The sequence below is a fragment of the Fringilla coelebs genome, assembly GCF_963513975.1.
Source record: "Fringilla coelebs genome assembly, chromosome: 9".
Lineage (NCBI taxonomy): Eukaryota > Metazoa > Chordata > Aves > Passeriformes > Fringillidae > Fringilla > Fringilla coelebs.
The window spans coordinates 29,432,977-29,499,208 of NC_140067.1; the positions used below are offsets into that span (position 1 = coordinate 29,432,977).

General features: G+C 49.8%; 2 protein-coding genes across 3 annotated transcripts; both read left to right on the forward strand.

Annotated features, from left to right (window-relative positions):
• Positions 1-8,482: 8,482 nt before the first annotated feature.
• RGS8 (regulator of G protein signaling 8) lies at positions 8,483-36,363 on the forward strand (the record flags this gene model as incomplete). Of its 2 annotated transcripts, XM_084211438.1 has the most annotated exons (6): positions 8,483-8,566; positions 15,199-15,257; positions 19,607-19,708; positions 20,572-20,636; positions 33,513-33,679; positions 36,181-36,363. In XM_084211438.1, 6 exons carry the CDS (start codon positions 8,483-8,485, stop codon positions 36,361-36,363), a joined length of 660 nt encoding a protein of 219 aa, XP_084067564.1. The 2 variants fall into 2 exon arrangements, with proteins under 2 accessions (XP_084067564.1, XP_084067565.1); XM_084211439.1 differs by lacking the exons at positions 8,483-8,566; positions 15,199-15,257 and adding an exon at positions 17,835-17,860.
• Positions 36,364-51,146: 14,783 nt separating this feature from the next.
• RGS16 (regulator of G protein signaling 16) lies at positions 51,147-59,034 on the forward strand. Its single transcript, XM_084211358.1, has 5 exons — positions 51,147-51,429; positions 52,573-52,674; positions 53,372-53,433; positions 55,204-55,370; positions 56,535-59,034. The coding sequence occupies exons 1-5, from the start codon at positions 51,350-51,352 to the stop codon at positions 56,733-56,735; spliced, it is 612 nt and encodes a 203-aa protein (XP_084067484.1). The 5' UTR covers positions 51,147-51,349; the 3' UTR covers positions 56,736-59,034.
• The last annotated feature ends 7,198 nt before the right edge of the window (positions 59,035-66,232 follow it).

Below are 66,232 nucleotides of genomic sequence, written 5' to 3' on the forward strand. Positions count from 1 at the left end.
TGTCCATTCCTGTTCCACTTCTGTCTGTCTGTTTTCCCAAACAGAGAGATGCTCATACTTAGGTCCAGTATTATTTTTTTCCTTTGTCTCATTGCCTGTTTCTCTTGGTTTTAACCCTACAGAAAGCTGCTCCCTCCTGCCAGCAGGGCAGGTAGAGGCTGATGTGGGTGAATGAACGGGGTTCTCTTTGGGTGCTGGGTGTGGGGATGCCCTGGGCCATGCAGAGGTGACCTGCTATGCCAGCATGCTGTGACACTGGGACCCTCCAGCTTCTTTAGCAGGTGTCCATTCCTGTTCCACTTCTGTCCATCTGTTTTCCCAGACAGAGAGATGCTCATCCTTAGGCAGCTGTGGAAGTCCAGTATGAGTTTTTCCCTCGATCTCATTTCCTGTTTCTCTTGGTTTTAACTGTGCAGTCCCAGAGCATGTGCCCAATACTGCATTTTTAGGGAGCTGTTATTCACACAGAACCTTGTTGTGTTCTGTGGGTGCTGCCTGAAGTCCACAGGACTCCTGGGAATTGCATCCACGCTGCCTTTGCAATCAGTCTGAGCTCAGAATGGATCTGGATCAACTCCTCTTGTTTCAGGAGCACCTCATTTTCCTGCTGCTAAAGGATGGAACATCCTGAAGTACACCCCCCTCTGTGGGGGTCCCCTTGTTTGCACACATTTGCTCAGTATAAGGGGACTGCAGGATATGCAGAATTAGGGCAAGAAATACAGATTTATAGCTTTAAACCACAGTGAAGACAGGTTTTAACAAGCTGCTAGACCAGGCTTTAGAATGCTTCTGCCTTCCTCTCCTAAAGGCATCCAAAGAATCTTTCCTGGCTCTGCAGCATTGCCAGGAGCACAAAGGTTGGTCTCCAATGCCCCCTGCAGCAGATCCTCAGTGCTCAGGGGCTGTCTTTTGCCTCCATGAGTATTTCCTGCAGAATTTTCAGGCTTTCCCAACTCATGGCTGTTTGTGAGGGACTTGCTGGGCTGTGCTGATGGAAATGTGAAAGCGAAATTAACCTGCAGGTGCTCAGTCGGAGCTGGCACGTGGTTTTCCAGGCACGGGAGCCAATTGTCAGGGTCAGAGTGTCTGGGCTGTGTTTGGCCAAGTGCCTGGATGGTGGCCAGCACCACGAGAGTGCTAATTCCAGCAGGCTGGGCAGGGGACAGGCACCACTTGGTTCTTGGCCTCTCCTTCTTTGCCAAACGTTGCTGGGGTCACCCAGCCCAGGGAGGAGACACCCACATGTCCCTGCCCTTGGAGCAGGGGCTCAGCAGCATTCCCAGATGTTCCTGTGGCAATGCAAGGGCTGAACAAACAGCAGCAGATGGGATGGCCCCGTTGTGGTGCTGCACAAAGCTGCCAGACACCTCCAGGACACGTTTTGTGGAGCTGCTGCTCACAGGGAGCAGGTTTGAGTGATGGGGAGGAAATGAGGGAGCAGCAGGATCACTGCTGGAGCCTTCTCAGCTCTGATTAGGAAGGAGCACGGAAGATGATGGCTCACCTCTGAGCTCTGTGTGCTGCTGCTGCAGAGAGGGTAAATACAGAATCAATAGCAGCTTTTAGAACACTTTTTTTTTCTTTTTTCTTTTTTCTTTTTTTTTTTGCCGAGACAGTTGCTCCCAGGGGCATTTATTTTTGGAGAGAGGTTATCTCAGGAGTCTTTTCCCAAGAGACTTCTCTGTTATGTGATGTTTTAGCAAGAAAGACCTTCTCCAGAGACTGTGCATTCTCTCAGGGGATTCATGTTTTGCAGAGCATGTTTCAAAAAAAACCAATTTCTGTCCCCATGTATTTAAAAACAACGCCTCATATCAGTCATAGCCTTCAGTCTGTGATGTTGTGGCCTCCCTCACCTCCCAGGCTGGACTTCAAGTGGGTCACCATCCTTTCTGGAAGTCTCATCCCTTGCTGCTTTCGGATAAGTGTCCAGGAATATGGCCCCAGACTCAGGGAAAGTGGAAGCTCCTGGAGCCAGAGGCCACAGGAGCCTCCACAATTCCTTTTCCTCTTGGTTTCCCCACTGGAATGACTTTGCTGCCGTTTGTGAGCCCAGTTCAGCCCTTGAAGGGCTTTCCTGGAGTCCCAGGGTGACAAATTCAAAGCCAAACAGGGAGCAGTGTCATGCTGCTTCCCACCAGTGCCAGCACTGCCACATGATGATTTCTGGAGCTGAAAGACCTCTGAAGTGCAGGGCTGGCTGAAAAACCCTGCAGGGACTGCCCCTGGAGCTCCCATTTCAAGGCTGGGCATTGCTGGATTCCCAACCTGGTTTAAGTAGGGCAGAGAGTGTGAAATACAAAGCTGTGTTTTGTGTCAGGTACACACAGGCAAGGTGTGCATTTGTGATTGTGATATGTGTGGAAACCGACCATGGGACAGTTATAAAGATGAATTCTAATAATAACTGAGGAAAGTAAAGCATGGAAGAAGCCTTTGAACCTATCCTTTGTTTGCAATTAACCTTTATAAGTCTTGATTTTGGAGCATTTGAATTAAAGCTTTAAGGATGTTGCTTTTTGACAGTTAAGCCTTAAAGAGTGCTGCAATAATAACCTTCTGAAGTATCATTTTAGAATATTGCTTGTAGTAAAGATCTTTTGAAACTCTACCTTTAGAATATATAAAAAGGGAGCATGCAGCTTGAGAAAGGAAGATGGACATCAACTCAAGGACTAATAGTCTCGACCAAGGGAAGCTGGACATCCCTGTTATGAGATTTATAATTCTTGTCATCAAAAGGTGGAGCCACATCTGGAAGCTGGACCTCACCAGGTGGAATACTCCTTCCTGGGATACTCCTTTCGGGATGTACATCCTGAGAAAAACTAAATCACAACACAAGTGGTTATGCCACGAATTGTGACATAAAAATTGGGAACAGAAACTGCTGAGGAAGCTCGTGAGTACCCCTATAAAGCCCCAAATATCGGTGTGCAGTCGGAGAGAAAACTTCCCCCACTAAACCCTGCGCTGTGTTGCTCATATATTACCACGTTAATTAATTGATTGCTGCTTGAATATTGGCCTAGTCAAGCTTCTCATTTACAACAAGAATGCGAGTGGAAGGGGACAGAAGTGTGGCAGGAAGGGCTGGCAGGGAGCTGTCTGCCCCTGCAGGATTCGGGGTGGATCCGAGCCATCCGCCTTCACAGCCAGGACGAGCCGCTAATTTCTGCCCCAGCTGCCCCGCTCGGGTTTTGTTCGTGCACAAGGGAGTCGTGTTCTGTGGGTGCCCCATCCACCACGGGGGACGTCTCTGGGAGCAGAGGGCCAGCACTAATGCCATCCTGTGTGGCTGGGAATGAATTCACCCTTTATTCTGTGCTCTCCAGCCCTGCAGGAGGAGATGCTGCCGTTCACAGCTCCACACCCTGGTGCCTCTAATCCCGGACAAAAACCCGGCCCGTGGAGCAGCAAACACAACAAGACCTCTATTCTTAGCCTGGAAAGCCTCAAAGCTGGTTCTTTGGGGTGTGGGGAGATGAATATGCAGTTGCTGGAGCTCTCACAAAAGCCCTGAGCTGGGAGCAGCCGCTCCTCTCCCTTTGGATCTGTAGCCTTTGCTGCAGCTTTTCACAGTTACATAAATTTGGCCTATTTTCCCCTCCCAAATTAACATCTTGCTCGCTAAGTTTAGGATCTTGCATGCATACAAAACAAACCTGCTTTTTCACATGCAGCTGGAAATCCTGGGTCGCCCAGGGAGAAGCTGTTCCTGCCCCTGTAGAGCCGGGGAGCACCTTCATGGTGGTGACAGAGAGTGGCACTGACAGTGTCCCCTCGCAAGTCCTGGACACCACACTGCAAAGCATCCAATTGCCCTTTTTTTTTCTCCTCTGGGAGAGTCAGATCCCAGCCTACAAGGCTGTCTGTCCTCCTAGAGACTAGGAGCTTGCCTTGGGGCACGGAGCAGACAGCTCCTCACTCCCCACAGGACACAGGTGGGGGGATTGTTTTCCCCAAAGATGGTTCTGCCCACCCTCCCCAATGGCTCTGCAGTGTATCTGCATTAAAAACAGCCCTACAGAGAAGGGATGTCACTGGGAAATCTCCCAGCCCTGGGCTGTAGGAAAGCTGTGCATCCTCAGAGACTCCTGGCAGCTTTGGGAGTGGTGACAGCGATACAGATGCAGAGAGCTGCAAGAGAGAGGCACACACCCCCCTTTGCAGTGACAGTGCTCCCAATTTCAGCATCCTAAAGGGATCCAGCTCCCCAGCACCACTGGGATCTCTCTGGGGTGGAGGAACAATCATGATCTTGTCATGGCACCAAACCTCAGCACCTCACTGCTCTTGTGCTGGGAATGAGGATGGGATACTGATGCCTTGGCAGAGCTGACCTAGAACAGAGTTAAAGAATAAAGCAGGGATTTATTAAAGGCTTCCATGGACCCACCTTGGGCAGCACAAGAGCCCAGCCAGGGCTGCACCCAGGATGGACCAAAATGGTCACAAAATGCACAACAGGTCACAGGGTCTGACACTTTGATCAGTTCTGCTCCATTTGCACCTTGGAGTTCATTGTCCCATTCCAGCTTTAGCCCCTGCAGTCCCATCCTTGTTTTTCTCTCTCCAGCCCACGGTGTTTGTGCTCTTGGGCTGAGATTTGGATCATTTGTCCCTGGTGCCCAGCTGGAGCAGGAATTGTTTTGTCTCCCTGCTCTGTGCACAGAGCTCACCATCCCCTGATGTGAAGCCCAGACCCATATACTAAAGCAGCACAGAACCTGAAAAACACAAAATTTCAAACCTGAGGCACCAATACCTGGTTAAAGGCCCTGAAGTGATCATCCCTTGGGCCTTGGATGTGCTGCTCCAGGCAGAGAATCCGTCCATAGCCCTGGACCCACAGTGAGACCTTTTCTCTTGCAGGGCTGATGGAATGCTGAGACTTGAAATCTGTTCTGACAGCTCCTGGCAGGGTGATCTGTGAGGAGGGGCTTTCCTGGAGCTGGGTGCCAACATCCTGAGGCCAGTGGAGCAGGCAGGATACTGGATTTTGCTTGGTAGGACTGATCCTGTCCTCTGCTGTGGGAATGTTCATCGTTTTAGGTGAGTCCTGAAGGTGTGTGACTGAACACAGCCCCCCAGAGATGGGGATGGGCCCAGGGTGCTCCCAGCTTCACTGCTGGGCAGGGCATTGACTTGGAAATTCTGCACTTGTAATTCCATGCATCACCCATCGATTTCTGTTAACAGCAGCCCTGTGGCCAGAGATCCATGTGTCTGCAAACACCAGTGGGAAGCCTTGGAGTCAAACGGGTGAGTGGGGCTTTTGGGGAGGGTAGAATACCTCAAGCATCTGACTTGACTGGATTTTAACCCTTCTGACCAAACTGAGCTCCCCCAGGTGAGAGCTGAGTGGCAGAACATTGGAGCAGAGGAGGGGAAGAGATCTGGGAGCTTTCAAAAAGCTGAAAAAGGCGGGAGGTACAAAGCCCTCCCTGCCTTCCAGAGGATCCCACGCTTCTAAACACTCCATGTTTTAGAGAAATAAAACCTGTGGGGTGAGGAATTGGTGCCCCTTGGGCAAGGATTCTGGCTGGATCTCTGGTTCCCCCCGTTCTGGGTGTGTCAGGGACTGCAGGGGGCTCTCCAAAGGGGAGGTGGCAGGGCTGGAGTGTCTTTCACCCCTCCAAAAAGCCCTGCCAGCCCCTTGGATCTGCATCAGGATGAGCCAGATAATGGGGCTGGGAGGGAGAGGCTGAGCTGGTGCACCCATGGCATCCCTGGGTGTCCCTTGGGGGGTTTGTTATGTTCAAAGGAAAAATGGAGCCACCCACAAAAAGCTGAACTGACCCTGCAACCCCTTCCTGCCCAGGAATAGATTTGTAGAGAAAATGCAAAGTTTGAATTATTATTATTATTATTATTATTATTATTATTATTATTATTATTATTATTATTATTATTATTATTATTATTATTATTATTATTATTATTTAATAATAATAATATTAATATTATTATCAACGTCATCATCATTATTATAATTTTTATCATTATTGTTATTATTATTACTGTTATTATTTTAAAGGTTTATATATTATGTATAAAATTAATATATATAACAAATACAATATAACATTTAACATAACATATACCATAACCTATATAACATATGTAACATATGTAACATATATAACCTATATAACCTATATAACATACATAACACATATAACCTATATAACATATATAACATATATAATGAAAGCTTTCATGTCTTCACACGATTTTACAACACAGAACTAACCAGTATTTTATTCCTTGCACAAAACACTGATTTTGTCAGACGAAGCTCTTTTCTAACCCAAAAAATAGAACAGCTAAGAAACATTTTTAAAACTTTTATTTTATTTTCAGTCTCATGTGAAGAGTGAGACAATACAAGTGTTATAACTCACACCATCACAATCAAAAGTCAACTATTTCCTAATTACAATGCATTATGAGTGTTTCTTAACCTACCAGTTTTTACTACACTATACTATAAATACCTTAAAACCAATTATCTAAAATTACCCCTTGTGAGTTCTAGTACAATGCATCTTTCATAGTTCTATTTCTCTAAAGTATCCAGTCTTATTTACAAAACCCTCTTTTAAAACTTATTTCTAATTCCATTTCTCTCTCAACAATACCTATCCTATTCCATAACATTTCTAAGCCAACATTTCTTATCTCAAAATTTACATACAAATATAATCCTTCCATCAAACTTTATGATTTCTCTACAAATCTATTTCACCACACCCAAGTGACAGCAAATAAAGACCATGGAGCCCAAAAGTGGAAATTTTTTTTCTTTAATAGGTATTTATTAATATAAAAATTGAGTAATATCAAATATTTTTTTTTTGTTTTAAAAGAGATGATAAATTTAGAAAGGTTTATTTGTGGGTTGTAGTTTGGTTTAGTTTTTTTGGTGTTGGAAATGTTGTGGTTTGGGTTTTGCTGGGTTATAGGTGTGAGTTTTTGGGGTTTTTTGGGTGTTTAGTTTAGAGTAGGTTTAAAGAAAAGGGAAAACCCCTATAGTTTAGTGAATTCTTTTGTTTTAGTGAGTTAAAATCAATTAAAAGTAAAGGAGAGTTTTGTTTTGTTGTTTGTTTGTAGATAACATAGGAGTAGGAATGTGAAGGAGTGAGAGTTTTTGAAAATAAAGGAGTCCTTTCCTCGCTCTGATGGCGGGTGAGGCCCTGATCCCTCTCCTGTCTCTTCCCTCTCCCTTTCCTGACTCTTTCCTATTCCTTTCCCATCCCTTTCCTCTCCCTTTTCTGTCTCTTTCCCATCCCTTTCCTGACTCTTTCCTCTCCCTTTCCTATTCCTTTCTGTCCCTCTCCCGTCCCTCTCCCATCCCTTTCCCATCCCTTTCCCTACTCTTTCCTGTCCCTTTCCTATTCCTTTCTGGCCTCTCCCGTCCCTTCCCCATCCCTTTCCCGTCCTTTTCCCGTCCCTTTCCCATCCCTTCCCCATCCCTTCCCATCCCTTCCCCGTCCCTTCCCATCCATTTCCCATCCATTTCCCATCCCTTCCCATCCCTTCCCCACCCTTCCCCGTCCCTTCCCCATCCCTTCCCATCCCTTCCCCATCCCTTCCCCGTCCCTTCCTCATCCATTTCCCATCCCTTTCCCATCCATTTCCTGTCCCTTTCCCATCCATTTCCCATCCCTTCCCCATCCCTTCCCCATGCATTTCCCATCCATTTCCCATCCCTTCCCCGTCCCTTTCCCATCCCTTTCCCATCCCTTTCCCATCCCTTCCCCATCCCTTCCCCATGCATTTCCCATCCATTTCCCGTCCCTTTCCCGTCCCTTCCCCGTCCCTTTCCCGTCCCTTTCCCGTCCCTTCCCCGTCCCTTCCCGTCCCTTCCCGTCCCTTTCCTGTCCCTTCCCTGTCCATTCCCCATCCCTTCCCCCATCCCTTCCCCATCCCTTCCCCATCCATTCCCCATCCATTCCCCATCCCTTCCCCATCCCTTTCCCGTCCCTTCCCCATTGCTTTCCCATCCCTTCCCCATCCCTTTCCCATCTCTTCCCCATCCCTTTCCCGTCCCTTTCCCATTCCCCCCGGGGCAGCATCCAGCCCGCGGCACTGACGAGCCGGGCAGGCAGTGCCAGCCTGCCCCGGCCCTGCTCTGTCTGTGTGTCTGTCTGTGTGTGCATCTGCCAGAGCTCCCGCTCTCCCTTCTCCCCCTTCCCTCTCCTCCCGAAACCCCCTCCTTCCACCAGCTCTTGTTCTTCCCACCAGATGCAGGGCTGGGCAGTGGGGAAGGGGCACGGAGCTGCTCCGGGGGGGATAACGGGGCTGGGCAGTGGGGAAGGGGCACGGAGCTGCTCTGGAAGGGATAACGGGGCTGGGCAGTGGGGAAGGGACACGGAGCTGCTCTGGAAGGGATAACGGGGCTGGGCAGTGGGGAAGGGGCACGGAGCTGCTCCAGGGGGATAACGGGGCTAGGACAGGTCCCATGCCCGCCCCGATGCCCCGGGACCCCGCAGCTCCTCAGGGCCCCAGCCAGCCAGGGCCATCGAGCACCAAAAGCAGCCAGGTAGCTGCAGCACAGGTAAGAGGCAGGGGGGTGATGAGAGGCCTCCCCTTGGCTGCATCCCTGCGGGAGGAGGGATTTTTGACTTGTTCCTGCCCCGGTTTCCTGCGACTCTGCAGAGTGGGAGGGGAAGGAAGGGTGATGCTGGGATGTCACCCCGTTAATGGCACTGCGGTGCCGCTCCCTCCGCGTTAATCTTCCCGTGGCATCTTGTGAACGGTCAAAGGGGCACGGGTAATTAATTAGCAGGCGGGGAAAGAGCAGCTTTTCTTAGGCTGAGCCCAGCCCTGCCTGGGAGGAGCGGCACCGGTGCGGGGTGATCTCCGTTGCAATGGGATTAGCGCTGGGCCTTTGATGCTGGGAGAAAACACCAGCCTGTGCCTGTGCTTGTGCCTGCCCCTCGGAGATCTTCAGCATCCCGGCATCTCCCCCCGCCCTGCTTTGCTGCTGTTGTGGTTTTAAAATGGTGGATTGCGTTTGCTTTGAGTATTTGGGTCTCTGTGACATTGTGACTGGTTAAAAACGAGACCAACTGGAGCGAAAAGATTCCGTGTTGGAGAGGGGAGAGCAGTGCTGCTGGAGAGAAAAACTTGCAGACAGCAGAGGCATGTGCACTCTTTGGGGAAGAACCAGCTGGACTGGGGGGGTTTATTTTCCTCCTGCCGTGACTGTGAGGCTCTAACACCCCACAGCAGTGAGGGTTAGCTCCTTGCTCTCCCCTGGCTGGGGGAAACAAACTGGTTGTTTGGCACAGCTGGGAGACAAACTGGTTATTTGGCACAGCTGGGAGACAAACCGGTTGTTTGGCACAGCTGACAAATCCAAGGGGCCCGCGGTGCTGGCATCCTCCCGGGCTGCTGTGCCCCATCCCAGCGGGATGCGGTGGAATTCCTCCCGCTGGGGAGCCCGCAGGTTGCATAATGAGCGGGCTGAGCTTCCTCTGCCCTGCTGTGCTGCCCTCCTCTCGTCCCTGCAGCCCCCAGAGCAGCGCTGGGACAATCCTGCCCCGTCCCCTGCCATCCTGTCCCCCTGCCATGCGGCCCTGGGGACATTGCCCATCTGGGCTTTGGCATCTCTCTGCAGCCTGGCAGGGCACGGGCGCTGCTGGCAGCCACTCTCCCGAGGAGAAGCTGCTGCTGGATGCATCAGACAGTTTTATGAAAGAAAAATCTGCTGGAGAAAGAGGACGAGCTCATCTCGCCCGCCTCATTTATATTTTAGCCGAGGCTACGGCAGCAGCCTCCAGAGATGGATGAAAGAGAAATCCCAGCTCTCCCTGGTGGCTAGCTGTGTTTGGATTTCATCCTGGGTGAGGTGTTGAAAGCTAAGCACGTGCTCAGGTGTTCTGCTGTGCTGGGAGTGTATCCACGGAGCGGGAATGGCCCCAGGAAATCCTTGCTGTGGGACCTGGATGCCCTGGAGGCCCCGGTGCGTGGGATACCAGCGATAAGAGCAGAGCAGAGCAGACCTTGTCCATCATAAATGGCTTTGGGGCCGCAACCCCGAGCTCTGGGGCTGATTTTTAACACTCAATAAACAGCTCCTTTGCGCTAGTCAGCTCACAGAACGCAGGCTGCTTGCAAGCACCTCGGATGATCTCCCAGCAGAAAATTAGCCTTGTCTGTCAGCGAGGCTGGCCCCCTGACCCGTGCTGAGCATCAGATCTCAATCAAACCCTGCGAGACGCGGCAGGGCATCGCTGCGGAGCTCTGTCTGTCTGCCGGGGTGGGTCTGTCCCAGCTCGCCAGCCGCGCACAGCCGCTGCCATATTGACAGCAGCAGCGATGCTGAGAGCTGGGAGGGCTCCAAGGCAGCGCAGAGCGGAGCTGGGAGGGCTCCAAGGCTGCACAGAGCAGCTCTGTGTCAGCTCCAATCCCTTCTGCCTCCCTGCCCCGCGCTCGCAGCATCCTCCCCAGCGCCGCTTGCCGCCGAGCTGCCTCTGGCCACGGCCGCGCGTTTCCTCGGAGAACAATTATGAAATTGTAATAAAGTGCTTTAAAGGGGAAATTCTTCCCTTCGGTCCCCGCCTGCCCTGCTCAGCCGGGAGCTGCCTGCCCTGCTTTGCTGTTGGTTTTGTGTCCTGCCTGCCCGGAGGGACTGGGCAGGGGAAGCATCTGCTCCGCTGCGGCAGCCACCGAGCCCAGGAGCCACAAGCGCGGCCAGGAGTCACTTTTGTCATTGACACAGGGGACAATTTAAATAGCTGAACCGCAGACGCATCTGCGGATCTCACTTTATGTAACTCGTTTTTATTTCTATTTTTTGAACGCGTGCTTTCTTTTTCAAGGGGAGTTTGGCTCGGTGGGTGTCTCCCATCTCCTGCCCCGCATCGCCGAGCACATGTGAGACGCTCGCTCTCCTCACCTGTCCCTGAAACTCTGGCTCTCCTTCTTTCACCTTTTAGGATTTCTTCTCTGCCAGGCCTCATGATTTGAGGTTTATGATGAACAGATAAATCAACTCCTTAAGTTGACATCCTGAGCTTCAACTGTGGCCATTTCCTGCTGTCCACACATTACCTGAGATTATTTTTTTTTAGGAAGGGATTCTGTTTACAATTAAGATAAGTGTGTGGTTTCTTTTGTGATCTGCACCAATCCTAATTCCTTCCTTCCAAGGCAGTCACCTTGTGCTGGACCAAGTGTGCTTTCACACAGTGAGCAGAGCTGGATGCAAGCTCCAAGTCATTTCCTTCCAGGTTTAATTGCAAACGGTGGTGGAGAAGAGCAACCTCTGGAGAGTGATTAATTAATTACTAATCTGAATTCCCTTGGGGCTGGGCCCTTATCAGTGCCACTCTGGATAAATTTGGGATGGCAAGGCCCTTGGAGCATGGCACAGCCAGGAGAGATGCTGGCAGAGAAAAACCACGAGGTAAAAGCAGCTGAAGCTGCTGGAGCTGTTTGGTCTGGATAAGTTTTTTGGATAAAACCCATTTGAGCCACGATCAAAACACCTGGAATAGGCAGGGAGGCAGCAAAAATAAAAGAAGCCCCTGGAGAGGGAGATTAATGTGTGGGGAAGAGGCTGGGAAATTCCCCTCTGCCCTTCCACAGTGACAGCCAACACTGCCAACGCTGCACGTGGGCACTGCTGGTGTGTTTGCTGCTGCCAGGTTAGGAGGAAATTGCTTTGGAGTAATTTTTGGAGAGATTTAAATTTCTGGATGGGTTTCAAGCCTAATATCAAAATGAGTTATTTTATTAAAAGCATTTAAATAGAAACTAAAGAGTGGTCGGAAGCAGGGGGGCTGTTTTAGAAGGAATTTGCTATAAACCTGCTGCACAGAAGCTTTCTAAAATATTACCCTGTAAAAACCCCATAATTCTCTTTATCTGCAATTTAATTACATTTCCTGTAGTGCCTGTGTCAGAACAGTTCACTTATTCTTGCTCTCTATTAACTCACACCTGCCCCAAGGAAAAATTGTTGGCATTCCAAGTGATTTGTGTGTTATTCAGGATCTCACTGAGCTCACAAAAAGGGTCTAAGGAGGTGCTGGAGAAGTTGGGGTTCTCATTGTGGTGATGGCTGTGAGATGGCAATATCTAAAAAGATATATTTATAGAAATGTATAAAAATATATTTATATAAACATATAAAACAGATATCTATATAATGATAGAAAATGTGTATTTATATATTTATATATTTATATATTTATATATTTATATACTCATGTATTCATATATTTATGTATTTATGCATTCCTATATTTATATATCAATATATTTATGTATTTATATATTTATGTTTTTATATTTTATATTTTATATTTTATATATATTCTAGTTATAGTTATAGTTAGTTATGTATATTGATATACACATATAAATACATTAAATATATAAAGATGCATAATATATATTTTTATGTTCTATAAATTAGAAAATACATAAAATATAAGTATATGGGTATAAATACAGAAATATATAATTATAGATATAATTATATATAAATAGAAAATATAAATATAGAACATATTAATTTATATTAAATAGAAATATATTAAAATAGGTCTAGATCAAATATAAAGATAGAAAATAAAAAATAAAAATAAAAAATATATAAAAATATATAAAAGCAGAGGGAGAAGTGGGAGCACTCTCATGATCCAGGGATTTGTCCCACCCAGTGTTGGTGCACCAGAGTCTGATCTCTTTGTGGGTGCAGCCAAGTCTCAGAAAATCTGATCCTGGAGCAGAATCCCCCCGAGCTGTGTGCATTGAACACTTGAGTGACCTCCTGGAGCCCACACTGTGTTTGTGAGTGAGAGCCCAGGGATGTCCTGGACCTGCTGTGACAACCTTGTCACTTGTGCCCCCCTGGGGGCATGGAAATCTGTATTAAACCAAAAATGACACGTTAGGAGTTAAATTTGGCTTGGGTTTTGGGGCAAGGGCTGCAGCTGACTGTGATTTAACTCGGCCAAACCAGCCTGTGGCAAGAGAGGCAGAGGATGGACCTCAACCTTTGACTGTGCTTAGAGGAGATTTTGCTGGCCAGGGCATTTTTGCAGTGCTTGTCTTCTGATAAGTGGAGATGTGATTAAGCCCAGGCAGGGCGAGCTGGGCTTTGCCAGGGCAGGATGAGAGCAAACACCTCCACACAGCAGAAAGGGTATTTACAGAATGCTAAAAAGATAATAATGGAACCTCGTGACTCTCCCCAGAGCCTCGGTGTAGCTTGGCACTGACTGGTTAATGAGTGAAAATACTTACAGCAGAAACTGATGGAACAGTTACTTGTTGGAGAAATAATTTTTAAAAACATTTTACATGAGCAAAACAGAGGAGAAGCAAATGAGAAAATGATTGTTTTCATTTTTCTCTGAGGCTTCTCAGCTTTCCAGGAGAAAAATCCTGGGCCAAGGGATTTTCCAGAAAATGTGAATGCGACAGGCAATGACTTGTTAAACTGCAGGGGACTTTTTTATCATGGTAATTCTTGTTCTTTCTGTGGTTTTTGTTTGTTTTAGTCAATCAGCAGATCCCCTTGGCGGAGCTCTCGGTGAGGCTGTGTCCCCCATCAGTGCCTGTGTGACACGGGGCTGTGCTGAGCCACAGCTGGGGGGATGTTGGTGCCATGGGGGAGGCTGCCATGGGTTTGTCACAGTCCCTGCCGTGCCCTGGACACCCCACACGTGTTCTCAGGAGGAAAAAGGGGGATTGCAGCCTGTCCTCTGGGCTGAGGGCACCGAGGGATGCCCAGCCCCAGGTGTATGCCACACCACTGGCTGCATTTTCCCTTCTGTCTCCCGCGCCCAGCAATGTCTCCCTTCTTTGCTGTGTGCCCAAATCTCCTCCCTTGGCCCTGCTGACCCCTGGGCGCTTCAGTGAAGCCCTCCCACCCCTCCTGGCTGTGGCTGCTCCGGGGGATGCGGGATCTGGGGGCACAGCTGGCAGCCGGGCGGGCGGGGGTGCATCCCTGGCAGCATCCCGCCCTCCCCGGCCCCGCGCTCCCCGGAGCCCCGGCACCGCCGGGGAAACACCGCGGGGACAGGCGGAGCTCCTGGCGCCGGGGGTGGGACTGGGAGGGACTGGGGTGGGATTGGGATGGACTGGGATGGAATGGGGTGGGACTGGGATGGAATGGGATGGGACTGGGATGGAATGGGATGGACTGGGATCGAATGGGATAGACTGGGATAGACTGGGATGGACTGGGATGGAATGGGATGGAATGGGATAGACTGGGATGGACTGGGATGGACTGGGATGGACTGGGATGGACTGGGATAGACTGGGATGGACTGGGATGGACTGGGATGTGCTGGGATGGACTGGGATGGGACTGGGATGGAATGGGATGGGCTGGGATGGAATGGGATGGACTGGGATAGACTGGGATGGGACTGGGATGGAATGGGATGGGCTGGGATGGGCTGGGATGGAATGGGATGGGACTGGGATGGAATGGGATGGACTGGGATGGACTGGGATAGACTGGGATGGGACTGGGATGGAATGGGATGGACTGGGATGGGACTGGGATGGGCTGGGATGGAATGGGATGGGACTGGGATGGACTGGGATGGACTGGGATGGACTGGGATGGGCTGGGATGGGCTGGGATGGGCTGGGATGGACTGGGATGGGCTGGGATGGGCTGGGATGGGACTGGGATGGAATGGGATGGGCTGGGACGGAATGGGATGCACTGGGATGTGCTGGGATGTCTGGGATGGGCTGGGATGTGCTGGGATGGGCTGGGAGGGGCTGGGATGGACTGGGATGTGCTGGGATGTGCTGGGATGGACTGGGATGTGCTGGGATGTGCTGGGATGAGCTGGGATGTGCTGGGATGCGCTGGGAGGGGCTGGGATGGGATTGGATGTACTGGGATGTGCTGGGATGCGCTGGGATGTACTGGGATGTGCTGGGATGTGCTGGGATGTACTGGGATGCGCTGGGATGTGCTGGGATGTGCTGGGATGCGCGGGGATGTGCTGGGATGCGTTCGGCTCCCGAGCAGAGCCGGCTGCGCAGCCGGGCTGGGGCTGATGCGAGAGCGGCTCTGAGCTGCGCTGCTGCCGCTGCTGCTGCCAGGGGAGGGGAGGGGAGGGCTGGGGAGGGGAGGAGAGCCGAGGTGTGCCTGTCACCCCGAGCAGGGGGCTGGCCCTGAAGAAGCCCGCTCTGCTGCCTCCCCAGAGCCTCTCTGAGCACGCTGTCGGCACAGACCCACCGGCAGAGAGGACGGCTCAAAGGCAGTGAGTATCTTTTTCTCGGTGTCTGTCTGTCTGTCTGCAGTGCCTCCGTGCTCGTTTTTTTTTTTTTCTCCTGGCTTTCTCTGCATGTGAATGGATGGTCTTAATCTCCTGCAGCCCCTGAGAGATCTCAGGGTTTGCTGTTCTGTTTATTTGTTTGGTTGGTTTTTTAACCTTTGTGCTGCTGGGGCTTTTTTTTTGCATTGGGATGGCTTCTTTATCTTTGCCCAGGTGGATTGATAACCTGAACGTCCTCATCACACCCCTCCCTCGCTGTCTGCCAAGGAGAAACCCCCAAAACACATCCATGATGAGGCTGGTGGTTCTCCTTGACCGGGTTCCTTCCAAAGGAGGGGGAGGCAGGATGAAGGATGGAGCAGGGGAGGCAAAACCTCTCACCAAGACCTTTATTGCAATTTACCAGACACCACAGATGACAATTGAAAGCCAAAACTGACTGGATTTATTTGCAAACAGAGGGAGCATCCACGGGTATGCCAGCTGAGCAGTGGGATTGCCTCCACAGGGAATGGAGGTCCCAGCACCCCTGAAGTCAGGCAGACTTTGGGATCTCAGGGAAGTTGGGTGCCTGCTGTGGGGGCTGAGTGGGTGGCAGTGGGGGCGAGCAGGAGGCTCTTTCATAACAGCACCCCAAAATTCAGGCTGCTGGAGGAGGCTGCAAGGGAGAGAGGGCAGATGGCTCCGCTGCCAGCTCGGAGCAGCAGTGGGAAAGAGAAGCAGGAGCTGCTGGACTCTAGGAAGTCATGTGCTGTGGCCCCTACATGGGGGTGAGGCTGTTAATGAGGAAATTTAGAGGGGCTTAAGGAATTACAAGGATTGATTTCAGTCAGAGAAGCAGCCGGCCGGGGCGAGGATTAAGGGAATGCACTCACTGGCAGTGCAGCACAATCCCAGCTCCATTAATTTAGTGGGGAAGAGGCTTTGTGCCTTTTTAATGTAATCAGGTTTTAAGAGGGATGGTGCACCGGGCAGCCCAAGCTCCAGGGTCTCCCCAGGCCCCAGCAGAGCAGGGTCCTGGCTCCTTGCACACCCTCTCAGCTCTATCAGCTCCTTGGGCTCCTCCTCAGCTGTTCCCAGTGACACCATGACATGGAGAGCCTGGCAAACCAGAAACCTTTGCCTGTGCTCATTGTAGAGTCCTGTTCTCTGTGCCACGGCTCTCCTGCCTGCTGGATCTCACCTTCACTCTCTGCTGATGTGAGAGTTGTCAACCAGTGGATCCCCAGTGTGCCAAGGCTCACGAGGAACCCACCATCTCCTTCCTTCCTTCCTTCCTTCCTTCCTTCCTTCCTTCCTTCCTTCCTTCCTTCCTTCCTTCCTTCCTTCCTTCCTTCCTTCCTTCCTTCCTTCCTTCCTTCCTTCCTTCCTTCCTTCCTTCCTTCCTTCCTTCCTTCCTTCCTTCCTTCCTTCCTTCCTTCCTTCCTTCCTTCCTTCCTTCCTTCCTTCCTTCCTTCCTTCCTTCCTTCCTTCCTTCCTTCCTTCCTTCCTTCCTTCCTTCCTTCCTTCCTTCCTTCCTTCCTTCCTTCCTTCCTTCCTTCCTTCCTTCCTTCCTTCCTTCCTTCCTTCCTTCCTTCCTTCCTTCCTTCCTTCCTTCCTTCCTTCCTTCCTTCCTTCCTTCCTTCCTTCCTTCCTTCCTTCCTTCCTTCCTTCCTTCCTTCCTTCCTTCCTTCCTTCCTTCCTTCCTTCCTTCCTTCCTTCCTTCCTTCCTTCCTTCCTTCCTTCCTTCCTTCCTTCCTTCCTTCCTTCCTTCCTTCCTTCCTTCCTTCCTTCCTTCCTTCCTTCCTTCCTTCCTTCCTTCCTTCCTTCCTTCCTTCCTTCCTTCCTTCCTTCCTTCCTTCCTTCCTTCCTTCCTCCTTCCTTCCTTCCTTCCCTTTCCTTCCCTTTCCTTCCTTCCTTTTTCTTCCTTCCCTCCTTTTCCCTCCCTCCTTCCTTCCTTTTCCTTCCTTCCCTCCTTCCGTCCCACCGCCCCAAGGAGGCCCTGCTTGCTCTGAGATGTTTTTGTGTGAGTGCCTGAGCCCTGGTGGTGAAGGAGCAGCACCTGCAGATGTGTCAAGTCCTCCTGTTGTTCTGTTTGCAGTGCCACTGACACCAGCCATGACCTGCAGGGACAGGCACAAGAGGTAGTTTGGTCCTCTTAGCAAGGCCAGCCTGGAGCTCTGCCCCTTGAGGAGAGACCTTCAGAGGTGCTGGAGGATGAGTGGGATAATGCCAACTCCTGCTGCTCCCTGGTGAGCTGGGACACCAAACTCACACTGCTTCAGACCTGAAGCTGGACTTGACCTGGTCTTAGAAGGAAATGCTGTCTCTCCTCTGTGGCCACCCCTCAACTCTCAACGTCTTCCACTGAACAATTGACTTTCCACTCTAGGAGGCAAGGATCAAATGGGTTGAGGACAACTGGCCCTTCTTGGCTTTGGCAAAGAGGATTCTTTGGTGCATTTTTAAGTGCCAGGAGATGAAACAGTAAATCCCTTCTTCCTGCACTCCTGCCTCCTGCCAGCAGCCCTGACTGCGGTCCAAGCCAGCCAGTTAAAGGGTTAACCATAGCTGGATGCCTGAATGGCTGCCTTACTGATCCCACGGAGGTAACTGGAAAAAACACAGTGCATCCCCCAACCCTGCCATCCTGTCACTGTCCAGCAAGCCCCTCTGCCCACTGCAGTGTCCCCTCTGCCCTTCCCTTGCCTCTCCACCTCCTGCACACCCAATTTCTCTCCCCCACTCCCTCTCTCCCCTGTGTCCTGTCTTGGAAGTCCTGCCTGAGAGAAGTGTTTTCCACGAGGAACCAGCTCCCTGCTCTGATTCCCTGCTGCAGCCCCTTGATCTCAGGCATCCCAGGGGAACGGGAGCAGCGCTGACGCCTGTCACACCTCTTGCTGGGAAATTCGTGAGCAAACAGAGCAGGGCACAGAACAGTGCAGGGTAGGAGGCATCTGGAGAGGGACCAGAAGGATCCTGCAGTGGGTTTGGTGTCCACTGGAGCACAGCTGGGAACGTGGCACTGCTCCCTGTGCTCTCCTCTGGAGTTTGTGCAGAGCCCACGGCCGTGGGGCCGCAGTTGGAGGCTGTGCAACAATTCCTGTGGCTGAGGAGTTCCTGGTTTTTGTGCTTGTTAAATGCTGTGAGCTGCCTGTGCTGCACCAGGGAGACACTCGGTGCATTTAATTAACATTTAATTTGCTTGAAGATTACATTAAAATGTGCAATAATAGAAGCTCTCCGAAGGGGAGGAGAAGGGGGAAACAGGCGCGTTACAGATTGGCTCAGGCGCTGGTGCTGAAGTGTTCTGCAAGAATTACAGATGGAAGGGGAAAAAATGCTCTGCTTCTGCAGCCACAGAGAGTATCGGGCATCTGCTTGGGAGCAGGGCTTGAGGAAGGGCTTTCAGCAGCTCCAAAGGAGGTCCAGCAGCTGGGAAGTGGAGACCGGGTGGCTGAATGTTCCTCCCATGGTCCCGAGGAGAGAATGGCCCAGTTTGGCATCCAGGGAATCTCCAAGAGGAGACGCCCTTGGGCTGGATCACAGAGCCCATGCAAACCCGTGAAGAAGCCCCCACGTGTTTTTGGGCAGAGGGTGGTGCCAGTCTCCAGCAATGCCTGTGTTCCCTTTCCCTGTCCCTCTGTCCTGCCCATCCCGGGTTATGTAATGAAGGATGCTGCAGCTGCTGTCCCGGGAAGGGGCTGGGCAAGGACACCAGGGGCTGGCACGGGATTGAAGGCTCTGGGGCTGGGCTGAAATTTAGAGGAAAAAAGCTATAAAGCCATTTTCTGCCCGGGTAAGCGTGTCAGGAAACAGGCAGTTTGATCCTGCTTATGTAATCCTGAGTCTAAAGAAGCCGCTCGGGATCGATCCTGGCGGGGAACTCAGGGGGCTGCAGCACAGGCTCACCTTGCAGGTGCCTTCCTCCCCCTCTCCTTCCTCCAGCCCCCTCCACCTCAGGTATTTGTGCTGGAACGTGGTGACCAATTTCTTGTACTGGTGCCCATTGCTCTCCTCCCACACCCGACCAGAGCAGGACTTTCCAAGAACCCATCCCAAAGCGCAGCCTTTCAAAGCCTTTCTGCCAGCCAAGGCAGCTGACAGCCTGGTGTGAGGGAGCCTTCAGCTGCTCTGGTGCTGTGTTCACCCTTAACATCAGCCCAGAGATGTCTCAGGGTCCCTCTCACACATGAGGGAGCCAAGGACACAGATCTGGCACAGACAGTTTGGTTTTTTTTTTTTATTTTATTTTGGGTTTGTTCTTTTTCTTTTGCCAAGCTGGCTAGACTTATAATCATCCTGTTCTTTGGTTTTCCCCTGCTAACACCCCTGCTTCCCCACCTCGACCACAGGAACAGAGGGATGAGGACTCGCCTGGGCTGCCTGTCTCACAAATCAGACTCATATAATGATTTCACAGCTATTCTTCCGGACAAGCCCAACCGGGCTTTGAAGTGAGTATAGCTGCAGCATCCCACCCCAACCCCCGTCCTGTCCTTCCCCTCCCCAGCCTCCACCTCCCCCCTCCAGGATTGTCTTCCTTTTGTTGTACTTTGTATGAGCTGTGAGCGCTTCCAGCAGGAAAACAAACCGGCGCCGATCCAGCAGGAACAGCCTCGGGAAATTCCCGGATCTTTGGCACTGTGCTCCCGGTCCCCACTGCTGTGTGTGGGACACGTCTGCACCTCTTTGGGGATGTAATTTACACCCCTGTCATCACAAATCAAAGCCTGAGCAGTTGGCTTGGTGTAAGAGGTGACCAGGAATTTCAGGTCACCTTCGGCTCAGCCCTGCATTTGACAGCGCCAAAATTCGGGTGATGGTTTGCAAAATGCTGGAGGGAGATGCTTCAACCCCTCCAGAGTCCTGATTTGAGATGTGTGGGATGGGACTCATCTGATCACAAGTCCCTGCTTCCACCTGAGATAAGATCTGTCCTTCCCCTGAAAGGCAATCGAGAGAAATAAACATTTCTGCAGGGCCGAGTTCCATTTCGCCTGACTTTTGGCTTTTGCAATGTAAATGTCTGCATCTGAGCTTGTTTCCTGGGCCTCTGCTCAGAGTCAGAGAGGAAAAATTGGTGCCTTTTTGGCTATGATTCATCTGGGATGTGAGCTGAGCAGAGTCCCTGCAGGTCCCTTGGGATCTCCTCACTGATTCTAAAGGAAGCCCAGGGTCACTCGGCTCAGTTCTACACCCTAGACCTCCAAAATCAGGTGAGAGGAATTCCAGCCTTCCTCGGTGTCCTCACCAAACAGCTCCAGAGGGGATGAGCAGCTGTGGGTTGTCTGTAACTTGCTCCTTCCTTTCCTTACAGAAGACTGTCAACAGAAGAAGCTACAAGATGGGCAGACTCTTTTGATGTCCTTTTGTCCCATAAATGTGAGTAGAGATGAAATTCTACCTTTTTTCCCCTTTCTCTGCCCTTAACCCCTGCCCAGGGGTGTGGTCCCTCAGAGCTGCTCACTCCCCAGGAGCCCCCATCCTTTACAGGCAGGGAAAAAAAGAGAGTTTTGTGTGTTCCCATCACATCTTTGCTCCTGACCACGAGGAAAACCACAACAGCTAAAGCCATCAGCCCAAGGTGCTGCCTCTTCCAGCTCAGCACCCTTGAGCAGCTTGCCCTGGCACAGAGGAATCCCCCTTGGTCCCCCTGAGCTGCAGTTATCACAGCAAACCTGAAAATTTCACATCCAGCGCCCTCGTGCCAACCTATAATCAGCAACCCCTGCTCTGTTCAATCCTGTGAGTTCTGTTCTGCAAACACTGCTCTGCTTCAGCAGCATTTTCACACTGAGAAATCATAAACCAAGCAAAGTGCCCAGTATGGGTTCATTCATGGGCTTTTATTGAAGAAAAAAACCTCAAATGAGTTGAGGTTGGGGAAAAGTCACCGTGGGTGCTGAACTCTTTCATGGCAATAAGGAGCTGTTCTGCCTTGCTTAGAGACTCAGGTTTTCCTTGCATTTTAAAATGTAAGTGTAAATTATGTTATTAAGCTAATTCTAAGGTAATTTTGCCAGGTTTCTACTGAGATGACAACAGTTTTGGCAGGGAATTAAGTGACAACTTTAAACAGGCAGGCTGACCAAGGCAGGAAAAGCAGGATGTAATTTTAGCAGCAGTATCTAGTTGAGATCATTGCTCTTGCAGCCAATAGGGGAAAAAATATATGGTGTAGCTGGGTATGGCTGAAAAGGAACATTTCTTTTGTGGAAATTCAGAACAAGAAGGGGAAAATACAGCAAGGAGATTACAGGGTACCTGGGGGATGGAGAAAGGGGAGGGCAGGATTTTCACACCCCTGTTATCATCCTGAACTCAAAGCCATTTCTTCTTCACTGGTGTAAAAGTAGAAATTTTCTTTATTAGACTGCAGTAGAAGTGCTTGGCTTACAAACCCCAGTGAATTTACCCACCTATGTCCTGATGTTAGACAGATTCTTCCCTCTTCAGCTGACTATTGTAAAAATCAAACCTCAGCTCAGTGATTTTGTCCAGCAGCCTCCACAAGGGTGTCTGGTTTTATTAATAAATTAGCCTTGTAGAATGATAAATGAATTATCAAGACCTTTCCCATCTCTTAGAATGGAAAGTAATTCTGATAACTCTCTGGGACTAATGAAAAATATTCTGTTTCTAATGAAAAATATTCAGTTCCTAATGGCAACAGAAGGTGATCTTTAAAATTTAAATTAATCTATTTTTATCAGCAGTCGCAGTGACATTGCCTGGTGATTGGTGACAAAAAAAATTTGTTGTTTAATAAACTACTTTCTAAAGGAATATTTTATAACTGCTCTGCACCTGAAGTTTCTGGAATTGCCAGCCTGGCAATCAAGGGTTATAATGATGCAAATACAAAAAGTTCTGTTGAAACAGAAGTGTTATTTTAGTTACGCTGGTTTAAAGGAGAGAACAGCACATACTCATAGAATTAATTAGATTGTACAAGTTGCATTTTTGCTGTTAGGATGTGCTGATGTTACACAGGTAAGGGAGCCTTATGCCTTAAGTGGCCAAAATCTGGGATTAAATAAAGCTGTGCTTGGCCTGCTGGCATCTGTCTGTGAGGGAAGCTGCCAGCAAAAATTCTGCTTTTAGTGCCAAGAGGAGGACAGAACTGCTCCAGTCTAATTTCCCTGTGACTGCTCAGGTGAACAGCATTAGCCAGGGAAAATTGGAATTCATGCTCTGGGGCATGGGCTAAGCACCAGCTGGGCTTGAGGAGAATTCCCCCTGGGGCTCACAGCAGCACAGGTAGAGCACTTGTGCTTGACACATCTGTCAGAAAGTGTCTTCACTAGATGGACAGCTCATTTATTTTGGGAAGGGGATTGTGATTTCGTGGTGCTTTCTGCAGCAGTCAGATGGATTTGGTGCCTTCCAGCCAAACTGGAAAGGGAAAATAACCCCCAAAGTGCTGGAGCAGGGCTCAGGAGCTGATGGAGCAGCTGAAAACGGGGCAGACCTTGTGGGAAATATTGCCAGGGGTTGGACTGAAATCTGGGTCTCCTCCAGCCAGGTCTCACAAGCTCTTGGAGATCTATTTCACACCCAAGATGGCTCAGCTACCTTAGAAGGCATAAAATCAGCAGGATGGCTTCTGTGGCAGTGCTGGGAACAAAAAGGTTTTTATAAAAGCCAAAATAACAAAACTCTTTAAAGAGAAAAACTGAGCCAGGTGCAAGAGGTTCTTGCTCCTGGTAAAACACCTCACAAAAGTGATTAGTTTGTTTGTTCTCTTCATTTTCTAGTAAATTGCTCAGGTGGGACTTTTGGCTCCTGTTCAATTGGCCATCCTTAAGTTTGAGGTGAAGTCCCCCACGTCCTATGAGATGCCTTTTCACCAAATTGAGGAGAGAAACTTCTGGGCTGATTTCCTTTCTAAAGGGACAAAGGAGTTTTGTCACTTGGTCAGCAAGGGGCACACTCCTATATTGGACAAGAGGCAAAATTGCTCCAAGGAGCAAGAATGTGGATCAGAGCTCCCCAAGGGGGCTCCAAAGTGCCCAGCTGGGCAGGCTGCCCTTGTACAGGGAGCAGCTTCAGAGACCTGCAGTACTTTGGGAGATGGGAAAAACACTTTCTATTCCCTTCCTGTTTTTATGAGTCTCCAAAAGTTTTCTTTTTGGATTATATTGACTTAGAGATTGGGTAACTGAGAGGTGTTTTAAAAACTTTTATTCCATTTTCAGTCTCATGAGAAGGGTGAGACAATACAGGTGTTATAATTCACACCATCACAATCAGAAGCCAATTAATTCTTAATTACAATACACTAGAAGTGTTTCTTGGCCTATGAGCTTTTGCTGTAGATGCCTTAAAGCCAATCATCTAAAATTACCCCTTGTGAGTCCTACTACAGTGGATCTTTCATAGTTCTATTTCTCCAAAGTATCCAGCCTTATTTACAAAACCATCCTTTGAAACTTGTTTCCAGTTCCATTTCTCTCTCAGCCATGCCTGTCCCATCCCATGGCATCTCTAAATCAGCATTTCTTATCTCAAGGTTTGCACACAGATGCACACTGTGTGAGCCTTCTGTCAGACTGAGAAGTTTCTATAAATTCATTTCTCAAAGTTTCTAAACAGAAGTGACCTGAGGAGTGTCATGCATGACACAGATTCCATGGAGAGTCCGTGGGGATTTGAGCCACCTGGTCTAGTGGGACGTGTCCCTGCCCATGGCAGAGGGTTGGAATGAGATGATTTTTAAGGTCCCTTCCAGCCCAAACCATTCTGTGATTCCATGATCACCTTTGCCAGACATCCCTTGAAGTGGGACAGCCCTGGGGAGCTCCCCCTGATCTCCTCTCACTGTTCTGAAGAATGAATGACTGTGCAGGTAATGTTTGATCCTGTTGGGAGAGGAGGATTGAAATCCCCTGGGATTTGAAGCAGTTGTTTTCTCCTGGGTGATTCCAGGCTGGGTAATGCCCTTCTCTCTGCACAGACCGGTCTGATTTGGATTTATTCCCCGAGCCATTCAAAGGATAATTTGAGCTGACAAGTTATTTGAGTTAACAAGAGACTGTGAGTAGGAAATGGGGAGGGCTCTCCCCACCTCCCTTTTGTGCTGGCCCTGGGACTGAATTCCCTCATCCCTCCTGGAGTGAGCAGTGCTGAGCAGCAGGATGCAGCAGCTCCACATCCATCAGTCGGTGTAATGATATCCTAATTGTTTTTGTTAATGGGCAGAGCAAATCAACTCAGACACCCTGGGGTCAGGCAGACAATCCCTGTTTTACACCAGGAGCCCTGTCTGAGCTCGCTGCCACCTTCCCTGGGGTCAGGGCTTCTGAGCAAGCAACAGGACAGGGATCCTGATGCTGTTCTTGACAGGGAATTGGCAGAGTGAGAGGCAGATCATGTGCAGCGTTCCCTTGGGTGCTCAGGGAGGAAAAGCAGTGGTTTTAACACGCTGGATTTTGGCAACTTTCCCCATTTTGTGCCAGGGAAGTGAGCTCAGCGTGGTCCCCAGAGTGTGAGTGCATGCTTGTGAGTAACTGAGGAGTAATCCCCTCCCTGTGCCCCTGCCCAGGAGGCTGGCCAGATGAGGATTTCTTTTGACAGCCTGCTGGAGGGAAATACAAGCCACAGCATGTCTCATTCTGCTTCCCCCACAGGGCTGGACACACAGATTTTTGTTCCTCCAGCATCCAGCAGGACAGTCCGTCCTCAACCCTTGGTCAACTTCTCACCCAACACCAAAAACATTCATCCTGAATTCCCACTTTTATCTCAAGGGTGATTTTCCTCCGGATTCTTTGAAATCTGGAGGAAAAGGTGATTTTCCTCTGGATTTTTTTTGCGATCTCCGTGCTCTTCCTCCCAAACTTTATTGTTGTTCTCCTCCTCCTGTTGTCTACACATTCCTTCACTTCCTACACAGCACAGGAATATCCCAACCTACTCCCAGCTCTTTCTGAGCCAGAAGAGCATTAGCATTGTGCTGCTGACAGGCAGCTGAGATGAAGGGAAGCTCTGCTCATCAGCAGTGGGAGCACATTCGTGCTCTGTGCAGAGCAATTGTGACCTTGTCCCTCCAGCCCTGCACCCAACACCTTCCAGGAAACAAATCCAGGGTGCAGGAAGCAAATCCATCCATCCAGCAGCCACAGGGACCCTACCTTTACTCTCTTCTTGCTGAGGGGGTGAAACACATGCATTAAATAAATGACTGGGCACTGATTGCTTTCTTGCTCTGACAGTGGCAGTGCTTGGTTATTAAACTGCCTGAATGATTTAGGCACTAATCTGGGCTTTTCCTCATGCTGCTGCTGAAGCTTAGCTAAGCCCTGTCTTGTGTTTTCTGCTCCCCACCTCAGTCCCTTCTCCTGGGTAGGATCCCCTTTCCATCTCCTGAATGGGATTTCAGGAGTCCCTGTCCTCACATGGGCATCAAACTGCCTGGCACTGCCCCTTCATAAAGCAGAGATTCCTGTCACTGCCTAACTCACAGATGATCTGCAGTATGGCATTGTTGAAGGAGTTTTGAGTTAGAGATGGGACCTCTGAATTTTTTAGATGATATGATATATTTTTCTTATCTTCTACACAGACAGGAAGGGTGAGTTCAGCTCCCATCTTTACTGCATGGTTCAGAAGGTCACAAGACCCCTACTAACAAGATATTTTAAGGATTTATTAGCCAATAAAACACTACCAACAAGGATATTCATGTTTTTGACCTAATCTTTGTCTTATGGACTCATGCTACAGTGTAAGCTTCCTTAGCCAATCATGTTATGGCACACAAACCTACAGCACTGCATTCTAAACTCCTTGTTTACCTTTGTAACTAATTTTATTTTTTTCTAGATCTTCAGCTCTAAAACTCTAAACTTTCCTCTTCTTAACTCGACATGTCTCTTCTTTAAACTATAAATCCACATTCTCGCTTCTGGCACCTAAGCTTGGAAGCCTTTCCCAAGGCCTCAGATCAAATCCTGTGTTTAATTCTAAGCTTTGGCTTACAAAGCTCTGAGAATTCCCTGCATTTCAGATTCCAGCTCTGCAGGATCCTGAGTAACGCCTGAGCACTTGCACAATCCCCTCTGCACCTTCCTCAGTCAGTCTGAAAGGAGAGCAGGGCATTTTGAAGCTTACTTAGATTTATACTGCCAAAGTAAAATATCAAATGTCTGCTGCTTCTCCCTCAGACTCTCAAACATCCAGTAAAGAGCTCTACTTCTTTGCCTTCAATTTATCTGCTCCACCAGGATCAATTTCCTCCTTTGGCTTCAAGCAGAGGACTCTTGAGGCAAATTCCTGAATAATTGTCCAACAGTTGTCCTGAAGGGCTGTGCAGCCACAGCAGCACATCCTGTCCTCCTGAGTGGCCATGCCTTTGGGCCTCAGGTTGGGGATTATTTTGTGCTGCTGCCTCTGCAGAATTCTGATCCTGCTTTTAATTTCTGTGCTTTCTAAAGCATCCCTCTGGAACCGCACATTGGGATTTTTCAGGAGGTGAAATCTTTCTCCTGCTCATAGCACACAGCACTCCAGTGGTGGTTGGGAAAAAAAGACGTCCAGTTGTCCAGTTAATTAAAAAGTTAAAATTTCTGTGCTTTCTCTGTAAGGCATCCCCCTGGAATTGCACACTGGGATTTTTCAGGAGGTGAAATCTTTCTCCTGCTGGTATCACACTGCATTCCAGTGGTGGTTGTCCTGGGAAAAAAGATGTCAAGTTAATGAAAAAGTTAAAAGTTGTCCAGTTAGGTTCTGTCCTTTCTATGTAAGGCTTCTCCCTGGAATTGGACACTGGGATTTTTCAGGAGGTAAAATCTCTCTCCTGCTCATAGCACACTGCACTCCAGTGGTGGTTGTCCTGGGAAAAAAGATGTCCAGTTGTCCAGTTAATGAAAAAGTTAAAAGTTGTCCAGTTAATTTCTGTGCTTTGTCTGTAAGGCATCCCCCTGGAATTGCACACTGGGATTTTTCAGGAGGTGAAATCCTTCTCCTGTTGGTATCACACTGCATTCCAGTGGTGGTTGTCCTGGGAAAAATAGATGTTTATTAATGAAAAAGTTAAAAGCTGTCCAGTTAATTTCTGTGCTTCATAAAGCATCCCCCTGGAATTGCACACTGGGATTTTTCAGGAGGTGAAATCTCTCTCCTGCTTATATCACACTGCATTCCAGTGGTGGTTGTCCTGGGAAGAAAAGGTGTCCAGTTGGGTGGGATGAGCTTTGAAATGCTGATCATTCATGAGTATCATTCCTTGGAAGCTTCATGAGCTGTGAAGGAGAGGAGGAGATTTGAGTCAATATTTGTAACAAACATCCAGGTCAAATCCCAGCTCAGGTGGTGGCAGCTCCCAGCCGAACTGTCCTCCTGCCACACTTGTCATTGTTCCATGCCAAACTCCTGGCAGTGAGGCAGAGCTGGAAAGGCTGGCAGGCACTCGAGGGTTAAAGATGAAAACTGTGCCAAAGCAGGGATGAGTTCTGCACCCAGAGTGTCCCAGCAAGGCCCTCGCAGGTTCAGCCTCACCATCTGCAGCTCCTCCAAGGCTCTGGGGACTGCATGACAGGAGTGGATAAAAAAAGCAGAGAACAGGCAGACACTATTATTTATCCATTCACTGTCTAAACTCATTTCAGGATCAAAAGGAGCTGATTGACACGGGAGCAGGAGGCAGAGCTCATGGAAACCTCCTGGTCCCAGGGGAACCTGCTGCAGCTGCTTCAGGGGCAGGGCTGTGGCAAGTGCCTTTCTCTCCTTGTCACTCATGACACTTCCTTCTTTTAGCAGATATTACATTTGGCAGGTATCTTATTTGTCAGGTATTATATTTTCCAGGTAGTTTATTTCTCAGATGTTATATTTTTCAGATATGATATTTTCTAGGTATTTTATTTTTCAGGTATTACAGTTTTCAGATATTATATTTTTCAGGTATTTTATTTTTCAGGTGTGATATTTTCCAGGTATTATATTTCTCAGGTATTTTATTTCTCAGGTATTATATTTTTCAGTTATGATATTTTCAGGTATTATATTTCTCAGATATGATATTTTTCAGATATGTTATTTCTCAGGTATATTTTTCAGATATTTTCCAGGCATTATATTTTTCAGATATGATATTTTTCAGATATAATGTTTTTCAGATATTTTATATCTCAGGTATATTTTTCAGATATGATATTTTCCAGGTATTATATTTATCAGATATTATATTTTTTCAAATATGATATTTTCCAGGTATTTTATTTCTCAGGCATTATATTTTTCAGATATGATATTTTCCAGGTATTATATTTTCCAGATATTATATTTCTCAGATATTATATTTTTCAGATATTATATTTTTTCAGATATGATATTTTCCAGGTATTATATTTTTCAGATATTATATTTTTTTCAGATATGATATTTTCCAGGTATTATATTTCTCAGGTATTTTATTTTTCAGGTATTATATTTGTCAGGTATTTTATTTTTCAGATATGTTATTTTCCCAGTATTTTATTTTTCAGGTGTTTTATTTCTCAGGTATTATCATTCTCAGATATTGTATTTTTCAGATATGATATTTTCCAGGTATTTTATTTCTCAGGTATTATATTTGTCAGATATTATATTTTCCAGGTATTTTATTTCTCAGGTATTATATTTGTCAGATATTGTATTTTTCAGGTATTATATTTTTCAAGCATTATATTTTTCAGGTATTTTATTTCTCAGGCATCATATTTGTCAGATATTATATTTTTCAGATATTATATTTTCCAGGTATTTGATTTCTCAGGCATGATATTTTTCAGATATTTTATTTCTCAGGTATTTTGTTTCTCAGGTACCCTATTTTTCAGATATTCTATTCTGCATCAGTGACCTTTTGCAGATGTGGTACTTTCATGCAACACTGCTATTCCTGCAAGTGATCCTCTGTCAGTGCTACAGCTCTGGGGAGGAAAAGGGAAAAAAAAAAAGAGACAGGGGAGCAAGAGCTCAGCAGGGACTCAGCAGAGACTGCAGAGACACAGCAGCGAGCTTGTGCGCTGGAATATTTAATGTCAAGCATCCTAGGAGCTGATGATTGATAAAATGACACAGATCTCAAGGAACTGGAACTTTCTCCCTATTTTATTTCCTTCTTTCTGAAAGCTGCCAGCATGCAAAGACTCCTTGCTCTGCTCTCCACAGTCCCTGAGAATTTTAGAGGCACTAAGGGGGACACAGGTTTTGGGAAATGTTTTTGTGGCCCAGGTTTCAGGAAGAGGAGCAGCTCTACAATACCCCTCACCTTCACCATATTTATCTAGCACCATATTTACCTATCCAGGGTGGGTAACAGCAGGCAGATAATAGCAGGACAGGTGCCCTGCTCCTTTGGCATTCACACTGCACACACACTGGGAAAAAAATGATGTCCAGTTGTCCAGTTAATGCAAAAGTTAAAAGCTGTCCAGTTGATTTCTGTGCTTTCTCTGTAAAGCATCCCCCTGGAACTGCACACTGGGATTTTTCAGGAGGTGAAATCTCTCCCCTGCTGGTATCACACTGCATTCCAGTGGTGGTTGTCCTGGGAAAAAAAATGTCCAATTGTCCAGTTAATTAAAGAGTTAAAATTTCACACAGGTTTTGGGAAATGTTTGTGTGTCCCAGATTTTAGGAAGGGGAGCAGCTCTACCTTCACCATATTGATCTGTCACCATATTTACCTATCCAGGGTGGATAAGAGCAGGTAGATAATAGCAGCACAGGTGCCCTGCTCCTTTGGGGCTGGTGTCACAACATTGCCCCGGGGTTGGGCCATCAATGTGCAGTGTCACTTGGGTGAGAGGCCCTTTTTTTGTCTACCCTAGCAGTGCAAAGCCCTGATCTCCTCCTAAAATTGCTTGAAGGAAGAAGTGTCAGGAGGAGCTGGAATAATGCAGCTATTTCTGGGGCTGACAGCAGGAGGGAGCATGGCTGAGATGGGATGGATCCATTTTTATGCTGATAGCAGACTGCTGATGGAGCAGCCAGTGCAAAAAAAAAAAAAAGAAAACCAAACCCAAATGAAGGAGCTTTGAGGAAGGCAGAGAAGAGAGGTTTAGCCTGTAGTTGGGGCTTGTCTGGCCTTTCCTTTTCCCTCTGAGGATCTGGGCAGTCAGACATCTCCTCTGACTGACACACAGACAGAAATAGGATTGTTTGGTGCTCTTCAATACCCAAGGGCCACTGCTTAGGGCTTGAGGTTTCAGAGAGAGCTGGAAAATATTAAAGTTATTACCAGAAACAAGGGGAGCAGGAAGAAGTTTAGGACATGGAGGGAGATGCAGGGCAGTGTTACATTTCTATATCTGTAGCACATATAGCATGTAGATAAATATATATAGCATATAAATAGCATCTATATTGTATCTAGCATATAGTTAGCATATACAGCATCTGTCTGATAGTCTGTTTGGAAAAAATGTTAGGATTATCCACAGGGATCTGGACAAGCTTGAGAAATGAGCCCATGGAAATCTCATGAGGTTTAACAAGACCAGGTGCAAAGTGCTGCACCTGGATTACCCCCAAAATCAGCCAGGCTGGGGGATGAACAGGTCAAGAACAGCCCTGTCCAGAAGGATTTGGGGATGCTGGTGGAGGAGAGGCTGGACATGGCTTGTCCTTGCTCCCTTCATCCTTCCTCTGACCTCACCAGGCTCATCATCCCCAATTCCATCAATATTTTTAGACCATTGCCTGGAAGTAGCCAAGAGCTTTCCAGTCATGAACTACAAAAACCTGGATGCTATTGTGAAAGACCTGGAAGAGTTAGAAACACATTTCTGGGAAAAAAAAAAGAAAAAAAAAAAAAGGAGAATCTAACTTTATCCTGAGGAGAAAGGGGATGTGTGAAGCCTTCAGCTGCATCAACTCCCCTGGTGCTGTTCAGGGAAAGGAAATAAAAAACAATGGCTGTGTCCATAAATAGGCCCAGGCAGGGGTTTAACACAGATTGCCTAATAAATCTTTCCATATTTCTAATCTGCCCCGGCTGACTCAGATTGCATTACTGAAATGTCACAATTGCTGAGCATTAGCAAGTGATAAGCACACTTTTACCACTGACTAGACAAGCTGTAATTAGGCCAAGTCCTTTCCCTCTCCCCTTTACTGGAGCTGTAACAGACTCTCTGAGAGCTTTCCTCTGTTTAAATAAGAACTAAAAATGGCACAAGGCAATAAAGCAAAATGACAGAAAACATAGGAGACCAGTCCACATCAGCCACGTTTTATTGAAGGTTTTTCTTAGTGGCAGATAAGGCCTTATCAAGTTTGGCATTAACATGACTTGAACCTTGATAATTCCATTAATAACTTTCCAAAGGGTGGGTGTCCCAGTCCTGAGGAAAGCCTTTTGCCACCTTAGCAAAGGAAAACACTTTTTCAGAGTTACATCAAGTGATGTTTGGCTTTGTGGTAGCTCACAGGAGCCTGGCTCATCAGTGGTGTAAGTAATGGATGCATCCTGGGATGGCAGAGCTTGGGAGAAATATCAAATTGTCTTTGCTAGGCTGGGGTGGGTGGAAGGATGTCTGAGAATGGAACAGCTCCCTGCCTTCTCTTGATCCCTCAGGTTTTAGCTTTTTATGTTTTTCAGGTTCTGTGCTGCTTTAGTGTGTGGGTCTGGGCTTCACATGAGGGGATGGTGAGCTCTGTGCACAGAGCAGGGAGACAAAACAATTCCTGCTCCAGCTGGGACCAGGGACAAATGATCCAAATCTCAGCCCAAGGGCACAAACAATGTGGGCTGGAGAGAGAAAAACAAGGGTGGGACTGCAGGGGCTAAAGCTGGAATGGGACAATGAACTCCAAGATGCAAATGGAGCAGAACTTACAGAAATGTGACATCTCGTGACCAAGCCCGCTTTTGCTTCCATCTTGGAGCCATCTGGGCAGACCCACGACTCTGGTACTGCCGGGGTGAGGCCTTTGAAGGCACTTCAACAAATCTCCACATTATTCCTCTAAACTCTGCCTAGCTTTTGCTCCAGCTCCTCAAGGCATCGCTGGTATTGCCGGCCGGGGTTTGTGTACAAATCACAAACAGGACAGGTCTCTGGGAACGTGCCTTGAGCTGTTGTATTTTCCAGCATCACTCTCATTCCATGGTTATGACAATGGGAAGATGCCATCAGCTCACATCCCAGGCAGCAGACCAACAACTTAATGTTACAACTCACTTTAAAAGTTCTTTGACCAATCACACAAAGCAGAAGCACACTGACAGTGGTTCTATCCAAGCACTGTAAGCACAGGTACCTTTGGTTAAACAATGCTTGCCTATTTTGGATACAATACCTGCTTGTGAGCCTTCAAACACAATGCACAGAGCTCCATTATTAAGCTTAGAACTTCCTAATATCTCACTAGATATATCTCGGGGGTCTCAGCTGCTCACAGTGACCCCCAGATGTGTCACAAAGTCTCTTTTCCCAGCCCAGCACTGAAGAAGGAGTCAGAGCTCTTCAGTTCTCGGTCTCAAGGTTGTTCATTGTTCCTTATCTATAAAATTCTTTCTCCTGTCCAGCTGAGTCTGTTCAGCAGGACAGACAGAGGCACTCTGCCTGCCCCTGGGGCACTGTTATCTCTTTATACTAAAAACTACGTGTACAATATTTACAATCACTTCCCAATGCCCATCACCTGTGTTAGACAGTGAGCTTCTACTCTAAACCAATCCAAAAGTGCCACCATCACAGCAGAAGGTGGAGGCCAAGAAGAAGAAGGAGAAAGGCTGGACATGCCCGGATTCCTCCATCTTGCCCCCTGAACCCCCACTCTAAAAAACCCCCAAAATCTGTTTTTCACCCAGTGATAAATTCACCATCATTCTACTTAAACTGTCATGGCTTGTAATCCTTCATATAAGGTTGGTAATTGTTTTTTCCAAGGGCTAAATCAAAGGCACAGGGGTCTTGGGCTGTGTGCCAAGGTCTCTGAGCCCCCTGGGCAGGGGCTGGAGCCCTCCAGGGCAGCCAGAGGGATTTCCTGGGCTCCCACAGATAAATGTTTCTGTAGCTTTGGGAGTTCTCCTACACAAACCTTAATACACAGACCACAGTTCTATTTGTCCTTGCTTTTCTACTTCTTATACAATTTTTCCGCTGACCAATCTCACGGCTACTGCTCAGCTCCAATCCCAGTCCTGCCGTCTCTGAGGCCTGCTTTCCCAAACCCCTCTGGTGTTATGGATCCCCACAACCCTGTCCTCCCTCTGGTGTTATGGATCCCCACAACCCTGTCCTCCCTGTGTGTCTCTGGCAGATGGGCTGGCAGCTTTCCGTGCTTTCCTGAAGACAGAGTTCAGCGAGGAGAACCTGGAGTTCTGGCTGGCCTGCGAGGACTTCAAGAAGACGCGCTCGGCGGCCAAGCTGGCCTCCAAGGCCCAGCGCATCTTCGAGGAGTTCATCGACGTGCAGGCCCCTCGCGAGGTGGGTACGGCGTGCCACAGCATGCCCAGGGCGCCCAGCAGGGCTCTCACCCCCAGCTGGGTGCTCTCCCTCTCTCCCTTCCCTCTCAGAGAGGATGGTGGCAATGCCATCCTGCCTCTGCTGCTCCAGCTCCCTGACTCATCCCCCATGAGGGCGGCTGCTTCGATGGCGCTCAGTTAGTCACCGCCAGGGAGGTCACTGGCAGCCTCGGCCTACGTTTCCTCACCTCACCCAGCTCCCCAGGAGCATTTCACAGCGCTCCTGTCGTTTGCTGTCAGCCTTGAGCAGGCTGTTGGGCTCTTCCCTGGCAGGACACCATCCCACAAAGCCCTGAGGGAGCCTGGGGTGTTTTATCCTGGAGAAAAGGAGACTCAAGGGTGCCCTCATCACTCTCTGCAGCTCCTGGGCTCTTTCTCCAGCAGCACTGACAGAACCACAGCACACAGCCTCCAGCTGCACCAAGGCAAATATAGGTTGGATATCAGGAAAAAGTTTTTCACAGAAAGAGTGATAAAGTTCTGGAATGTTCTGCCCGGGGAGGTGGTGGAGTCACCATCCCTGGGGTTGTTTAACAAAGCCTGGATGGGGCACTGGGTGCCAGGCTTGGGTTGGACTTGATGATCTGGAAGGTGTCTTCCAACCCAGTCATTCTGTCATTCTGTGAATTCTGTGAGGAACTTGTTGACTCCCAAGGGAGGAGAGTTTCTGACTAACTCCCCCCTCACCCAGACCTCCTGAGAGATGCAAACAATAACTCCGAGCTGAACAGAAAATGCAGTCACACCCCAGAGCCTGGGATGGTTAAATCCTCCTCCAAGAACTCAACAGGCTGATGGCACTGCCAGATCCCTGCTGATGGCACTGCCAGGTCCTGCTGATGGCACTGCCAGGTCCTGCTAATGGCACTGCCAGATCCCTGCTGATGGCACTGCCAGGTCCTGCTGATGGCACTGCCAGGTCCTGCTAATGGCACTGCCAGGTCCCTGCTGATGGCACTCCCAGGTCCTGCTGATGGCACTGCCAGGTCCCACTGATGGCACTGCCAGGTCCCTGCTGATGGCACTGCCAGGTCCCTACCAATGGTACTGCCAGGTCCCTACTAATGGCACTGCCAGGTCCTGCTGATGGCATTGCCAGGTCCCTGCTGATGGCACTGCCAAATCCTGCTGATGGCACTGCCAGGTCCCTACTAATGGCACTGCCAGGTCCCTGCTGATGGCACTGCCAGGTCCTGCTGATGGCACTGCCAGGTCCTGCTGATAGCACTGCCAGGTCCCTGCTGATGGCACTGCCAGGTCCCTACTAATGGCACTGCCAGGTTCTGCTGATGGCACTGCCAGGTCCCTGCTGATGGCACTGCCAAATCCTGCTGATGGCACTGCCAGGTCCCTACTAATGGCACTGCCAGGTCCCACTGGTGGCACTGCCAGGTCCTGCTGATGGCACTGCCAGGTCACAGCCAGGGGGGCTCTCACTGCACCCAGCCCCTCCTGCTCCTGCATGGGTGCCTGTCAGGGATTTTCCTCATTTTGCTCATTTTCCTCCCTCTCCCAGCTAGGAAAGCAATTGCAAGGCTGCTGGGAAGGACCCAGATTCACACTGAGGTCTGTGGCTGTCTCAGTGCTCTCCTTGAGCATTTTCCCATGGTTATTCAGGAAGCCTGCTGAGATTTTAAGGACTGGAAGGCTGATTTTTGATTAGAAATGGGAAAGTAGGTAGGATGGGGTCCTTCCTACAATTTGATCCTGTGGTGATGTTTCCTTAGCACTGTTACATAATTTTGGCATGCTTAGAATATTAAATTATTAGAGCTAATCCATGCTGCTGACATCCACGTTGAGGCAGACAGCTTTAATTTCCAGGCTCCTTCCAGTTTGGACACTGAATTAATAACAACAAATAACATTTTTTTTTCAGCCATTTTTTTTTTCTTCCAGACAATAACCCTAAAAAATGCTGATTACCCTGCTAGGGAAGGAGAGTAGGAAAACTCCACTGGCAGTCATAACATTATAGGGTGGTTTATTTTTCCAAGCCTCTCCTCCAGATATTGTAACATGGGAAAAATCAAACAGTTTATTTTAGATCAACTGAGTTTGGAGACATTTAATAAGAATGCACTAGTGGTTTAAACCCAGTTAAAAGTTTATTGACCCATTTATTAGGCATGTGGTGAAGAAGAGAGGGAGCAGGAGAGAGGTTAGGCTGAGTCAGCAGCTTTAGGTGATGTGCTGCCTAAGGGTCTGAATGAAAGTAATTTCAAAAGTGATTTCAGTAAAAGTGAAGTGATTTCAGAAGCGCTCAGATCACTATAAACCAAATTTTTCCAGGTTTGGGGCAGGATTCACAGCTCTGAATCACTGTGGGGGCTGTTCAGGCATGGGCAGGGGTAGGACCTTGGTTCTGCTGCTGTTCCACAGCCATGGCAGAGAGGGAAAGAGCCATTTGAAGGAGGCCAGCTGGACACTCAGTGCCAAACTCTCTTCTGCTGCTTTCCCCAGGTGAACATAGACTTCCAGACACGGGAGCTGACCAGAAGAAATGTGCAGGAGCCCTCCCTCTCTTGCTTTGACCAAGCTCAGGGGAAGGTGCACAGCCTGATGGAGAAAGACTCGTACCCCAGGTTCCTGAGATCCAAAATTTACACAGACCTGCTGTCTCAGACCCAGAGGAGGCTCAGCTAGGACAGCCACGGGGCCCTCAGAAACCACGTGCTTCCCTCAACAGCCAACATGTCTCAATGTGAAACTTTCTCGGTGTTAAAAGCTGTGGGAATGGGAAGAGAGGGAGAAGGGGAAGAGGAAGCTTCCAGAGAGTGATCCAGGCGTGGTATTAAGACTCTTTGACTATCTGTGCTTTTTTCTTTTTTTGTTAGCAGTAGCACCTTGCAGTCTAGCACAAACCCACAACCCTCTCAGGGTCATCTGTGGGCAAGGCAGGTTCCCTTTGAAATGGCTGGGTTGGTTTGTGTGTAAATAACACCTTTCCATCCTTCCACACATCTCCCTGTCTCTCACCTCTCCCTTGTGCTCAGCAGGGCCCCCAGGGGCAGTGCTGGCACTTGTGAAGCCACATCCAGCCCAGCTCTCACCCTGCTGGGGTCTGGCACTGAGAGAGGAGACAGGGGACAAAGGCATAGGGTTCATTCCCTTTCTTGAAGTGGGAACCATCAGCAAGCTCAGCTCACCTCCCCATTTATTCTGCACACCTTATGGCTTGGCTGCCACCCTGTCAGTGCCCCCTTTCCTTCAGGGATAGAGGCTCAGAGTATTCTCAAGGAGCTGAGCTTTCCTCCTGAGGAAGGTAATCCCAAAAGCTCTCACTAGGCCTGGGCAGGCAAGTCTTGTAATGGGAATGATTGTTTTTCATGGCTATTATTTATTTGTGTGGTAGCTCGGTCTCAGCCATCATTCAGGCTCTGTTGTGCTGGGCACTGGACCAAAGCCTAGCACAAAGGGGCTCCTGGCTGCCACAGGCTTGGTGGCTCCTCAGGAAGGACCTGTTGGAACCCTCTGGCCCTTGCTGAGGTGTAGGAAAAGCACAAGGCCCGTCTGCCACAGCAGATGGCATTATTCATGGGGTACTTGGCCAGTGGCAACGTGAAATACCCCATTTCGAATTTTGTTATTTCCCTTTTACTGACAGTTCCCACTTTCTGAGTGCCCCCTGTGGGTTCAGTGCCCTGCAAAGAGCTCCCCAGGACACAGACCCTGCTGCAGGGTGCTTTCCCCCAGTGGGACACAAAGCATGGAGTGAGCAGGATGGGTGTTGGGGGGTGCAGTGGAGTGTGAGGGGCTCTTTGGCCCTATTCCCATAGCCTGGATGGCCACTGCAGGAGAATTCTCTGTGCACATGCCAGGGGTGTAGTACCTCCTCTGGGCTGGGCAATAATTCCTTCCATCTGATGGCCCCATTTCCATGGCACTGCTGCTCCAGCTTGGCAGATTCTTGCAATATTTTTGAGGGGAGAAGCAGACAGCCTGTCTGTGGATTTGAGCCGGCAGACTAGAGGTCTCTTTTCTTAATTTAATGAAGGCCTGCAAAGTGACCCCATGGATCTTTTTTCTTCTCTCAGTCATCCCCAGACCAGAGGCTGCAAACCTCTGCTCCAGCCAAGGGTGGCTTTGGTACATCAGAAAGCTGCTGATACAGACTTTGTGTAATGTGGTGTAAATGAGGTAGAACGAATTCTAAAGCCAAGCAAAATGTTTTTGGAACAAGATAAAAAATGTCTGTCTGGTTATTAAAAATTACTTTTCATTAATTAAGTAGGAAACAACTTTTGAGACTTTTTGCAAGTATGATGTGCAGGACAGTAGGACAAATAGGATCAAGGAGAAGTGGTAACCATGCTGGGTTTATTTTGGAGGTGTATTCCTGTGGTCTCCAAGACACTGAAGTCTAAATACATTGCAAGTGCAAACTTTTGTTTAGTAGGGAAACCTGCTTTTCAGTGCCTGGTTGGTCAGCAGGAGAATCCTCCAGGTCTTTGGAAGGCAAATCCCACCTCCAGTTAAATTTCTGTGAGGAATGGTCAGAAAGAGCAGCAGTGACCCAGCTTCCCTGGCTGTCCCCTGCCCCTGCAGGGACACCTGAGGAGCTGGGGCTGGCCTGTGGTGACAGAGGTGACACTCAGCAGCCACACCAGGCTCAGTGACACAGCTCCTGGGACTGCTGAGGCCCCTCATGGGACACAAGAGACACAAAGCTCAGGGTCTGGACGTGGCACAGTTTGACACAAACTTTTTGCTGCTTGTTGAAAAGGGGGAGTAGTGAGGGACATCTGGAAGGTGCTCCAGATTTGCCACGATTTCTCCAAGGGAGCCAGATCCTGCAGGAGCTCAGTGTCCCAAAGCTTTATGGCAAGCAAGGCACAGTGAGACAGATCTGGTGAACCTGAGCAAGGCGTGGAAGGAATCAGAGGTGGAAGCAAAGGACACAGAGCCACACATCAAGTGGCTGTGCCTGGTGCTGCCTGGGCTGCAGGAAAGCATCTTGGTTTGGAAAGTCAGGTGTGTGCTAAGGAAGGCAGGAGCCTCCCCTGAAATGGAAAATGTAAACCCCCTCCTCTGAATTATTGTAATTTTGAAATTAAAAGGCTCTCAGGCAAAGGGAATAGGAATAACAGTTCTTTACTAGGAAAATTAAAATACAAATGCAATAGTACAAACAAAACCCACTGCCAGAGTCAGGCAGGCCCTGTCCCCCTGTGTGTCAGGGTGGTGGCACAGTCCCATCCCAGGTGGTGGCACAGCCCCATCCCAGGGGGTGGCACAGTCCCATCCCATCCCATCCCAGGGGGTGGCACAGTCCCATCCCAGGGTGGGGGCACAGCCCCATCCCAGGGTGGTGGCACAGCCCCATCCCAAGGTGGTGGCACAGCCCCATCCCAGGGTGGCACAGTCCCATCCCAGGGGGTGGCACAGTCCCATCCCATGGTGGTGGCACAGTCCCATCCCAGGTGGTGGCACAGTCCCATCCCATGGGGTGGCACAGTCCCAGGGTGGTGTCACAGTCCCATCCCATGGTGGGGGCACAGTCCCATCCCAGGGTGGTGGCACAGTCCCATCCCATGGGGTGGCACAGTCCCATCCCATGGTGGTGGCACAGTCCCATCCCAGGGGTGGCACAGTCCCATCCCAGGGTGGTGGCACAGTCCCATCCCAGGTGGTGGCACAGTCCCATCCCAGGTGGTGGCACAGTCCCATCCCATGGGGCTCAGCCCTCCTGCAGTGCCAGCTGTGGCTCTGCTGCAGCAGGATCCTGCACAAGGGGGGAGTTTTCCTCTGCAGCTCCAGGGCTGCTGGAGCTGGGCCTGCTCTCCCTCTGGGAATGCAGGGCAGGAGAAAGCTGCTCCTCTGGGAATGCAGGGGGCAAAGGCTGCTGTGCTGTTCCAGGGCAGATTGTATCCAGGTAGGAATGCTTGGCTCCTGCCCTGGGCACAGCATCTCCCCATGGGATGATGGAATTGGATCAGCCCTGCAGGGACACTCACTGCCATGGACAGGAGATAATCAATAATGAATGGCCCATGAACAGCAGAGATCTCCTGGAGGGAGGATTGGCTGTGGGAGAGATAAAGAAAACTGCCCAGTGAACAGCAGAGAACTGCCCCAGCTCTGACAGATGGGAACTGAACACACACCCCAGCCACATCATCTAATTAAGACAGAAGGAGTCATATCACCCCCACAGCCCCTGGGGTAGGGAGCAAGAAGGACAAACCCAAGCATGCTGCAGTGACACACTCAGGGTTTGACCTGCAAGAGAGGATGGAAATTTTCCCTCTCTGGCTGTGAGCAGAGGCTGGGGGAACTCTCCTTTCCCAGAAATGCTGTCTGCCCCCACTGTGTGACACAGGATGGACTGGGATCCCCCAGGGGCACAGGCTGCTTTTGCAGTTTCCTCTCCCATCTGGGTGACCAAAAACTGATGCCTTGGAGTGGCTGCCTAGAACAGAGGGTAGAGAGAGTTAAGAGGATAAAGTGGGTATTTATTAAAGGCCTTCAATAGGCACACCTTGGGCAGCCAAAGCCTTCAAGAGGGGCTACACCCAGGATGGACAATGGTCACGAGTTTTTCAGACAATTATAAGTTTGGTCCATTCACATATCAGGGGTTTATTCTCCAATTACAGCTTCAGGTAATGAAGTCATATTCCCCCAGCTTGCTCCCTACCAACTCACTTTTGTTTATCCTTTTTGGGGCCTGAGGCTGTAGGGTGTCTTTGCATCACAGGCCCAGAGGGATTGTTTTGTCTGACCAAAATGTAGAGAGAATTAACTACACTTCATATGGAGTTTAGAGCTATGCACTAATACATTGTAGGACTTGAAAAATAGAAAAGCTAAAATCTTAAGGCACCAGCCTGTGGTCCCAGATTTACCCAGTGATCCCACTGCTGCCAAAGGGCAGCTCAGCTTCCCAGCACTGTGGCATCAAACAAATGCTGCAAGGGGTGAACGAAGCCACCCTTGTCTGGCCCTGCCTTCCTCCTTTCCACCCTCCTCTTGTCTGTATATGCAAAAAGCGTCCCAGAGCTGCCCAGCAGAAGGAGGCTGAAGCAGTCACTGCTTTTAAAGAGAAGGCAGAAAGCCATGACAACTCTCCAGAGAGACCTTCTGGGTGAGCTTGGGTGCTGCTGACCTCTAGTGCCAGCTGAGGCACCCCAGACAGGGCTCTGCAACACCTTGGGGAGGGTGACAGAGACAGCCAGGCCAGGGGACACAGCAGGAACCAGAGGCTTGTGTCCAGGAATGCGAGTGGGGACAATCCCCAGGCTCCCCTGGTGTCCAGAGTGTGACTCCATCTCTCCATGAGATGCTCCAGCAGTGTTGGTGCTGGAATTCCTTTTATTTTACATCAGAACTCATGGGAAAACTTCAAAGTGGCCAACAGCCTGTAAATCCAAACTCCCTTCTCTCCTCCACCCACCTGGGGAATTGCTTGGAGCAGGGCACGCACCTGGAGATGCTGTTGCTGCAGTGGTGACAGGAGCTGGAATCAGGCTGGCTGATGTAGAAGTGTTTTCCCCAGTAATTCGTTCCCTCCACTGGGAACAGCATCCTAGAACACAGAGTGGAGCAAAAGTATTGTCTGAGGCATTTGAGTCTGCCACTCGTTATTTTTGTTGCTGCTCTTGCAGTTTGTCTCTCTGGAAGGAAAGCAGACTAGTTGTTTAAAGTAAAATTCTATTTTTCTTAAACAAGAAAATGGCACCAGCTGCTTCTTTTATGACAAATGTCATTCTGAATTGAATCAAAATAAGCAGCTTGTATCTCTACCCCTTAAACCAGGGGCTGATCAAAGAAATCATGACTGAGCCAAAGCTTTGGAAAGAGCTGAGTGCTGACTAATTCCCACCAAGGACAAATATCCTATCCTTGATTCATCTCTTCCTGCTGTGGAAGGGATACTCACAACCTACAAACCCATTTCCCCTCTCCACAAGCACATACCTCCAAAATTTTCCTCCTGTTTAGAGCAATGTTAAAATGGGCCATCACATGAAGAGAGGGGGAAAAAAATTGGTTCACTCAGTTCTTTTTATTCTGTTTGCTGGCCTATACCCAATCAGCTCCCAGGTAGATTGGTGGCAGAAGAGAAAAAGAGTTTACAAATTTCCTTTTCTTTGAGCTTCAGGTGGTGTTAACTCCAGGGGCAGATGCAGAACTCTAATCTGTCTAAAGTTTCTCCTGCTTTGGTCCATCAGCCAGGCTTGGGATGATCTCCACCACTTTTAGTGGACTCATTAATGAACCAAGGGCTCCCTGTTGCCCATGCTGGGGAGGTGTGAAGGGCAAAGGGAGGGGGAAATTGCTGTGTGTGTCAGGGGGTGTGGGTGGATGAGAGTGCATGTGACTTCATCTGTATCTTATTTAGTGTCCTCTACTACAGAAGCTTTTCTGAGACATAGATGTGCATGTTATAATAGGAGAATTAGGCACAAATGACATAAACTGAGACCTTTAGCCAGTGTTGTGTTTGCCTCGTGTGTAAGTCCACGTAGTAGTAAGAGATGTAAAACTCTGCTAGGTTCCCAGTTACCCCTAAGAGCACATGTATCAAACTGAACCGAATGTTCACTGATAGACACAAAACCAAAATGTTTACAGCATTCAGAGCAATAGCAAAGCATACCTCATGCCAGTCCTGGAGTGCCTCTCACCTGTCAGTGCAAGCTCTCCCCTCCCTGGGGGCCTCTGGCTTCTTCCTCCAAACTCCTCTCTCCTTCTCTCTCCTGTCCTGGTTGTCTTCCCTTCTCCTCCTCGAAGCACTCCAAACTTTCCTGTCCACCAGCACTGTTTGTCCTCATCTGTCTGAGCCTGGAACTCCCCATACCTCCCCCTGCTTGCCTCTCCTCCATCCCCATCCATCCCTCCTCTCTTCTTTGCCTTTCCCTTCTCCAGGCACTCATCTCTGGTCATGCCATCTCCCTCCTACACGCCTCCTACTGCCACTGTAAAGCTCCTAGGAGCTCTTCCCTGCCCGTTATATAAGAACAAAATGTTTCACATCATTTCTGCATTATCTTCCATCCCTGGGGCTGCTGCAGTCGTCTCCTTCCTTGGTGCTGTGCTCTCTCTGGCATCGTAGCATTATATCCCAGAACTGGAATTAAAGTGCATTTTGCTGCTAGACCAGAATGCTTCTGTCTACCACGCACCCCTTGGGCTTTGCAGAGGCTCATCTTGTCCCCAAGTCTTTTGTCTTCCTTCTTTTTCTCCTCCTTCCATGCAGGCTGCACATGCAGTGCTTGTGGCAGGGGCTGGCTGGGGTGGAGGGTGTCCGTGTTGGGGTCACTCACAGCTGGGCACCCCCGTGGCTCTCTGGTTTATAAAAGTAATCTCAATAAAGGTGTGTGGGTTGTATTTGCTCAGCCAAGTCAGTCATTGTGCTCTGTACCTCCTGCAGGAGGATGTGTGTCTAATCTGAGATTGTGGTGAACTCAGCGCGAGTTCGGCGAGCCGAGGCCGTGGGAGGGAGGTGGCAGAGGGGGATGAGCTTGTTACCAAAAACATCCAACACTCCTGGCAAAAAGGCACAGGAGAAAAGGCAGTGCCTGCTTCTGGAGGCACCAGAGAGTTCTGGGGACCAGCTGTGCTGTGAATTGTTTGTCTCAAGCAGCCCCACACCTCCCAGTTTGCCTCACGTGCTGCGTGCCCCAGGCTGGCTCTAATGCATGACGGATGAGGAGCTGCTCAGCTTTGCATTTCCAGTGTGGGTAACAGCTTTATCCTGAGAGAAATGTCTTCATGTTGCTCTATCAGTGCCTGCAGCCACCAACTGAAAAGCAGGGAGGGGAAGGAGACACCTTCTGCTGTGTCCTGGCAATGAAGAGAGCAGGGTACGAGCACACCCTGGGGTAGATCCCCCTTCCTTAAGAGCCACCACTGAAAGATCTCATCTCTTCATAACCTCTCCCCCCAACTCCTCTGTGAGTTACCTAAATCAGAGCTAAGATTTGTCCTTAAGCTCCTTGGCACCTCCACCTTGGTGGGATGGCAGCGTCCCCTTGAGGACCTGACTACAAACCCACCCACCCAGCAAGGCTGCTTGAAATAACAAAGATACCTGGTTGCTCTGCAAATCAACTCGTGGGTGGCTCAGAAGAGACTGAGGATGGCTCTGCTGCACGCAGTGAACTCAGAAGCGAGCCACCAGGCAGAAAGAACAGCTCAGAAGTGCTTTCCTGGGCAATGCTTTTATTTTCAGGTGATCCTGCTGCTGCAGCTGCCACCCCTGCAGTGCTGCTGGTGTTGGGGCAGGCCAGGCAGGCTGTTCAGTCTGATCCCTTCCTGCTCAAGGAAAGGCATGGGCTCAGCTCCCCGGGTTCCCCTGCATTAGCTGCTTGTTTGCTAGGCTCCCCTTGTTCCCTGGGAGGCTGGAGAAGCTCCTCAGCCACGCCACACATCCCCACCGAGCCGTGTCACCACGCTGTGCAGTGTTACACCCCTGCTGTATAGACACCCTGAGGATGTAATAAACAGCCTGAGACTATTTGTTCTCTGCCTGAGTGTCTGAAAAACTGCAATCCTGGGGATGGAGGGGTGTCTCCCAGCCAAACTGCTGAGGAGGAAGAGGAGGGGAGAAGCTGTTTGTCCTCAGCCCCTGGTGCAGACACACTGGATGGAGCAGCAGAGTGGGGAGGGGTTGGCTGCAAGCTGTGGATGGCTCAGTTGGAGCAATTTAGAACCAGGCTCCCCAGAGGTCCAGTTTGGGAAAATGAGTCCCAAATGAGTCAGTAGGACCTGCGAGGAAGGAAAATCCCAAGAGCCTTCCAGCAGCACATTTCTGTCCTTCTCTGAGTACACTTCCCTGCTGCCCATGATGGACTCCCTGCCCCAAATCCCAAAACCATCATGGCCAGAGGTGGAAACAAGTGCTGAGTCTGCTCCCTGCACCAGGAGCAGCAGTGGGGGACACACAAGCTCCCGGGAGAGGGAGCAGTGTGGATGGATGGATGGATGGATGGATGGATGGATGGATGGATGGATGGATGGATGGATGGATGGAGCTTGATGAGGTCACAAAGAGCAAACAGCAAATGAAAAGCTTTCCCCCGACCATAAAAGCTCACACCTGGGCCTCAGCTTGCTCCATCCTGGTGGGATAAACCAGAGAGGGATGAGCAGGAGTAGGGTGAGAGTCACCAGCCAGTCATGGGCCAGTTTGGGGAGTCTGGGATTGCTGGGGAAGGGTCAGGCAGCAGCTGAGGGCAATCTGGGGTAGCAAGGGAGGAAGGGGAGGCATTATCAGGGGCAGGATGCAGTGCACTTGAGGTGAGGTGAGGTTGGGTGTTAGTGGGAAATTACATGGTGGGAGATTGGCTTGGTTTGGAAAGTCTGCTAAGGAAGGCAGGAGCCTCCCCTGAAATGGAAAATGCAAACCCCGTCCCTCTGAATTATTGTAATTTTGAAATTAAGGGGCTCTCAGGCAAAAGTCTGGGAGTAGGAATAACAGTTCTTTACTAGGAAAAATAAAATACAAATGCAATAGTACAAACAAAACCCACTGCCAGAGTCAGGCATGCCCTGTCCCCCTGTGTGTCAGGGTGGTGGCACAGCCCCATCCCATGGGGGTGGCACAGTCCCATCCCAGGGTGGTGGCACAGCCCCATCCCATGGGGGTGGCACAGTCCCATCCTAGGGTGGTGGCACAGCCCCATCCCATGGTGGGGGCACAGCCCCATCCCATCCCATGGTGGGGGCACAGCCCCATCCCATCCCAGGGGGTGGCACAGCCCCATCCCATCCCAGGGGGTGGCACAGCCCCATCCCATCCCAGGGGGTGGCACAGCCCCATCCCATCCCAGGGGGTGGCACAGCCCCATCCCATCCCAGGGGGTGGCACAATCCCATCCCAGGGTGGTGGCACAGTCCCATCCCATCCCAAGTGGTGGCACAGTCCCATCCCAGGGGTGGCACAGTCCCATCCGAGGGGTGGCACAGTCCCATCCCACGGGGGCTCAGCCCTCCTGCAGTGCCAGCTGTGGCTCTGCTGCAGCAGGATCCTGCACAAGGGGGGAGTTTTCCTCTGCAGCTCCAGGGCTGCTGGAGCTGGGCCTGCTCTTCCTCTGGGAATGCAGGGCAGGAGAAAGCTGCTCCTCTGGGAATGCAGGGGGCAAAGGCTGCTGTGCTGTTCCAGGGCAGATTGTATCCAGGTAGGAATGCTTGGCTCCTGCCCTGGGCACAGCATCTCCCCATGGGATGATGGAATTGGATCAGCCCTGCAGGGACACTCACTGGCCATGGACAGGAGATAATCAATAATGAATGGCCCATGAACAGCAGAGATCTCCTGGAGGGAGGATTGGCTGTGGGAGAGATAAAGAAAACTGCCCAGTGAACAGCAGAGAACTGCCCCAGCTCTGACAGATACACACCCCCAAACCATATCCTAGAACCCAGGACAGAAATTTACTGCAGGAACCATGTGGGGCTTCAGTGAGGATGGGCTGAGCATCTCCTGAGCAGGTGTGGCCAGCAGGAAGAGCAGTGACCTGGATCTCCCCTGGCCCTGGGCACACGGAGGGCTCCCACCCTGCCTGGTGCACAGCACAAGGTGAGTGTTTGCTCTGTGCTCTGCACACACATGTGATGCATTAAAACAAAAAATTTGGCTTGTTTTCCTCTGGAAATGGGTCTAGTGGAATTTATCAGTCACTGGCTTCTTGCTATCTCCCTTATTTTTGCCCCTAAATCTCTTCTTCTGCTGCTTTTCCTTTTCATCTGCTGCTTCTTCCCTCAGCCTGTCGCTGAGCCAAACCCATCTGAATGCATCCAAGGAAGGATCTGCCATTAGTGCTGCTCTGTCTCTCCTCTTAGTTAGGATATATTTAGCAATCATCTTTTAGCTTTTTTCTGGCTGTTCAGTGGCTTTAAAAAGCAGGTGCTGGGAACAGAAAGAGAAGATTACAAGTACCTGCTGTCAGCTACCTCTCCTTATGCAGCTGTGCAAAGCGAGCACGTGGGCAGAGTGGATAACAGCTGCCCCTTGAAAACCTCATTTGTAATTCTAATTATTCTTTTTTATTGTTATTATTATTATTTCAGTAATCTCTTTCTGCGCTTCTACAAATTTCCAGAGCAGCTATTTCCTCCCGTGCCTCGTGTGAAAGTGGAGTGTTGGGAATCCATCAAACTCCCCGTGGTGAGGGTGATGGGGGATCCTTCATGGGATATCCTGGATGGGCTGAGCAGGCCCAGATGGAGCCAGGCTCACCTGCAGCCACACAAATATGCCACCCCTGACTGTCCCTGTCCCACAAGCTGTGCTCATGGCTGAGCCCCAGCTGCAATGTGGCTACTCAGGGACCGCTTGCAAATTCTTAGCAGCTTCTCTGCTCCTCCCTGGCACCATCAGAGAATTTCTCAGGTTGGGAAAGACCTCTAAGATCATCAGGTCTAAGCCAAGCCCATCACCAGCCTTCATCCCATCTCCTTGGCTTACTTCCCTCCTTAAATACATCCAGAGCTCATCAACAGCTTGCAGGTGGAGGAAGGGGCTATGCAATATGAGCAGGGTCTTTAAACCTCCCATTTCTGCTCCTTTGCAGTCAGCACCTCCCTGACTTCATGGCAGGACTGCCTCCAGGTTTGGCCATCCCTGATTGCCACCTCTGTGGTTCCCTTCTGGTTTAGGAGAAATTGGTGACAGACTCCTTGAGGAGCCTGCCTGCAGTGAGACTCCAAAACAGCACAGCTCAGCCTGGCTCTTCCCCTCTTCCTTCTCCCTGCCTCCCCTTCCAAAACTCTTTCTGCATCTTCCCCTTATTCCCCTTGAACAGTACAAACCCACAAAAATACCCCTGCCAGAAACTCCTCAGAGCTTGCCTGTGCACTGGGGCACGTACACAAGGGCACTGTGTCACCAAGCCCCCCATTTCTGGGGCTGGAAATTTTGGGTTTATGTTTTCCAAAGTTGCTGGCATTTTGGAAATAACCCAGGAACACCAGCAGCATGCCCTGGGGCTGATGAGGTGTGTGTGTGTTTTGCTGCTGGGGGTGAAGCCAGTGTCTGTACCCCCGAAATTCTGGCAAAGGCTGGCTGTGGCTGCCTTCTCAACCCAGCCAACCTCCCAACTCTGTCACCAAACCCTTGTTTTCCCATTCCCCACCCCATTTCTGTAGTTTGGGGCTGTAAGCTTTGTTTTAGTGTTTTCCAAAGTTGCTGGCATTTTGCAAACATTAACCCAGAAACTCCAGCAGCACTCCCTGGGGCTGATGGGTGTGTGTATTTTGCTGCTGGGGCTGTACCTCCCCAAATTCTGGCAAAGGCTGGCTGTGGATGTTTTCTCCAGCCCAGCCAGCCTCCCAACCCTGTCACCAAACCCTTGTTTTCCCATTCCCCACCCCATTTCTGGGGCTGGAACACCAGCAGCACGCCCTGGGGCTGATGAGGTGTGTGTGTTTTGCTGCTGGGGGTGGCTGTACCCCCCCAAAATGCTGCCTGTGGGTGCCTTCTCAGCTTGGACCTTCCTGGTGGAGATAAAACCCATCCCTGTGGATGGGAGGTGGATTGGTGCTGGCAGGGCTGTGGCAGGCTCTGGGAAGGGAGCCTGGCCTCAGGCATTGCGACACAGAAGAGTTTTTTGTATTCCAAAACAAGGGCTGATAATGGAGGGCACGGGGCCGGAGCCGCGGGAGGCTGCTCAGCTAAATGAGACAGGAAGCACGTAATTCAATTAGATACTGAGCAGCACGAAGACATCTGAGTACACACACGGGGCTGGGCTCAGAGGCTGTTGCATAACCCTGGGAAGGGCTGTGCAATATGAAATATCTCACCTAGAGCAGCCCATGCCCGTCCTTGGGAGGGGACAGGCAGAAAAGCTGCTCCAGGGAGCAGAGGGGTCAGCTGGTGGCTGTGGCACAGTGGGCACAGGGGCTGTCCCAGCGTTGGTGAGGAGGACTTTGCTGGAACAGCCCAATCCTGCTCCCAGTCCAGGGCTCAGAGCTGCACAGGTGGATCTGGCACTGCCCTGAGCCCTGCAGCAGCAAACACCTTTGTGCCTCTTCTGGTCCCCAAAAAGAAATAACCTTTTACTGACCCCTTCCCTTCCCTAAGGGCTCTCTCTCTCACCATGTGCAGTTTCACTGTCAGCTTGGCCTCACCTGAGCCCAGAGCTTCAAAAGCTGCCACAGGGGACAAGGTAAAACCACAGACACACACACATGCTTGTCCAATGCACTTTATTTCTCTGGGGAAAAGCAGCAGGGAAACAGGGCCTGAAGCCAAGAGAGGGGCTCAGCAGGCTGTAATCTCAAGGCAGAGATGTGCAGAGTTTCTCTGCTCTGGCTCATATCCCCCAGGCTGCTCACCAGTTGCAGTTGCTGCCATGCCAGCTGTGTTTTTGCCATAGTTACATTTGCTCCAAGCAGCACGTGGTTCCCAGCACAGGGGCTGTGCCAGGCTCCATGGAGTTGCAGCCAGAAATCTGTCCCGTGTGTCTGGGACACGTGTCCAGGCTCCAGGAGCTTTTCCTCTCGGCATGACCTGCTCAGACCATGCCTCAAACGCCAGGGAGAGTTACCAGAGCATCCTGTGACTCTGCAGATCTGCAGCTGGGAGGATGGGCTGCAGCTCTAGAGGGGAAAGGGACAGAGGTGAACATTTATACAGCGTTTGTGTGGGAAATGCAGGGAGGAGATGGAGATGTGGGGGATGAGGAGAAGGGGCATTGCCACCATAAACCCTCTGGTCACCTGCTGCAGCTGGCAGGTGAGTGCCAAGCTGCTTTAGCATGATCTCCAGCTCTCCTTTCCAACCCTGTCCATGGAGTGACTCTGTGGAACAGCTGGGTGTGGGTGCCAGGAGCCTGTGCCATCCCCACCTGCCGCTGCTGCTGTGACACCAGTGCTCCCAGTGCTGCTGAACTGGGGTGGAACTCCAGGCTGGTGTGGCACTTCCAGAACTGATGCCAAGCCCTGTGGGTGTGCACAGACATCCTGTGGGTGTGCACAGACATTCCCAGCAGCTGTACAGGCAAAGGCAACCTTCCAGCCCTCTCTCCTTTACTCTTCCATTTCTTCCCTTGAATCCACAGCAAGGGTCACAGCTCTAATCTTGGTTTTAAAGCACAGAGAAGACATGAATAAGAGCTTGGTGTAGCTCCAGCCATTTATCTGTAGCTGAATAGCTGCTAACTAAGGCATAAACTTGATTATTTGAGTGAAAATCCCCAGAACCATCAGGAAAGAGTCTGCTCTAACATGAGGAGCTCAAAGTGAGTGTTCAGTCATTAGTCCTGATGTGATGCATCCTTCCTGTCTGTCCAGGAGAGAGAAAGACAGGACTCTACTGCTCAGTGGGGCTGAGGGGCCTCATGCTCCTCCTGAAGTCTCCCACCCAGATATCCTCATGCTCCTGCTCCCAAAGGCAGCTTGAGAGGAGCCTTTCCCCCTAGCCCAGGGCTCAGATGGCTTCGTGCTGCCACTCTCCTGGCACAGTTCATCTCTCCTGGGAAAGATGCTCTGGCAAAGGGAAGGATGCTCTGGCAATGTGCTGTGGGTGATGAATGCAGGCAGCAAGGGGAGGAGACAACCTGAGCTCTGGAAAAACGTCTGAGCTGGGAATAGCAGGGAGGAAGGGAGAGGATGAGGAGTGGAAGTGGCAGCTGTGGCCTTGTGCTTGGCTGGCCATGAGCAGGGGGTTTTAAGGTCGCTCCCTTCCAGAGCTGCTGAGCTGGGGAATTGCAGGGAGGGCAGCTCTGGGGTCCTGGGTGAGCCTGACCTCACCATGGGGCCTGTTGGTTCTCATGGACCTCTGGTTCTGGTAGCTCCAGACCCTGGGGTTTGCTGCTGTGCACTGATTTAACGCTTTCTCTTCACCTTCCTCTTTTGCTGGCTCAGTCCTTCCCCTCCAGTTTCCAACCTCTCCCCTGCTTTTAATCTCCTTTCAATTTCCAGGTCTCATCAGGATCCTCCATTATCAGATGCTTTCCCAGGTTTTGTCTCCTTTGATGTGCATCCCTTCCCTTCCCTCCTCTCACCACACACCCAGCAGGGAATTTGTGATGAAGAAGTGCAACTTTAGCCAGCACATTATATATATGATATATTCCAGCTGTGAACTGGCAGTGCCATTAAGAGAGAAGTGGAAACATTAAACCCTCCTGCTCCATCTGCATCCTCCCAGGAAGCCCAAACCCTCCTGACCCTGCTGGGGGCTGCCACCCCCTGCTTTAACCCCTGGGGCAGAGTTGGAGGTGCGGGCAGCTTCGGAAGCCCTGGGGCAGCGGGGTGGAGCAGCGGGACGGAGCTGACGACTCTCTGCGAGGGCTGCAGCGTCTGTCCTGTCCCTCTCTCTCCCACCCGCCGGCGCTTCATCAGCAGGCTCCACACGTCGCTGGAAACGAGCCTGTTTTTTCCTGTTCCCGAGGAAGCGGCGATGACTGTGATGCTCAAGGACGAGCCCGGGCCTCCCACTCCCCCCTCCCTTAGCAGCACACACAAACTTACCTAAGCTCTCCTCTTCAGGGGCGCTGCCTGAGCAGCTTTTGGTTGGCTGAAGGCTGGAGTGATGCTGGGTCCCCCTCCCCGCTCTCCCGCCTCCCGGCCCATATAAAGCGCGGCTCCGCGCCGCTGTCGCAGCCGCCAGCCCGGGACCGCGGGGCAGGTGGTGCCCGCAGCCGCCTGTTGCAGCCCCCGGCACCCCCGGGAGGAGCCGATGAGTTGCTGGATGCCTGGGTGCCCAGCTCTCAGCATGTGCCGGGGCTTAGCCGCGCTGCCCATCACTTGCCTGGAAAGGTAAGGCGCTTCTGGGAGGCAGAGGGGTCGCACCTAGACCAGCCTCTGCCGCCGCCGATGTGATGGTAGGGTAGAAACTGGGCTGCACAAAGCGATTCCTTGTGGCTGCGTCCTTTCTGCTCCCCAGGAGGGGATCACAGAGGTGAAACCAGCGGAGGGAGAGAGAGGAGGCTGGCCAGGGCTGTACAAACACACCAGGGGTTTCTGCCTCTGCCTCTGCACAACTTGCTCCGAGCTGACAGCAGCGGGAGTATTTTTGTCAACACGGCTGGACTGTTCAGTGACATGTTGCTCCTCCTGCCAAGCCCCACGCTGCCGGCTTGACATTTAAACCCTGATTTTTTTTATGGGCGCCTAGGGACGCCTGAACGAGCCGCGGGCACGCAAATAGCAGCTGGGCCACAGCACCTCGGGGACACCCTGGGGACAGACAGGAGCCGCTTCTCCTGCCCTGCTGCCGCAGACACCTCCCGGCAGGGAGGTGCCTCCTCCGTGCCTTGGCCGCGGAGCCGCGGGGACAGGCAGGAGCATCCCAGCCTCTGGTACAGGAACATCCCAGCCTCTGGCACAGGAGCATCAGTGCTGCCTCCTAAAGCCATGGGGTAGGTGGATGGCCTTGCCCTCCCCACGGCCTGCTGACAGATTCTTGGGAGCCCAGGGGCACCCCAAAAATCAGAGCAGGGGAGCAGCAGCCGGCAGGCAGCAGGGAGATGCTCCCGCTGTGCCGAGAGGAAGGAAATCGCTGTTTTTACAGCGGTTTGGGAGAAGCGGAGCGCTGCCGGGAGAGTGGGGTGGGGAAAGGAACCAGGTTAGCTCCAGGGACTGGGGGGGCTCCAGATGGGCACTCAGCAGCTTTTACCTGCCCCAGAGGAAAGAGCTCATCGGGCTTCATATTCCATGTGTCTCTGCCTGGGAAGCCAGCAGGAGAAACCGGTCCCCCAGGCTTAATGCGCGGTTGCCAGGGAGCAGGAAAAGCAAGGGGGGAGCGTTTCTTTCACACACCAGAGAGCCAAGAAGTGGCTGAAGCTGGGGGGCGAGGGCTGTCCCGCCGGGCGCAGCCCCTGCCAGGGGCGGGGTGGGGTGGCAGACGGATGGTCCAGAGATCCCATCTCACCCCTCCCTCCCTTCCTCCCTCCCTTCCAGAGCCAAGGATCTGAAGACCCGCTTGGGCATCCTGCTTCATAAACCCGAGCTGGGACACAAGAGTGGGAGCTCCAGCAAGCTGCAGCTGGGCTCGAGGCGCAGGTAAGCCAAGCACAGCTCTGCCCCGGGTCCAGCCCGGGCCGAGCCCCCTTGGAGCAGCCGTTCCCGAGGGATGCTCCTGCCCATCTGCGCAGCACCGAGCACCGAGCACAGCTCCCCCCTCCATGTAGTCCCACCCAGGCGGGCAGGGAAGGCGGATCACTCCCCTGCTCCAGCGGCTATAAAACCCGGCAGGGAACGGATGCTCTGGCATTAGGCACAGAGAACAGGGCCTTGCTGAGAGGCAGGGAACCCGCAGGGCTCCTGCCCTTCCTGGTGCCTCACACCAGTGGCTGGGATCCCCGGGGAATGCAGACAGCATTAAACACAGAACACTGAATATTGCTGCTGAGTGCAGGGGGTTTTCCTGCAGAGGAGGCTCTGCTGGGCCAGCAGAAAAGGGCTCTTCTGAGCATCCCCTAAAGAACCTGCTGGACTTGTGTCGGCAGAAAAGGGCTCTTCTGAGCAGCCCCTAGAGAACCTCCTGGCCAGCAGCATGGAGATGAGGTCGGGTGAGCCGTCAGGGAAGGTGAAAGAAAGGGAGGAGAGAGGAAAGAGAGCGCACAGGTAATGGATGTTGGCCCCTGGCTTTGGTTTCCTGCTGAATGCTGCTGTGTCCCGTTGATGGAGCTGCTCAACTGAAGTGCTCCCATCCCTCACTGCTGGACAGCGAGCCTCACATCCTTTTTGTCTTTTCCAGAAGCTCTTCCCAAGAGGTGCTGGAATGGAGGGAGTCCTTTGACCAGCTCCTCAAGAGCAAAAGTGAGTAGCACCTTGTTTTCTTCTCTCGGTGAGAGCGTGTAGGACAAATGTACTCACAGTGAGCTGTATGATTTGGATCAGTGTAGGATGAAATCTCGCCTCCTCCTCAAATGAGGTGTTTGAGGATTTAGAAAGAGGTCCTTTTCCTGCCCAGATCTGAGGCACAGGGCTCATTGCCTGCTGCACCCAGGAAGCTGCACCTTTTCCTCCTGGCTGGGTGTTTTTGGGGGTAGAAGTGTTGTCTCACTGCTGCCTTGGGACGGGATCACTGTCACAGGCATCCCCTGGGGAGCAGCCCACCAGGGGGAATGTCATGGTATTCCCAAAGCTGCCCTTTCCCCACACTGGGGAGAAGGCAGTATCTGCTCTGGGTGTCTGGTGGAAACAGCCTGCATTGGTGCCCTCTGTCTGTCTGTCCTGTGCATCCAGGGATGGCTCTTCCACAGGGAGCAGGAATTCAGCTGTTTGACCGGACAACCTTGTCCTTTTCACTCTAATATCAGCTGCGTTCCTGTGATGCACAGGGCTCCTGTGAGATGCTGCCTCCCTATGCAGGCAGCTCCTCCAGACCCAGGGATGGGACCTCTCTTTTAGTCCCACACATCATCCCCTCCTTACACTGGGCTCTGCACAATGGCAGTCTCCAAAACCAGTTTTTACAATTATAGAGATGATAAATGACAATGAGAGCCAAAACGAGATTGCTGGCTATAACAAGCCAAGACCTTGTAATTATCTACTTGCCTTTAAAAAACTATTACCTTGACTGAGCTTTGCAAAATTCAAATGGCAGAAACGGCAAATTTTAATCCAAAAGTAGTTGTCTACCTTAAAAGCTCTTCCCCAGCCAGACAAAGTCCTTCCACAACAAAAGTCTGGGGCCAACTGTATTTTTTTCCAGTCTGCCTTTTGCAGCTTTCCCCAAACCCTCTGATTTCATGGATTCCCATAATCATCCCCTCCTTACACTGGGCTCTGCACAATGGCAGTCTCCAAAACCAGTTTTTACAATTTTTACAATTGTTTTTACAATTTTACAATAGTTAGAGATGATAACTCAAATTATATTGAGAGCCAAAACAAGATTGCTGACTATAACAAGACCTTGTAATTATCTATTTACCTTTAAAAAATGATTACCTTGATTGAGCTTTGCAAAATTGAAATGGCAGAAATGCCAAATTTTAATCCAAAAGTAGTTGTCTACCTTAAAAGCTCTTCCCCAGCCAGACAAAGTCATTCCACAGCGCTAGTCTGGGGAAACTGTATTTTTTTTCCATCTCCCTCACGTGCTGTGATGGCTAATGAGCATCTCTAGCTTTGTAACTTAATCCACCCTCCCAGCACAGCTTTGAAATCCTTGCTGCAATTACTCTCCCGTCCTCAGCACCTCGTTCCCCCCAGATGTGGGCTGAGAAATCAGGACCAAGGCACGGCTGCTCGGCTCCTGCAGCGTTCCGATGCGTCAGCGCACTTCTCCTTAGGTAGAATTAGCTCTTTCCCCAAGCTGTAAAGAAAATACTCCGAAGCCTCATTACAGAAAGGTCAGATAAATAAAACCAGAGGATTACTTGTCTGTGGGAAAGGATTTTATTGGAGTCTAGAGGCCAATTAGCGGTGTCTCAGAGGGTGGAATTTGCCCGGAAGGAAAGGAAATCTGCCGATGTCACGGTCTGAGCTCCCAGGGCAACGCTCCCCAGGCAGTGTCTGCTGCTGGTCCTCTTCCCCCTGCCTCCTTTCCCATTAACTGCTCTTCTCTCCTCTCCATAGGTGGGGTGAATGCATTCCACACCTTCCTGAAGACTGAATTCAGTGAGGAGAACCTCGACTTCTGGCTGGCATGCGAGGACTTCAAAAAGACCCGGTCGAAAACCAAGCTGGCCTCCAAAGCCAACAGGATCTTCGAGGAGTTTGTCCAAAATGAGGCGCCCAGGGAGGTGAGACCATTTTCTGTCACATCAAACAGGGTAGGAAAGGGATAAAATACCCTGGTGGGTTTTATTAAAGTGCTGTTGGATCAGTGGGAAGGTGTGCTCTTGTTTAATTTCTAACACCGTGTGGTCCATCACATAATGTTGGAACAGAAATTGGGTCTAACCATGAAGTGTAGCAGGCACAGGCCCTGCAAAGACTCCCTGGTGGTCAGGGAGGATAAGAAATGCCTAGTCATGATGACTGCACCAAAGAAGCCCCTCTTCCTCCTTCAGACCTTTGTTATCTCTCTGTAAGACCATAGGTCACTTTCACCTCGACCCTTACTATTGGATTGTTTCCCAAAACTCTTGTACCCTATAAAAACCCCCAGTTTGGGAGAAGAGCTGTCACTGAGACCCTTTGCAGAAACTGCCAATAAAGACCACCTCATGCAGGCTTCCCCTCTCTATCCCTGCATCTGCCAAAGGCACTTAGCAAGCAAAGAGCTGAAAATCACTAATGAGCTGAGAATCACTAAAGAGCTGATCTCATGTGGTGTTTGTGAGGGTCCCCAGGACGAGGTGAGAGATGAGAATCTGACTCCATGTTCTCAGAAGGCTGATTTATTATATTGTGATCTTATATGAAAAAATGCTATACTAAAGGAAAAAGAATACATCAAAAGGCTTCATAAGCATGATAATGAAAGCTCGTGACTGACTCAGAGAGTCTGACACAGCTGATGGTGATTGGTCATTAATTAAAAACAATTCACATGGAGCCAATCAAAGATGCACCTGTTGGTAAACGATCTCCAGACCACATTCCCAAGCGATCACATAATTATTGTTTTCATTCTTTTCTGAGACTTCTCAGGAGAAGAAATCCTGGGGAAGGGATTTTTCAGAAAATGTCACAGTGACAATCTCACTTAAGAGCTAAGCTTGCTAAGATTGCCTGTGGCTCTGGAGCCTGCTCTGGGGCCTGGACAGGTTGTGCTTAGCTGGACTTTGCTGTCTGGGACACCCACGGCAGCCCAGGGGAGATCCCAAAAACCCTGAAGCCACATTAGCGAAGTCATAGAAAGGTTTGTGAGCATCTCCACCCTCATCTGAAGACGAACTAAAACCAGCTTTTGTCCTCACATAGAAGAGGCGCTAACATTTGTGGGCTCTGCTGCCTTGCAGGTGAACATCGACCACGAAACCAGGGAGATCACCCGCAAGAACCTCTCGGGGGCCACCTCGGCCTGCTTCAACGAGGCGCAGGCCAAGACGCGCACGCTGATGGAGAAGGACTCCTACCCCCGCTTCCTGAAATCCGCCTCCTACCAGGACATGACCAAGCAGGCCGCCAGCCGCGGCACCAGCAAGCGCTCGCACACCTGACCTGAGCCGGGGGACGAGCCGGGGGCCCGGGCGCAGGGTGGGACACGGATTGTGAGGGCTCGGGCCCGTGTGGTGTGGGGCCGGCTGGAGCTGTGGGGTTTGAGCGGGATCCCCAGCACCCGGAGCGCTTCAGGAGCTGCCAGGCCCATGTTCCTCCCTCCCCGGGGGTGGGAGCCCTCATGGCTCGGCTGGAGACCTGCAGCACTGCAGACACGGAAAGAGATGGGGTTTGGGCTGTGAGTGCACCTCAAACTCAGCTCGTTCAGACATGGATTCCCCTGAGCACCCACAACCCGAGAGATCCCACCTGCTCTTCCACCGGCACAAGCTGCAGGGCCTGGCTGCTCCTGCTCGCAGGGAACGGCCAGGATAAAAGCCCCAAGACTAAGTAGCAATTCCAGCTGGAGGGATCCTGCTCCTGTCTTCTCCTGATCCCAAGATCCCCAACACCCGGAGCGCTTCAGGAGCTGCCAGGCCCACGTTCCTCCCTCCCTGGGGGTGGGAGCCCTCACGGCTCAGCTGGAGACCTGCAGCACTGCAGACACGGAAAGAGATGGGGTTTGGGCTGCAAACCCAGCTCAAACTCAGGTCTTTCAGACATGGATTCCCCTGAGCACCCAGAAGCCAAGAGCTCCCACCTGCTCCCTGACCAGAAGAAGCAGCCACAAGCTGCGGGGCCAGCACAGGGCCTGCTGCTCCTGCTCACAGGGAATGGCCAGGATAAAAGCCCCGAGGCTACGTGGCAATTCCAGCTGGAGGGATCCTGCTCCTGCCTTCTCCTGATCCCAAGATCCCCAACAGTCTGAGCGCTTCAGGAGCTGCCAGACCCACATTCCTCCTTCCCGGCTGGAGACCTGCAGCACTGCAGACACGGAAAGAGATGGGGTTTGGGCTGTGAGTGCACCTCAAACTCAGCTCGTTCAGACTTGGATTCCCCTGAGCACCCACAACCCGAGAGATCCCACCTGCTCTCTGCGGGGCCAGCACAGGGCCTGCCGCTCCTGCTCACAGGGAATGGCCAGGATAAAAGCCCCGAGGCTACGTGGCAATTCCAGCTGGAGGGATCCTGCTCCTGCCTTCTCCTGATCCCAAGATCCTCCAGCTGTGTCCTATGCATGCTCTGCATCGAAGTTTTCCACCTCCTTCCAGTGCAGTGACATTTTCATCCCTCGCTTGAGCTCCACGACCTTCAGATTGCACTTAATCTTAGGTCACGTGCGTGATGTTTTATCCCTGTTATTGTTATTTATTTCATCATTATTGTTATTCTTATTATAGCTATATTTATTAGAGGAGCACTGCTGAAAGCACACGCGTATCCCTTGCTCCGAGGAGCTTGTAAATTAAATTATTTTAGCTGTTGTAGCACTTGGCATGCCTCCCACCTTTTCTGTGTAATAATTTGAGAGGACCAGACAGATTTGTAGCACAATTTTGGAGCAAGGTACACCAGTAGCAGCAGGGAGAGCTGCTAGAGAGTTTGGAGGGCAGTGCAAGGATGCTTTGCAGCCCATGTTGTTCTCTCTCTCCCCTTAAAGATGTGCAAGGCATCTCAGCAGCTTGTCCTAGGCAGGGAACAGAGAGGTCAAACAGGCACTTTGGTGAGCAACTCTATGGAAAACTTGATTTTCACACATGGGAGAGAAAATCCAGGGCTTTGCCTGGGTTTGTAATCGGGCTTGGTGTTCCCTTGGATGGTGAAACCAGTCTGCAGCTACAGCACTTTACCAGAAACCCATGGAGTGAGCAAAACCATCCTGTGAATTCAGTGACTCGGGGGTGGCAGGACACATCACCAGCCCAGAACTGGGGGCAGCTCTTCAGAAAGTCCCTCTCAGCAGGATTTTTGGGGTCCTGGAGAGGTGTGGGTCCCACTCAGCAGCAGCGGTGGGTGATGTGGAGCCTGTGCTGGGTCCTGGGGAATGTGCCACCAGCACTGCTCCCTGCTGAGGGCTGCTTTCCAGGGCTCTGTTTATCCCTAAAGAACAGACCTGGAGATCCTTATCCCGCTGGTACTCACTCCTTGCCAAGGGAACTCTCTTTTGCATCCTTAGGGCTTTTCACAGCTGCTTGAGCAGAGCAAGGGACCAAAGACAAGTTTGGGGATGTTACTCCGAGCCCTCTTCCACCTCCCCCATCCCGGCCCCACCTCTGAGCCTCTAGCTGTTGTTCCTGGCTGTGTTTACAGGGAGATATCAGCTGCTTTCTTATTTATTATTTATTTTTACAACTGGAACCACCTTTGCTGTGTTACTGAAGCGAGCGATGCGCAATGGTCTGTTCTCATTGCCGACGTAACGTTGTCATTACAAAATAAAATAAAATAAAATGTAAAAAGCAAAATACCTTGACAACGTGGGCTGGGTCTTTATTTTTCTGGTCGTGGACTTTCAATTAAATTTTACATTCTAATTCTGGATGCTTTGCAAAGCTGCTTGTGTTGGGTGGCTCAGGGCATTTCCAGTTGCTTTAAAAGTGACAGTGTCAAGAGCAGAAGAGGAAGGGGAAAGACTTTTGAGGCATAAAGCTTTGTGGTACTTGGTTTATCAAAGAAAACTTTCATAGAAAGGATGAAAGCAGAAGTGAAGCTTTGCATATATGAACTGCCAGGGTATTCATTGTTTGGGTCACTGATATAAACAAGACTTGATTTTTGTCAGTAACGCACCTGATGTTTGAATTCATTGACAAGGAGGGAACTCTCTGGTATCAGAGGGGTTAAAAAAAAAATCCTATTCCTGTGCAGAGTGAGGTCTGAGCAGTTCCCTCAAATGCTCTGGGAGGGGAAGTTTGCATGGAAAGAGCTCTCTATGGAAGCACCCAGGGCTGGAGAGGAGCAGCCCCTTGCAGCTCGAAGAAGTGCTTGGAATAAAAACCCAACAGATAACAGTTTTATTTCAGTTGCCTTCTTTCTATTTATTGCATGTTCTGGAAGCCAAAATTAACTGGCCTGCGTCAGCAGAGGAGAGTGTGAGAGGGCTGGTGAGGAGGAGCTGGAATCCCAGGGAATAACTCAGAGTGTGCATGTTCCAAGGTGTCACTAGGAGCATGTGAAAAACGCCAATCACTTGTTTTTAAATTTTTAAAATTTTAATAGTAATAAAATGGTTATGAAAATAATAATATAATTAGAGTAACAAAAATTTGGACAATTTGCATTAGGACAATATAAGACAATAAAAACAAAGAGTTACAGACAGTCCAGGTACCTCTTTCTGGGCAAAATAAGCCCAAAAAAAGGACCCATGTGAACAGAGGATTAACCCTTAAAAGCAACAGCCTGTTGCATATTCATACACCTCATCCATGATGCATCAATTCCATTCACACACAGGATTCTGGCTGGGCAGTGTCAGCTTCTTCCTCTGAATCCTGACGGCGTCTGCAGGGCTGAGTGAGGCAGGAAGAAGTTCATTTCTTCTGATAATGGAGCAATAAATTCTCTTTCTCTGAAAGATTGAGGTGTCCTGTGGCTGCTATCTCGCTGCGAGTCCTTTCTTAAAAAAAGTATCCTACATAGCATAATTTCTATTTTAACCTTATGTTATACCCTAAAACTGTATTTAACACACTACTTAAGAAAATGAATCCAGCATCACTTTCTAACACAACACATATAATATTCATTTGAATATTTGCAAAAAGCCAGTCATAAAATAAGCATTTTTCACAAGCACAAGCCACCCCCTGCCACTCAAGTGCATTTTCCAAGCAGCTGCAGCTCCTGAGCCCTGTGACAGCCATGCAGGGGCCAAGGATCAGCAGGCACTGTAAAACACATGGACTCTGCTCCATCCCCACCCTTCCAGAGGAAAGCAGGCTGAGCTTCCCCTCACCTCTCATTTCCTTTTAAATTAAGCATGGCCTTGTCTTACAAGCCAGGTGATTTAGGATCGTAGCAGTTGGCATCTCTATCTGATCTTTGTCCCTGTCAGAGGGAAGAAATGAACTGGAAAGTAGCCAGGAAATATTTAAATTACTTGTCAGGAAAGAGGGCAGTAAAGCAGACTAGAAGCAGCTAGAATAAAAAAATAATGTTGTTGTTGCCTTTTCTTTTTTTTTTTTAACTGCAGCTTCTGAATGAAAAATATGAATATATTGTCTTGCACACCTTGAAGTTAATTTAAAACTGATTCTCCATTTAAAAAAAATTATAAAACTAATTCTAAATTAAATTATTTAAGAATAAAGTAAAAATAAAAATGTAATTAATTAAAATTTAAATTATTAAAAAATAAAATCTAAAATGAAATTTAAAAAATAAAGAAGTAATAAAAATATAGAATTAAAACCTTTTTGAGCTTTCTTCAGAAGGAAATGTGAGGCTGTGTCCATTCTTGCTGCATCATGCATGGCCCAAGCTGAGCCTCTCAGACCCCACAGCTGATTCTGCACAATCCCATTTGCAGCCCAATTTCCTCTGAGGTGCTTCCCAAAGAGAAAACCCACTCACTAAAAGCCAGCCTTGCATCCAACTGTGCCTGCTGCCATAACCCAGTGGTCACACAACAAAACCTTAAAGCCTCCAGGGGGATAAAATAAAAGCTCAACCCACAAAACCACATTTGAGACAGAGGAGCCAAAGCTTCCCTGATCCAGCTGTGGTCACTCAAATAAACCCAGGCTGAAGTTTCCCAGGGAGGAGGCTGCAAATTTGGAAGCAGCTGAGGGGATTTGAGCTCCACCGTGGGGGTGGCACTGCCCTGCCCCCAGGCTGTGAACACGAACTTGCTCCTGGGCCAGCTTTCCATGAGCCAGGATGGAGAGGGGTGGATTTATTTGGTGGAAAAAAAAAAAAAAAACAAACCAAAAAGCTGTTTCCCCATACCCTGGGAGCTGGAGCATTCCCAGCAGCATCTCAGGGGCTCCTGCAACCTGAAGATCCCTGCTCCAGTGGGACCAGGCAGCTTTGGGGCACTCTTAGGACATGGATGGGGATGCAGGAGGGCACTGGGACAAGGATTTAGGCAGGTGGATGTGCAGGTATCTAAGTGCAGGAAATCTGAGCTTTTCATTTTCCATGGGTACACACATGTGTGTGCACATCCATGATTTATTTCTCATTTTAAAGAGAGGCCATGATGGAATGCTGTAAGATATTACCTGGGTATGTTTCTGGAGGGAGCTCAGCTACATGTGTGCACATCTTGATTTACTTCTCTTTTTGAAGAAAGGCTTGCTGTAAAATGTTATCTGGATATTTTTATGGAGGGAGCTCAGCTGCATGTGTGCACATCCATGATTTAGTCCTCTTTTTAAAGAAAGGCCTGCTGTAAGATGTTATCTGGATATTTTTTTGGACTAAGCTCAGCTGCATGGGTGTAATCATGATTTACTTCTCTTTTTCAAGAAAGGCCATGATGGAATGCTGTAAGATGTTTCCTGGGTATATTTCTGGAGGAAGCTCAGCTGCATGTGTGCACATCCATGATTTATTTCTCATTTTAAAGAAAGACCACAAAGGAATGCTGTAAAATGTTATCTGGATATTGTTTTGGAGGAAGCTCAGCTGCATGGGTGTACATCATGATTTACTTCTCTTTTTCAAGAAAGGCCATGAAGGAAGGCTATAAAATGTTATCTGGAGGAAGCTCAGCTGCATGTGTGCACATCCATGATTTACTTCTCTTTTTGAAGAAAGGCTGTGAAGGGTGGCTATAAAATGTTATCTGGAGAGGTTTTTGGAGGGAGCTCAGCTGCAGGTTTGCACATCCATGATTTATTTCTCATTTTAAACAAAGGCCACAAAGGATTGCTGTAAAATGTTATCTGGAGAGGCTTTTTGGAGAGAGCTCAGCTGCGTTTTTGCACATCCATGATTTAGTTCTCTTTTTAGAGAAAGGCCACAAAGGAAGGCTGTAAGATGTTATCTGGATATTTTTTTGGAGGAAGCTCAGCTGCATGGGTGTACATCATGATTTACTTCTGTTTTTAAAGACAGGCCATGAAAGAAGGCTCTAAATCTTATCAGGATATCTTTCTGGGGGAAGCTCAGCTGCTTGTGTGTCCATCCATGGTTTACTTCTCTTTTTCAGGAAAGGCTGTGAAGGGAGGCTATAAAATGCTATCTGGGTATGTTTTTGGAGGGAGCTCAGCAGCAGAGAGGACGCACTGAGCCATTCCAAACACAACAAACGCCTCTCCTGTGTCCTCCAGAGCTCTGCCAGCAGGGAGGGGGCAGCTGGATGGAATCCTCTGCAGCTCCCACTGCAAGGCCTTTGCCTGAACGAGGTGCCAGAACTCACAGCTGATGTGCTCCCCCTGCCCTGAGCAGGCAGCTGAATGCCAAGGCTGCCAATCCACTCCAGCTGCACACAAGGATTTGTGGCCCTGGGCTGCCTCGGGAGCTGAGGAAGAATGAGAGGTGATTTTCATGCATTCTGCTGCTGCTGGAGCACCAAGGGCAGTGCTGGGGTCTGCAGCCAATGTAGGAAATGGATTTGTAGAAAATTCTCAAAGTCTGACAGAGGGCTCACACAGTATCTGTATGAAAACCTTGAGATAAGAAATGCTGATTTAGAAATGCCATGGAATGGGACAGACATTGCTGAGAGAGAAATGGAACTGGAAACAAGCTTCAAAGGATGGTTTTGTAAATAAGGCTGGATACTTTGGAGAAATAGAACTATGAAAGATGCATTGTAGTAGGATTTACAAGGGGTAATTTTAGATGATTGGCTTTAAGGCATCTACAGCAAAAGCTGATGGGCCAAGAAACACTTCTAGTATATTGTAATTAAGAATTAATTGGCTTCTGATTGTGATGGCGTGAATTATAACACCTGTATTGTCTCAGCTTTCACATGAGATTGAAAATAGAATAAAAGTTTTTAAAACATCTCTCAATTGTTCCATCTCTGGGTCAGAAAAGAGCAGAATCCAGCAGATCTCCTGCCTCCCCAGGGCTGGGCTGCCTGGGCTGAGGGAAGCTGGGACATGGCACAGCCACAGCCTGGGGGAAGGATGGGGATGAGAAACAGCTGGGAGAAATCCTGCTGGAGATCCACCTGCCCTCCTTGGGAAAGGCATCTAAGCTCAGGTGCTCAGCCTGACTCCTTTTTTGACCTGTTTTGACTGCTCTGGGCTGTTTTAAATGGATCTGCCCTGCTCTCTTTGCCCAGGGACTGGGATGTGCTGCTCTGCTTGGTGAGGTGCCTGCCTGCCTTGTTGCTGCCCTCATCTCTCCTTCCTTGCTGGCAAAAATTTCTTTTTTGGTGGTGATGAGCATTGAGCAGCAGTCCAAAAAACTAAAATATGAAGTTTAAAAAAGGTAAAAATACTGCAGAAAAGGCATAGACATGGGGGATGTGGTTCAGTGCTGGACTTGGCAGTGATGGATGATGGAATGACCTTGGAGGTTGGACTCAATGACCTTGGAGGTCTTTCCAAACCTACATGGTTCTGTGAGAAGTGGCTGATGCTCCTCCATGGGTAGCATCCCCTGCCATCCTTCTGTGGACCCTATTTTCCAGGGCTGTGTTCCAGCACTGAGAGTCACATCAGCACGGCCAAGCACATAAACCCTGGGATATTCCAACTTGGAAATATAATAAGAAAGCACGTGAAGGGAACATGAAGGCAAAAAAAACCTCATCCTACTATTCATAGCTCCTTTAAAAAATGATTTTGCCCTTGGCAGGCAGTTTTTGTTGCCACATTTTGCTCTGTGTTTATTTGTGGCTGCTGGAAGGACAAGGATTCTCGGGAGATGTCATCTCAGGGGAAAGGATGCAAAAATGGGTGGAAGTCCAACAGAATGGAGGAAAAGGGAGATTTTCTTAGCTGTGCCCTTGATTTCCCTGCTGTCTGTGTCTCAGCAGCTCATCTCCTGAGTCCCTGGGTGCATGGGGGCAAATAATGACTCTGCAGATGTACACATACAGCAGGAACTCCATAACCCAGAGACTACAGAATGGTGGTGGAAAGGAGCTCTGTTACTCCTTGGAGACCCTTTCATTCCCTGGAAACTGCCTGTTGCAGGGTCTCAGAGTTCAAATTTATGGCTCTGTGAAAAGCAATTTGGATCAGGAAAGCATTGCCAGCACACCCTTCTTCCCTGGGATGCAGGCAACAGGGCACTCCTGTCACAGCCCTGCTGGTTGCAAACACCTCATTCCCACCACTGTAGGGTTTGGATTCCTACCATCCTAGGGATTTTCATCCTCCCACCATAAGATAATAAATGACTTTCATTAAACCAGCAAGCTGAAGAAGCCTCTTGTACTTGGGTGGGTGGGCGATGTGATGTTGTTACACTGGCTTTTTTTTTTAATGCCTTTTGGCTTTTTTGGATGTCTTTACTGGCTTTGAAGCTGAGATGTGCCCTTGCTCTGTTTGTTTATCTGTCTTGCAGCCTGCAAATGGGTACTTGAACACCAGCAGCTGCAGCCACAGCCCTGGTCAAACTGGGAGAGATTCTTGCTGTGAATTAAAATGAGATCCAGACAGCCGTGGGACAAACTGGAGATTGCCCCTGAGTTTTCACAGTCTCTGTCCCTCTGGGGCTGTGTCAAGGTCTCCTGTGGCAGCACAAACCCTGCAGAATTCCATGCAGAGACCGTGGGATGTTCCCAGAGCCTGTGGATGCTGTGGGAAGCAGGATGCCCAGTGAGGTACAGGGATGGGACTCCTGCAGAGACAGAGTTTAGGGAGAGCTGGTGTGGGGATGTGAGCAAAGGATTGGGATATCCACAGAAAGCACACACAGGGCTGCACCCAGAGATGGGACCTCTCTTTTAGTCCCACACATCATCCCCTCCTTACACTGGGCTCTGCACAATGGCAGTCTCCAAAAACAGTTTTTACAATTATAGAGATGATAAATGACAATGAGAGCCAAAACAAGATTGCTGGCTATAACAAGCCAAGATCTTGTAATTATCTACTTGCCTTTAAAAAACTATTACCTTGACTGAGCTTTGCAAAATTCAAATGGCAGAAACGGCAAATTTTAATCCAAAAGTAGTTGTCTACCTTAAAAGCTCTTCCCCAGCCAGACAAAGTCCTTCCACAACAAAAGTCTGGGGCCAACTGTATTTTTTTCCAGTCTGTCTTTTGCAGCTTTCCCCAAACCCTCTGATTTCATGGATTCCCATAATCATCCCCTCCTTACACTGGGCTGTGTACAGTGGCAGTCTCCAAAAACAGTTTTTACAATTTTTACAATTGTTTTTACAATTTTACAATAGTTAGAGATGATAACTCAAATTATATTGAGAGCCAAAACAAGACTGCTGACTATCACAAGACCTTGTAATTATCTATTTACCTTTAAAAAACGATTACCTTGATTGAGCTTTGCAAAATTGAAATGGCAGAAATGCCAAATTTTAATCCAAAAGTAGTTGTCTACCTTAAAAGCTCTTCCCCAGCCAGACAAAGTTCACCCTGCATCCACCCTGCCCTTTCAGGGCTTTTCTGTGCCCTTGTGCCTGTTTCAGGCCATGTCTCAGTGTCCAAAGGCAGATTCCCGGTTTGTGCATGTGCCCAAGCACCAG

Excerpts from the sequence above, each read along its gene's own strand:
- RGS16 (XM_084211358.1), top strand. The coding sequence starts at position 51,350 with ATGAGTTGCTGGATGCCTGGGTGCCCAGCTCTCAGCATGTGCCGGGGC. Across the intron at positions 51,430-52,572 it reads CCCATCACTTGCCTGGAAAG|AGCCAAGGATCTGAAGACCC; the intron begins GTAAGGCGCTTC and ends CCTCCCTTCCAG. Across the intron at positions 52,675-53,371 it reads CAGCTGGGCTCGAGGCGCAG|AAGCTCTTCCCAAGAGGTGC; the intron begins GTAAGCCAAGCA and ends TGTCTTTTCCAG.